The sequence below is a fragment of the Prunus persica genome, chromosome G8 (genome assembly GCF_000346465.2).
Source record: "Prunus persica cultivar Lovell chromosome G8, Prunus_persica_NCBIv2, whole genome shotgun sequence".
NCBI classification, from domain to species: domain Eukaryota; kingdom Viridiplantae; phylum Streptophyta; class Magnoliopsida; order Rosales; family Rosaceae; genus Prunus; species Prunus persica.
Window position 1 is genome coordinate 16,205,318 of NC_034016.1, and position 66,563 is coordinate 16,271,880.

The 66,563-nt window shown below is 36.1% G+C and overlaps 12 protein-coding genes and 2 pseudogenes across 26 annotated transcripts in view; 4 read left to right on the top strand and 10 right to left on the bottom strand.

Moving 5' to 3' along the window:
- LOC18768259 (cyclin-D4-1) lies at positions 292-2,315 on the top strand. Of its 2 annotated transcripts, none has more exons than XM_007199967.2 (4): positions 292-775; positions 880-1,177; positions 1,274-1,410; positions 1,619-2,315. In XM_007199967.2, the coding sequence occupies exons 1-4, from the start codon at positions 419-421 to the stop codon at positions 1,862-1,864; spliced, it is 1,038 nt and encodes a 345-aa protein (XP_007200029.2). In that variant the 5' UTR covers positions 292-418; the 3' UTR covers positions 1,865-2,315. The 2 variants fall into 2 exon arrangements, with proteins under 2 accessions (XP_007200029.2, XP_020425285.1); XM_020569696.1 differs by having other exon boundaries at positions 883-1,177.
- LOC18768008 lies at positions 9,590-12,951 on the bottom strand (annotated as a pseudogene).
- Positions 17,371-19,002, top strand: LOC18768861. The gene is made up of 4 exons (XM_007201582.2): positions 17,371-18,252; positions 18,374-18,463; positions 18,543-18,616; positions 18,721-19,002. Exons 1-4 carry the CDS (start codon positions 17,818-17,820, stop codon positions 18,734-18,736), a joined length of 615 nt encoding a protein of 204 aa, XP_007201644.2. The 5' UTR covers positions 17,371-17,817; the 3' UTR covers positions 18,737-19,002.
- LOC18766549 (UDP-N-acetylenolpyruvoylglucosamine reductase) lies at positions 20,892-22,780 on the top strand. The gene is made up of 3 exons (XM_007201074.2): positions 20,892-21,451; positions 21,776-22,246; positions 22,346-22,780. The coding sequence occupies exons 1-3, from the start codon at positions 21,207-21,209 to the stop codon at positions 22,653-22,655; spliced, it is 1,026 nt and encodes a 341-aa protein (XP_007201136.1). The 5' UTR covers positions 20,892-21,206; the 3' UTR covers positions 22,656-22,780.
- Positions 22,721-23,636, bottom strand: LOC18767650. The gene is made up of 3 exons (XM_007201215.2): positions 23,343-23,636; positions 23,127-23,173; positions 22,721-22,945 (listed from the first exon to the last, which is right to left on the bottom strand). The coding sequence occupies exons 1-3, from the start codon at positions 23,557-23,559 to the stop codon at positions 22,814-22,816; spliced, it is 396 nt and encodes a 131-aa protein (XP_007201277.1). The 5' UTR covers positions 23,560-23,636; the 3' UTR covers positions 22,721-22,813.
- On the bottom strand, positions 24,101-28,292 carry LOC18767279 (magnesium transporter MRS2-3). Its single transcript, XM_007200923.2, has 6 exons — positions 27,712-28,292; positions 27,351-27,566; positions 27,118-27,246; positions 26,803-26,966; positions 26,488-26,716; positions 24,101-24,953 (listed from the first exon to the last, which is right to left on the bottom strand). The coding sequence occupies exons 1-6, from the start codon at positions 28,156-28,158 to the stop codon at positions 24,666-24,668; spliced, it is 1,473 nt and encodes a 490-aa protein (XP_007200985.1). The 5' UTR covers positions 28,159-28,292; the 3' UTR covers positions 24,101-24,665.
- LOC18767475 (magnesium transporter MRS2-3) lies at positions 28,918-31,783 on the bottom strand. The gene is made up of 6 exons (XM_020569665.1): positions 30,846-31,783; positions 30,517-30,747; positions 30,290-30,418; positions 29,993-30,174; positions 29,781-29,901; positions 28,918-29,315 (listed from the first exon to the last, which is right to left on the bottom strand). Exons 1-6 carry the CDS (start codon positions 31,269-31,271, stop codon positions 29,025-29,027), a joined length of 1,380 nt encoding a protein of 459 aa, XP_020425254.1. The 5' UTR covers positions 31,272-31,783; the 3' UTR covers positions 28,918-29,024.
- On the top strand, positions 34,490-39,415 carry LOC18766268 (protein FAR1-RELATED SEQUENCE 5). The gene is made up of 7 exons (XM_020553559.1): positions 34,490-34,921; positions 35,016-35,728; positions 35,901-36,484; positions 36,593-36,774; positions 36,873-36,935; positions 37,035-37,086; positions 39,192-39,415. Exons 1-7 carry the CDS (start codon positions 34,490-34,492, stop codon positions 39,413-39,415), a joined length of 2,250 nt encoding a protein of 749 aa, XP_020409148.1.
- LOC18768446 (serine carboxypeptidase-like 2) lies at positions 39,475-46,260 on the bottom strand. Of its 3 annotated transcripts, XM_020553721.1 has the most exons (16): positions 46,109-46,260; positions 44,167-44,330; positions 43,899-44,044; positions 43,426-43,502; positions 43,234-43,356; positions 42,983-43,139; positions 42,096-42,133; positions 41,864-41,965; positions 41,352-41,438; positions 41,112-41,258; positions 40,587-40,658; positions 40,389-40,513; positions 40,145-40,258; positions 40,012-40,066; positions 39,882-39,894; positions 39,475-39,809 (listed from the first exon to the last, which is right to left on the bottom strand). In XM_020553721.1, the coding sequence occupies exons 1-16, from the start codon at positions 46,133-46,135 to the stop codon at positions 39,760-39,762; spliced, it is 1,497 nt and encodes a 498-aa protein (XP_020409310.1). In that variant the 5' UTR covers positions 46,136-46,260; the 3' UTR covers positions 39,475-39,759. The 3 variants fall into 3 exon arrangements, with proteins under 3 accessions (XP_020409310.1, XP_020409309.1, XP_007201135.2); XM_020553720.1 differs by having other exon boundaries at positions 39,475-39,894; positions 46,109-46,259; XM_007201073.2 differs by having other exon boundaries at positions 39,475-39,894; positions 43,037-43,139; positions 46,109-46,258.
- LOC18767649 lies at positions 48,492-51,985 on the bottom strand (annotated as a pseudogene).
- LOC18768246 (serine carboxypeptidase-like 2) lies at positions 53,685-57,729 on the bottom strand. 3 transcript variants are annotated; one of them, XM_020553737.1, is made up of 15 exons: positions 57,667-57,729; positions 57,202-57,387; positions 56,944-57,092; positions 56,367-56,443; positions 56,139-56,264; positions 55,862-55,964; positions 55,645-55,682; positions 55,422-55,523; positions 55,154-55,240; positions 54,898-55,056; positions 54,683-54,754; positions 54,454-54,584; positions 54,130-54,258; positions 53,970-54,024; positions 53,687-53,885 (listed from the first exon to the last, which is right to left on the bottom strand). In XM_020553737.1, the coding sequence occupies exons 2-15, from the start codon at positions 57,321-57,323 to the stop codon at positions 53,802-53,804; spliced, it is 1,434 nt and encodes a 477-aa protein (XP_020409326.1). In that variant the 5' UTR covers positions 57,324-57,387; positions 57,667-57,729; the 3' UTR covers positions 53,687-53,801. The 3 variants fall into 3 exon arrangements, with proteins under 3 accessions (XP_020409327.1, XP_020409326.1, XP_020409328.1); XM_020553739.1 differs by lacking the exon at positions 57,667-57,729 and having other exon boundaries at positions 54,130-54,243; positions 57,202-57,428; XM_020553738.1 differs by lacking the exons at positions 57,202-57,387; positions 57,667-57,729 and having other exon boundaries at positions 53,685-53,885; positions 56,139-56,224; positions 56,944-56,980.
- Positions 57,748-61,478, bottom strand: LOC18766970 (serine carboxypeptidase-like 13). 8 transcript variants are annotated; one of them, XM_020553727.1, is made up of 15 exons: positions 61,296-61,478; positions 61,039-61,187; positions 60,615-60,691; positions 60,398-60,523; positions 60,117-60,219; positions 59,912-59,949; positions 59,710-59,835; positions 59,511-59,597; positions 59,252-59,413; positions 59,038-59,109; positions 58,824-58,948; positions 58,527-58,647; positions 58,351-58,405; positions 58,205-58,266; positions 57,748-58,051 (listed from the first exon to the last, which is right to left on the bottom strand). In XM_020553727.1, the coding sequence occupies exons 1-14, from the start codon at positions 61,442-61,444 to the stop codon at positions 58,232-58,234; spliced, it is 1,425 nt and encodes a 474-aa protein (XP_020409316.1). In that variant the 5' UTR covers positions 61,445-61,478; the 3' UTR covers positions 57,748-58,051; positions 58,205-58,231. The 8 variants fall into 8 exon arrangements, with proteins under 8 accessions (XP_020409316.1, XP_020409312.1, XP_020409318.1 ...); XM_020553723.1 differs by having other exon boundaries at positions 58,519-58,647; positions 61,296-61,476; XM_020553725.1 differs by having other exon boundaries at positions 57,795-58,051; positions 58,519-58,647; positions 59,710-59,811; positions 61,296-61,473.
- LOC18767119 (serine carboxypeptidase-like 13) overlaps positions 58,057-66,563 on the bottom strand; it is a 33,335-nt gene continuing 24,828 nt past the window's right edge. Inside the window, exon 16 of the mRNA XM_020553732.1 lies at positions 58,057-58,161. The gene's annotated coding sequence lies outside the window, so the exon portion shown is untranslated. The remainder of the gene's footprint in view (positions 58,162-66,563) is intronic.
- LOC18768693 (serine carboxypeptidase-like 13) overlaps positions 62,782-66,563 on the bottom strand; it is a 4,086-nt gene continuing 304 nt past the window's right edge. The window contains exons 2-14 of one of the 3 annotated variants that reach the window (XM_020553731.1): positions 66,447-66,563; positions 65,421-65,497; positions 65,200-65,346; positions 64,971-65,073; positions 64,715-64,752; positions 64,506-64,607; positions 64,334-64,420; positions 64,075-64,236; positions 63,856-63,927; positions 63,643-63,767; positions 63,377-63,482; positions 63,177-63,231; positions 62,782-63,085 (exon numbers count right to left, since the gene is read on the bottom strand). The exon at positions 66,447-66,563 is cut by the window's right edge and continues 32 nt beyond it. In XM_020553731.1, the coding sequence (XP_020409320.1) occupies positions 63,208-63,231; positions 63,377-63,482; positions 63,643-63,767; positions 63,856-63,927; positions 64,075-64,236; positions 64,334-64,420; positions 64,506-64,607; positions 64,715-64,752; positions 64,971-65,073; positions 65,200-65,346; positions 65,421-65,497; positions 66,447-66,563 (1,160 nt within the window). In that variant the 3' untranslated portion in view covers positions 62,782-63,085; positions 63,177-63,207. Of the gene's footprint in view, positions 63,086-63,176; positions 63,232-63,368; positions 63,483-63,642; positions 63,768-63,855; positions 63,928-64,074; positions 64,237-64,333; positions 64,421-64,505; positions 64,608-64,714; positions 64,753-64,970; positions 65,074-65,199; positions 65,347-65,420; positions 65,498-66,446 lie in introns of all 3 variants that reach the window. The other 2 variants (XM_007200939.2, XM_020553730.1) reach the window with 2 other exon arrangements.

Genomic DNA, 66,563 nt, shown 5'->3' on the forward strand with positions numbered 1-66,563 from the left:
AAAGAAAAAAGAACTAAATTGGAAATTGTTTAGCCAGAGTTTAGTTTATAATCAAAACATTGGGTTCGTCTATTTTTAACACTGCAATGCAAGATGAGATAGAAGATACCTAACATTTTCATTCACAACGCATAGCAGCAGCAAGCATTCAGTCTCTACCACGTCTTGTCTTCCCTTCACACCATCTCTGATACAGATACATCATCCTCTCTCTCTCTCTCTCTCTTTCTCTGTCTCTCTCTCTATCTCTCTTCAACCAACCAACACGCACAAACAAACAAACAGACAAACAGAAGAAAACACACAAAAGTGCAACAAAATAAAGGAAAGAAAAGAGCCAACACACACCACCACCACCACACAAGAGTCTCACTCTGAGAGACAGCAAGCGAAACCTGCAATAACACAATGCCTCCTTATGCAACCCAGCCATGACCAAACCCACCTCTCCTCTCACCCAATGTCTTCCTCTTCCTCTTCCTCTTCCTCTTCCTACGACACCTCCAACTTTGTCGTCTCATCCCATCACTCCCCACCGTCCGATGAAACCGACGACACCGCCACCATCCTCACCCGTCTGATCGACTCCGAGCTCAATCACATGCCCTCCCCAAACTACATCTCCCGCCTCCGCGACCGTTCGATCGACGTCACCGCTCGCCAGGACTCAATCAACTGGATCTTAAAAGTCCACGCCCACTACCGCTTCTCTCCCCTCACCGCCTTCCTCTCCATCAACTACTTCGACCGCTTCCTCTCCTCCCATTCTCTCCCGGTAAATCACTCTCCTCCCTTTTCCGAGAAAACGTCGCATTTTCCGGGAAAATGTGCTGACGTGTCTGACTTTTCGCTTGCTTATTTATTTATTTATTGCTGCAGCAGCACAATGGGTACTGGCCATTTCAGCTGCTGTCTGTGGCTTGCCTGTCTTTAGCGGCGAAGATGGAGGAGCCCAATGTGCCCTTCATTTTGGACCTCCAAATATTCGAACCCAAGTTCGTGTTCGAGCCCAGAACGGTTCAGAGAATGGAGCTCCGGGTCATGACCATTCTCAACTGGAGGCTCCGATCCATCACCCCCTTCGATTTCCTCCACCACTTCATCGCCAACCTCCCCTCGTCTTCTTCCTCCTCTCTCTTCTCAGCTTCCTCCGATCTAATTCTCAGCACCACCCGTGGTAATACATAGAAATAAATATAACCCAGTTCTTTCTTTGTATTTTGTATTTGTTTTTGGATTTTTGTTTAAATTTCGTTTTTTTATTGTGTTTCAGTGATTGATTTCTTGGGTTTTTCGCCTTCCACAATTGCCGCGGCGGCGGTGCTATGCGCCGCCGAAAAAAGTGTCGATTTTGCGGCTGCGGAAGACTCTGATGCGGCGGCGTCGTTGTTCCACGAAAGAGTAAACAAAGTATATAAATCCACCGCGGGGTCTTCTTAGCAAAGCTTTGACTTTTCCCGGGGCTGTTTTGTAAATAATTAATTTGTGTTGTTTTTATTGAGGAATTCGAAGAGTTTAGAAGGCATAGAAAGCTGTGTTGAGAAAAAAGATTGACAAATCCGTGCGGTAATAAAAATTTATTTATTTTTGTTTTGTTTTGTTTTTTCATTGGGGACAGGAGGGGGCGAGAAGCTGTCACCAACTCATGGAGGAGTATCTGATCGACACGTGTCCCTCGTCCCGCCATAAAGAGCCCGTCGTTGGAACGGCGTCTTCGTCCCCAGCCAGCCCAGTTGGCGTGCTCGACGCGGCTGCCTGTGGAAGTTGCGACACTCGGTCAGAAAATCCCGGCTCCACCGTCGAAGCTGAGCCGCCAGCAAAGCGGCTCCGACCCTCCTCTGCCGCTGATGTACAGCCGCCGTAGATAAAACAGAGACAGAGAAATTAAAACTATTTAAATTAAATTAAATCTGTCTCGAATTTTTTGTCCTTATATTTTTTTTGTCAACTCTCATCATGATAAGATGGACGGTTGGGATTAGAGATAATTTTTATATATTTTGAGGACGATGGGTTTTATTTTCGGTAAATTAGATTTATGGGTCTAATTAGGGTAATGATGTTTTAAATCATGTCGTGCATGTAAATTATGGATCTTCTACGAAATACGTGACGGTTTTGCCACGTGGCGGGTGAGGGTTTAATTAATGTAATTGAAAATTATTAATAAAATGGAGGGTAAAATAATAATTGTGCTGGGTTAGGAAAGGACAAGGAGTTTTGAGAGTGATGTCGGGAGGGAGGTTTGGCGGGAATGACGTGGGGGTGACGAGTGCTTGACACGTAATGTGGGGAGGAAAGGAATTGGAGGGAAAGAATCTCAGTGGAGTTGGGATATGGGGTACAGATAGGTGAGGTGAATCGGAGCCGTCCACGTGTAAGGAGTGAAGAGTACTGGTACGATCATATCATTATATTGACTAGTGAGGGGCAAAGATTTGATTTGATGACTGGAGACCACATGAGGTCACATCAGAGCTATATTTATTTTGTGTATCAAATCGTGCTTTTTTTTCCCTTCTTATTTTGGTGTTTTTTTATTTTTTATTTTTTATTTTTATTTATTTATTTATTTTGCGAAAGTGGTGTTTTTTTATTTTTGGTATGTGCACTTTGCATTATATATTCATTTTTCTTTGGGTAAATAAATGCATCATATTTTTGGGTCCATAAAGTTTTTCTAGTATTGAATTCGATGAACTTCTTATCTCAAATTGAGGCCACAATTGAAAAACAACTTACAAGGTTGGATCATTCATGGAAGGTGGTCTTGATTGCAAGAGGAATTTCTGTCTGTCTTTGTGGGAAAAAGTTGGCACTCATTATTGTTTTTTAGAGAGTTACTAATAGTTGCCCATTTGGTTTCGACGATCGGATTCCTGAGCATTCTCTGATGTGGTTTAAGGTTAAATTTAGGTTTAGAGAGGAAGTAATGGCTTGATTTGATTGTTAGTTCCTTCAAATTTTAGTTCAAAGGCATTTACTTTCAGAAAAATTCTACTATGCAATCATCTCATGCAACCAACTCTTCATGTGACAAATTCTACTTCTTTCGTGTAAATTACGAGATTATTGTTTGAGATAACTTTTTAAATGCAAAAAAAGATGATAGAAATTTGTTATCGAAACGTTTGTTACTTACAACTTGTTCCGTAGAAAAAATCTTTCATATTGTCATTTCATACGATGACTCTCGCATTCAATCATTAATGCATTAAGCACATGATAAATGAAAGTAGATGATCTGCAGTGAAGATATTTTTTCCTCTCTCACATGATAATATAATCAAAATATCAATAAAAATAATAAAGTATATTTTAGCTCGTCCATTTCAAGTGAGTGTTTCCTTGATTACAGACAGCGCTTGCGCAAAACCTTTGAATTATTTTGGCCTTGATGTGGTGGGAAAATGACCTATAAACAAACGGGACAAGAAAAATTTGTCTCATGATTTCCAATAAAATAAGAGATTAAAAATTAGGCAACCCATTTCCAGGCTGTATGAAAAGGTAAAGATGGGACCCTATTTTTTTAATTTTTTTTAAAAATACTATGAGGTGTCCTCACATTTGAAGGGTAGGATTAATCTGTGTTCGGGATTCGACTTGTCCCTGACCATATTTAAATGAAGTATATACATGTGAGTCATTTTATAGTGTGGGTATTATATATAACTCTTAGGCGAGGTTCTATTTCTTAATCGTTAGATCAGGTTAACCAATTTAAACAAACAACTAATTAATTTAATCCAATAATTAAAAGATAAGGTGTGATCTAAGGGTTATATAAGTAATGTGGTCAAGAAGAGTTTTTGTGTACATGTGAAATCTGGGCTTGGGACAAGAACTGGGCCCCCACAGAGGCCCACAAACGGTGGGCAGTTAAGGAGCTTATGATAAAGGCCACCCTCCAGAGAGAGAGAGATTATGACCCTGTAATTGTAGGACAAAGGACCTTTCCAAAGTTGTCCTTAGAGAAAAGGGAAGAGGCCAAAGCAAGAGACAAAAGGGCATTAACAACCTTCCCGTTGTACCAAGAAACCATTCATCCACCCACCCACCAATAGTATCTCCTGTACTCTCTACTGATTTCTTATCTTTCCTTGTATAAGAAATCAAATGAGAGAGAGACCAAACAAGTGTTTTGCCCTGCATGTCTGTGTGATTGGCACCTCTAGCTTTCTTCTGTCCTTTGAGGAACCCCCTCATCAATGTGTTCTTGGAGAAATTTGCAGGCTTGTTTCACCATACACATAAATCAGCCACAGATCACATGTACTGGGTAAGTTTTGGTGTTTTTTCGTTAGAAAAGAAGGAAGATTCGAATTCAAAACTTGTAACTTTTACGACTTGTCTAGCACTCACCATTTTACAGCCATTAAATTTAGGATTTTCGTGAACTTTTCAATTACAAAGTGTAACATTTTCAGTTGTGCATCATAAATGTTTAAAGAATAGGAAGAAAACAAAACAAAAAGGAGCAAAGGAGGGAAAATCCTTGCATCTGACAAATAGAAGACCTAAAAAAAAGCAAATTAGAATAGTCAAAGTTCCACATCAAGGTGGGATAGTCACAAGTGCAACCGTAAAAGATATTCACCTTTTGTCTAAGATTTCTAGTTGCGTTTGACAATTGACATTGGTATTGAGATTAGATGACACTGTTACACTATAAATAAAGTAGCAAATCCAAAATGTGTTGCCACAAAATCTTCAACCATAGATTATGTATTTGAAATTGGGCATTGGGTCCCAACTCAAATTGCATAAAAAGGGTGCATTATTGGTTTTACTACATTCATCATAAGATTGAGACAACATACTGTAAAAGGAAAAGGAGCCAAAAAAGGAATGGTAGTTGTTATTCTCTTTATAAAAAATAAAAAAAAAATCAATTAAGATATGTAGGTGTGATATTTGACCGTAATATCTTTGTGATTTTTTAAAGTAAATAAGAAAGTGATTTATTTGTAAACATATAGGATCAACTTTAATCCAAAATGCTTGCTTGAAGTTGAGTTGGAAATTAATCACCGGAAATTTTGTCAATTTAAAAGTGATAATATGTCATGTACGACATCATTTGATCAATATGTTGTTTCTAATATTATTATTATTTGACATTTTTCAGTTCGTTAAAAACACCGTCTCTAAATTCGAGACTTACACGGACTGAGATAGGGTTCAACATATTCAACTAATTTGACTAAAAATACCTACCGAAATAGTTGGGCCAGCTGGGCCTAATTATTTTTCGTACATATTTTCACAATAGGGATGGACTTTTTTTTTTTTATAATTTCTATTTTGAGTTTTTTTATTATAATTCAAATGAGTATGATTTTACTTATTTTTGTGATCATTCATTTAAACTTACTTCTCTATTTTTTATTTAATTTGTACAAAATAATATAATTGAACTTTCAAGTTTGATGAGATGAGATAGTGGAGGAAACTATTATGAGTAAGTGCATGGAATAGAATCAAGGGATCTTCACTAATATACCCAAAATAGGAGCTGAAATTATAAAAAAACTCCACATGGAAAACACTTCATAAACACACCCAAAATCCATTTATTAAATAACAAATTAGTGTTGAAGTTCCAATAAATTACAGCACTGCCACTATCAAGCCCAACAGAAAAATACTCAAAAAACACCCAAAACAAACCCAGCCCAAATTTATAAACAAGCCCAAACATTGTACCATCTCGTATTCCATAACTTTCGGCCCAAAAAAAAAAGTAAACCGTAAAAGTACAATGTTAATACCATCTCGTATTCCATAACATTGTTAATACCATGTCATAAAAGTACAATGTTAATACCATGTCATAGAAGTATATTGTTAATACCATTCCATAGAAGTATATTGTTAATACCATTCCATAAAAGTACAATGTTAATACCATGTCATAGAAGTACATTGTTAATACCATGTCATAGAAGTACATTGTTAATATCATTTCATAGAAAAACATTGTTAATACCATTTCATAGAAGTACATTGTTTATACTATGTCATAGAACCATCTTGAGTCCTTTCCAAAGGCATAAACTTTCTCAGCATCACTGATAAGCATGGTCTTGCCAACCCCAGCAGCGAAGAATACTAGTAATAACAAGATACCTCTACAAAAAAAAAAAAAAAAAAAAAAAAAAAAAAAAAAAAAAAAAAAACACTGTTAATACTACGTCATAGTAGTACACTGTTAATACTATGGAATGCAAGATGATGTTGCACCTGGAAGTGTGTCACTTATGTTGGAACTGTTGCCTGTCACAACACTCAACATCTTGTTAACTATATTTGGTAGAGCAATCATCTCTCTCATAATATTAGGTTCTGTAGTGAGAGGGAAGCCATTGTCAATCATTTCATCCAGAAGCTGCACATTGCAGTAAAGATTTTGGTCAATTTAATAAGCAAAACTCAATATGGAAAACACCAGATTCAAACCCTAATTGGACAATACTAGAAAAAACCATGAATATGGAGCTCAAACCTGATCAAATTTTGAAAGTTGATCAACGACATCATTTCCAACAAGTGCCTCTCCAACAAACAAGACAAGATCTGGATTGTTAAGATTGACTAGCTTTGACAGTGCCTTCATTAATTGTTCATTATCCTGAAAGGCATAATACAATATATTTTCACATCATATATAAAAAATAATATATATATATATATATATAGCAAAAAAACCAAGCTAGATAACTTATAGGTCTCAACCCGATGAAAAATGAATTTTAACAAGTAAACAACATTTTTTTTTTCTGTAATAACAAAAGCAGTAGTAAGACTGAAACAAAAATTGCTAACTAACAGTAGCTCAGCATGTACATCATACAAACAATAAATGTTTATGTAAATGCTCAACCATTCTGCTAGGAACTAGAAACACAGTACCAGCATTACAAATCATATTAGAACTCACACAACTAAACAAGCAAGTAATTTTCAGATTTTTTTTTTCAATTTATTTATCGCAATTTGTAAACGAAATGCCAAACTAAGGGAAAGAACCGTAGACGTATTCAAATTAATCACAAAATCGCAAAGAAATTGCTCAACGAGCTTCGAATTTCGGCGATAATCAAACCGGATCATATCAATATGATTCGGCTGACCTTGAAATGGTCTCTTTGTTCTTCTTAAGCTCATCCTTGTGAGCCTTCTCTCAGATCAGGTGCAGCATGTGGCCATGAGCGTCTGGCTAAAATTACGGCTCAAAAGCTGTGAGCGTCCTGCTCGTGAATCAAATGAAAGCTTGAGAAAATGACGTCATTGAGGATTGAAAATTTGAAATGGAGAAGAGAAATTGAAAGTGAAAGAAGCAACGAGGAAGATAACGAACCTAAGTCTTGGAAGAAGAACCGATAAGACCGTTGCCTAGAGCATCGAAAGGATTGGCGGAAGAAGATGAGCCTGGAGCCGCACAAGCTGCTGATCGCCATGGTCGATGCTCTTCTTCTTCCTATTCTTCTTCAATCTACAACATAATTGTTATTAAATAAAAGATTTTTAAAAAAAAATTAAGTCGGCTATTTCTCAAAATTGCAAAAGGGCAAAACCGTAATCCAATATAACTGTTAAATTGAAAAAATCGACAGCTGTCGATTTTTGGGTTTATTTTGGGTGTGTTTATATACAGTAAATAGTATAGGGTTTATTTATAGTTTTATGTCTAGGAATGGGTATTTAACTAATTTTGTATAGAATCAATAATGTTAGTAGGATAAAATTACCCAATAGTCGAGCTTCATAAATATTTGTTTGTTCTAAATTGCCAACAATATTGTTTGAATATTAAGTAAATGTGTAAATGTTTGGACTTAGATTGGGAGGGTCGGCCAAAGCGAGCCAACCCTACGAGGTCCCACAAATTATGTCGGCCATATGTCTTGATATCCATACGGCACTCACCAAGCTAGGGTGAGAGTGGCATATTTAGCCAACCGACCCTTTTAAATTTTATCCCCACCCACCAACTTCTATTTATACGAGCTCCTTCCCCTGTTCCTCCTCTTTTCAGCCGATGTGGGACTCAGTGGCCCATTGTTTCATTTCAAACTCACATCACTTCTCTATTTTTTTCTTTTTCCCGTCATCCTTGTTCTCTTACAATCTTGTACTTATAGAAGAGAGAAAGCAGGAGTGAGATAAAAGAGATCCATGCAACAAAAATGTCTCTGATACCTTTGGAATTTTTTGCTTTGAATCTCGCCTTGAAAAAGACCAGCTTATTCATTAAATTCATAATCTATGTCAATTAAACTAGTTGAATAAAATTAAGAAATAAAATACATTGAGCCCAATCTCAAATTTTGAACTATAAAAAAGAAATTTCTTAACAACAAACACTTTTCTTTTTACACTTTCTCAATGATTTAATAAAGGTTGAAGTTATTTAACATGTATGGTGATTGATGATTCTTTTAGATTTGAATTTCATGTTTTGTTTTTTGGGAAATTAATTTTGAATTTACAAATGTCTAGTAAAGATATACAGTTTTGAAAAATTCTCTGATTTATATGGGTAAGTAAATATGTATTATTGTACTAGAATTTGAGTAAATTTTGTTTATTCCTATCTTCTTGTGTACAATGGGCCTGTTTGGTTCGCATGATGAAGTAGGTGAATTGGATCTAGAATCCTAGTCCAGTGTTTGAAGGCCTAATGTGATTACATATTGTTTGTTTGTTTTTTGTCTATTTAAATGTAACAATATTAAATTTGAGTTAATATAATATAATTACAGTAAAAATAAATCGAATGAATGTACATAGAAGATTGATGCCACATTTTTATGTTTCACCTAGAGCCTCTATGACTTTAGGACCGCCACTGCCTCCTACGGCTCATATACACAACACATTCAATCAATACCAACGCCGTTGCGCTATGCGTCGAAGGGGTTTCAAGCAATAAAAGCTACATACATTTTTTACATAAATGATCTTCAATCAGAAGTATGTGTAACATGGGCATGCTATTGTAGAACTTGTTAGAACACAACACTAGTGTGACATTTGGAGATCGGCATGATCTTCCAATTGAAATTGATGAGTCTCTAGCTGAAAAGTTTTGCATAGCCAACGGCAAAAATATTTTAAAAAAAACAAAATCTATAAACCTGGCTTCACCGAGGAAAAAGCAGGCCAAAGCAAATGCAAAGAAAAATATTGTACCTAAGATCAAGAAAATGGCCCTCTAAGATATTGCAGCGGGGGAGGAGTTTGAGCCGATGGCACATCAATCTTAATCTTGATAGATGTATGATTATGGAAATTAATATTTACCGAATATGGTAATTAATTTTTTTTGCATTTGCCTTGGCCTTCTTTCACCTCTGTGAGTTACACAAATAACAAACAAAATCGCATATTTGAGTTAGGTTAGTTGGTCAGGGTAGTGATTCTGTCCCTTTGCACTCAAGTTCGAATTTCTCTCAGTGTAAATTAGGTATTTTAGAGTAGATTATCGCTTGTATAAAAAATTCAAAATCAGAACCAAGGTATGAGGGAAAAACATTCCATATATTACAATAATAACAACATGTACTTCTTACACACGTCCCCATTAGGGTTTTGGTGTTTTAGAAAAGTTAATAGCTTCTTTCTCCATGGTAGGACTAATCTTATAAAGATGCTGCAAATAATCACCCAAAACCACCTTCTTATACTCCTCATCACTCAAGGAACAATTCCAAATGGGCTCAATCTCAGTTTGGGGAGACGGATTATAGAACAAAGCCACTGAAAACCGATCTATGTCCATTTGGGTCACAACCCTATGCCATGGGCTCTTCAACCTCCCATTGCTCATGATCTCTAGCAAATCTCCCACATTCACCAGCAATGCCTCTGGTGGCCAAGTCACACTGACCCATTTCATGTCTTTCAACACTTGGAGGCCTCCGGCAGCCCCGGGTCGAATTGCATGAGGAGGGTGAGGGCGCTGGCATCAGAATGTGGAGTTAGACCAAGGGCAAGGTCTGGTCTAGGACATGATGGGTCAATAGCGGATCCAGGATTCTCGGGCCAAGGAGTCACAATGTAAAAATTTTAAAAATTTTTTGGAAAAAAAAAACACTAGAAAAATAGGAAAATAGTTTCCATCCAAATTTCAATTGTACATGACGAGTTCTCTTTTAATAACTTTGCATTATAGTTTCATAAATAATTTATTTTTTAATAATTTTAGGCACTTTTGTTTATGTCTTATCTAAAAGAGAATATCATTTTTTATAAAGAATAATTATAATGTATAGAGACTACAATTATCTTTAAAAAAAAATTTAAAATGAAACAAACCCAACCCCCAACTTTGAAAAAGAAAATTATTAAAACAAAAAACAAAACCTCTCATTTTCTTTTTCAAAATTAAAAATAAAAAATACTACATATAATATAACATGTTTCTTGTTGTTAGTGTCCCCCACTTTAATACTTCTAATATTATATTTTTAGAGTGTTGTTAAACGAACCCTAAAATTATCTGAGTACATCTTATGATCTAAGTATACTCTAATATTTAAATTAAAATATAAAATTAACTAAGTACACCCTATTTAACTACCAAAATACCCCTGATACACCCTAATACACCACACCAACAAATTTGTCCAATTACATCCCATGGCTTTTTGCTTTGAAACTATGAATGCACTGGAGGTGCGCCATGGGAGGAATTGCTGCATTTAGCTCATAGTCGTAGCACCAACGGCCATAATTTAGACTATATAAGTGACTATCATGATCCCCACTGAGATCTGTCTAAGAGTTGGAAGGTTTCAGACTTCCAGCAATACTACTTGACATTGGATAACCAGAATAATGAGGATGGAAGTCTTTCGTGGAACCACAGTAGAAATCAACCATGAAAGATGGTGCTTATATCCAACAAAAGACAAAACCTCCTGATTACAACCCAACTGATTCTCATCCTGGTTACCAACCAAATTATCAGTCGAACCAAAGCTTTCTGGCAGTTGCTGATCTTGATTTCCATTTCTAATGTCCCCATGTCCAGTTGATGAGTGAGAGAAATACATTTGAGGTGCATGATGAGCTTTACCTAAAGGTTCTACACACTTCGCCATTGGAAGGGGAAGATTTTGAGCATCATGTGAAATTGCGAGACCTTGAAATCTGGAGGTATGGCAAGATCTTTTGCATCCCCATAAGACGGTATTCTAAAATAGCAATTCCATTTGGGGAATTGTCATCTTTCGAGAACATTGGTGGGGATGCCACCTTCACAACGTTTTCATGTGGTCCATTCACACATTGACAAGGTATCTGAACATTTGTAACTTCACCAAAGTCTCCAAAGCATATGTCGAAATCAAACCTAACAAGAAGTAGGGTTTTTCGCTTTCCTTTGATAAATGTTGAATATGGTGAGTAATGTGTACTTATTAAAAGTATATTTGTTTCACAATTTAATATATCTTTTTTGGTCATTTTATATTAGAGTAAATTAGTAATTCAATAAATAGTTTAGTAGTATGGTGTACTCAGTTAATTTTAGGGTTCGTTTAGCAGCACTCTATTTTTATGTTGTTTTGAAAGCAAAATAGGCCTTCCAAAAAAAAAACACAAAAAAAACAAAAAACAAAAAAAAGACTAGCTCACAACACAACACGAATCAAAGATACTCTTTTTTCCCCCTCTCCGGTCGAATTCTCTGTCAGTGGCTCTTCTTCCAGTGACTATTTTGCTCCTCTGGGTTGCAACACAAATTCCTTTTGATCTGCTCTACCTCGCCTTTCCTTTTCTCTCTCTCCAAAATTAAAACTCAACTACCCATTACCATCGCAGTAACCCATCAACCAACCTCTCTATCTGTCTTTGGGAACTTTCATCGAGCACGTTCAGTGCATCCAAGGGGTCAACAGGCTGCTGGCCAAGGGGTCTGCAACTGTTCTCCTGCGACCTCCATAGCCAAACGCCGGCATCCCAAGGGGTCAATTGACCCCTCCTGTCCCTTGGGTGCGTCCGCATGGGTAGTAGTTGACTCTTACATTGATCTCACTTTCGTTGGGGTCAAAGTTTTGGAGGAATGCATGTCTTTCTAGCAACAAGGCTTCGGCTAGGGCATCCAATAAGTCATTCAAGATGGCTCTTGCTTCTGCAACGTATTGCTCTATAGCATGCCTGCTTAACAATGTCACAAAATTGATGTGATCTGAGGCACTCTGTGAGTTGATCCTAAATACAAAGTTGGGCTAATATCCACACCAAAAAATTTCAATTGGGCTACTTTTTAAGGCGGTTTGGTTGGATATGAGAAAAATATAGAAACGCCAAAATGTATGCTTGCATTTGCACATAGATATTTATGTGATGAAAGTAGGGCACCTGAAATTGGCAGGCCTTTGAGGTCAAACGTGGAGCCCTTGGGTGGCTCCAACAGGAGCTCCTTTCATAGTCACACGATCAATCCAATCCAGCGGCTGATCTTCCGACTTCACAAAGTTCCGGTCATAACCCATGTTGTCTCCACTTACGTACGACCCAACGCTGGCTTTCTTCTCTTCAAACGACAGCCCAAAGAACTTCTTAACCACATCCCTCACACCTTGCAAAACAGACCAAGGTACACCGTGGTCCTTGATTACGAACATGCCCCAAGCTCTTGCCAGCTCTCGGGCTCGGTCCTCGGGTTTGAACCGGGCCCAGTAAGTTGGCCATACTTATTGATGGTAGGAACGCCGAAACATCATCAGCTAAAAATAAGGTAACCGGATCATGATCATATTGAGGATACACCCTAATAAACCTCTCAGTCAAGTGTTTAATCCCGCGATGAGCGATTTCTTGAACCACGGGTACCCTTGAGGTTCTAAGTTGACCTTCTTGGTCTAGGTAGCTAGCTTCATGTAAGAAATTGTCACTTCTCTCCATATAGGTTTCTCTCTAGCTAAGCTATAGCACTTTCTATTCTTCTAACATTGGCCTTTTCAGTTTTGTGCAAAATGTGATCAATATTTGTAGGAATGGCTAAGCAAATAGTGAAAGTTTGGACCCCCCCCATCCACATGTTTAGTGCTAGTTGGGATTCTTTGAGTGCATGGCCAATATGAAAATGAAATTTTTGTTGGATAGGCCCAGAGCCTTAAGAATTTGTACTGCTTTGCAAGTGGACTGGACTTCCAAAAAATTCCAAATGCCTCAGATTTTTTTTGGGACTACCGAAGGCCACACTCTCTCCAAAAGATTTGATTGAGAATTAAGTTTGCAAGGGTTTTTTTTTTTTCTTGAAAGAACAAACTGATACTTCGTGTTTGTCATGTGATGGGAACAAGTTCTTGATTGTCCATATTTATGGCCGTTCCTGATGCGGACTTCCCACATGGGAGTGACCAAACACCCACTGTCGTAAGCAGGAGGACAAGTTTCTTGGTGCCACATATTTATGTTTATCACTATCATCTTCACCAAAATAGAAATATTCAGTAATTAAATTTTGAAATCTCTATCCACCACATGATTGAATAAGTGAAAGGTGCACGAGTACTATTCTTAATTGGTGTGGGAACAGTACAACAAGAGGGAATTGTGCAGAGAGGCCTTGATGGTTTGGATAAAGTTAATTTCACTCAGTTATCCAGGGAAATGATGATAAGAACAATGACATGGTACAATAAAAGACAGCACGGTTTTAACTTCTAGTAGTCTCATTTCATACTCATCAGAACAACATCATCTTCCAGTTTAAGGAGTAAGCGCGAGTTATTATGAGTCGTTTATATGCAAATTTGATTCCAAAATGCCTCAAATGTTTATTATTATCATTGTCGAGAGCACGCAAGTCATCAAACAGATCATAGTCACTTACGAAACGAATGAATGAACATCTAACATGTCACATCCACTTACGAATCAACATCTAACACTAACATACTTTGGAAATACAATTGAGGTATATATGCAATTAAGGCTTGATTTGGGTAAAGTTTTGATTGCAAAGTGTTACAAGATTCCAAAAGAGTAGACATTATGAGAATCTTCAAGGATGGTACTGAATATCCATTGAAATTTGGAGGTTTTCACTTAGGACCACGCTAGTGGTAGCCACCTGGAGCTGAAAGCTGAACACTCTCTCTCAACTCTTATATGAGAGAGAGGAAAGAGAATCCTATGATCATCAATTCATCATATTCTACCACCGTCCACTTGCTAAGCAAAGCCCCAAGAATATGGGTAAAATCTCACACCACCTCACGCGCCCATAACGCGCGTGGAGGACAAACAGTGATGACCTTATCTCAATCTTGGGCCGCAAGGGCATGGTTCCCGCGAAATGATTGGGCAAGGATCCAAGTGGCGTCCAACCACACCATTCCCTCCGCCCTGTCAGAAATCTGCGTGTAGAGATACTGGGCATCACGAGTGGTCGGTGCAGCTGGCCCTCGTACACCCGTCCGTACGATGTACTCTTGCTATGCGACAAATCGTGATTGTGGTTAGGGTCCCACTTTTGGTCTTGGACCCACCTGAGCTTACCAGCTGGGGCCTATTAATCGCCCACGTGTATCTCTTCCTTTAAATAATGTAGTATTCATATTATACACATACGTATGTATGTTTTAATAATACTTCTATTTTTCGTACATGTTTTAAAGAATAAGTAAAATACATATTTTATAATACACCTACATATATATTTTTTTAAATTCAATAATACAGACAAAATTCACGTATTATACACTTTTTTTTTCACATATTATTGAATAAAAATAATATATATTAAAAAATTAAATAAAAATATCATATAGTGACCAAACTTTTAGATTGTATCTTGCCAAAATTTTTCTGAATAAAACACGTATGTATTTTATTAATACTTTTTCCGTTCCATATTTACTAACTATCATATTCACAGTCTGATAATATAAATATACGTCTAAAAATTTAAAGCTGAAAATTTATTACTACTACCAAATGATATAGAAAATGACATGATAATACCATATTCACTAGAAATTTAAGTATTACAATAAGAAGTTAAGGATGAATGATATATGTGATTAGAGAAAAATAAATAAATAAATATGATTTGTTGCTTGTAGTAATGCTCCTTTGCTAAGTCGTAAATATGATATAAATAATTGTATTGGATATTCAAACTTTGAACACTGTTACAATTATGAATTAGACATTCAACAAGTTTCATAAATTATAGTTGTGACAGAGATTAAAGTTACGTTTAGTGAAAAATTAGTATATCATAATAGCTAATTTCAAGATTTTGAGATTATGATATTAGTGATTCCCCGAGGCCTGTGGCAAGCATTACATTTTGAGGATAAGTGTGTTATTATGAACTTATTAAGTAGGTTAACTGCTCATCTAATTAAGTTGACCAATTCATTGAGGTAGATAAGGTCAAAACCGAGTCCGGGACCCAATGTCTGTTAAGCCCCCCAATCAGCATTTGTCAAAGCTTGGTCCATATGAGCTGGATGGGACATGGGTTACCTATTCATGGGTTCAATCAAATTGAGAGAGAGAGAGAGAGAGAGAGAGAGAGAGAGAGATGGAGATTTGGCCAGTTGGAGAGAGCTCACAATTTAATCTTGGATGGTGGTACACACTACTAGACACAGCATCTGCATCCCAATTTGGATGGGTTTGATAGTAACACTTGGAGGTCCCTAATGAATAACATTTGGATGGACTATTAATAATGAGTGATCCAAGAGGGAATGCACATGGGTTTTAAAGTTTTTACCTTCATTTTCAATGCAATAATAAGTTGTCCGAATTAGCTGTTTAGTGCGTGTTGATAAAATTTAACTGTTGATGCATTGTGAGTTTTATATTCATCAACGTCCAAATTTTATCTATGTATGTATATAGACGGCCGACCATAACATATGTCTATACATATATGTACATGGCACTATTGACTTGAGTACTCATAGACCACGCACCAATTATTATGGTTAAACTTGTTGATTATACTTTATGCGGCTACGGATAAGTTTAACACCTGTTATTGTGGCCTTTTATTTTGACCACCACATGCTTAATATACTTTGGTTTCCTTAATTTATAATTAGGATGGTGAGCTATTCAAATATAATAAGATGCCTATATTAGGGCACATTGTGGTTCACAGTGATTTATACATAAAAATAAGAGGAGAAAAGAAAAAGAAAAAGGAAAAGAAAAAGAAGATAAATGAAAAGGAAGATGGGAAGGAAGCTAACATTGGAACTTTGAAAGGAGGACCAAAATTAAGAATATATATCAGAATTCACAAGTGACAATATTTAAAATGGAGCTTTGAAAGAGAAATTTAGGTTGAAGTGCGTGTGCACGTGCATACATGTGTGTAAATATGTGGGGAATTCTGCATATGCATATGCACACGTGCCCACATGCGTGTGTGAGTCCTTAGAGGTAAAGAGTAAATCCCTGCACTGCACTATTCTTTCTTGAAAAGGAGAGAGACAGAGAGAGAGAGAGAGAGAGAGAGGGTTGAATGTGATTGCATGTGGATTCATAAACACCCAGTCCAGTCAACTGCACTTTGCCCCAAGAAATTTCTACAGTCTCCACTCATGCAGTCATGCCTAAACTTTTTGTGTTAAAACCCTTTTAATAATTCTCACTTGATTCTTGAGACTAGACAATTACATACAAATAATACACCAACTACTTGTACTACACATGATACAATAGACTTTATGCCTGCGTGACGTGAAGGATTATGAACTGTTGATTCGTATGTTATATAAATTTATAAATTGACAAGTAACGAATTGTCTCATACCATATAATCTGATGATATATGAAAAATCTTGATAAATCTAGTAGTATTGTATTCATAATACTCTTCCTAACTCTTTTATATGTAGTCAATAAGTTGGAGTTGAAATTAAAATTTGGTTCCCTAGGTATTTTCATTACAAAAACTACAAACTAGTTAGCTTCCAAGTTCCTTTTTCAAGTGGGAAAGGTAGGAGATTCTCAAGTCCACTTGGCTGAACAGTAAACACTACACATAAGCTAGCTAATATTGGAAAGGATGATAAAAGTATCTTGAAGACTATGTGCAATTAAGTCCAATAACATGCAGCATATACTATTGCTTTACATCTACTAACTAAAACATCTCTAGCAGGAGGACCACAGAAAGCTCAAGAAAAATCTCATACTAAAACCACCCATGCTGATCCAATCAAGCTATGTGCTCAACAAAAAAAGGGCAAACACATCAGAGAGAGAGAGAGAGCCAGAGAGGCATGAATGGTACTGCTATGAAGGGATAGGTGTCCATATACTGAGGAAGGGGAAATGGACGTGTACCCCGATTTTGGTTAAGAGGGTATACAGTGCTTCGCTGTCTTAGCATGTGAAGAGATATTGTGTGCCTTATTTTTGATATTTCTCTCTCTTACATGCACCCACTATAACCCTCCCAACTGGCAATTTTGATTAATTCACATACAGAGCTGAATGGGAAGAGGAGAGTCAGGACAAAACAGGTCTAAGATTTCACTTTTTTATTTTTTATTTTTTATAAACCTTTTTATTTCTTACCACACTCCAAAAACTCCTATATCTTTACATAACTTGGTATGTGAAGTCCAAATATAGAGAGACACATTCCATCAGTCCATTGAGATATTCATCTTTATCTACTTGGTTACAGAGAGAGAGAGAGAGAGAGAGAGAGAGAGAGAGAGAGAGAGAGGGAGTTGTTGATATTCATCTATATATATATTTAGTTGTTCACCTCTCTTTGTGTTATTAAAAGGAAAATCCATTAGAGGGTATTCTTTGTGAAAAAAAATGAATGTGTTGGCCTCAGAATGCAGTAGTGGTTGTGAGTCTGGTTGGACTCTATACTTGGAACAGTCTAATTTTCTTTCTCATAATCCAAGGGCTTCACATAGAGATAGTGGTTTCTGTGATGAGTACAAGGATAAAAGAAGTAAACAAGCTGATGGAGATGAGGAGGATGAAGAAGAAGAGGACCAGTCAATGGTTTCTGATGCATCTTCTGGGCCTCCACATTTCAATGAAGATGAAGTTTACTTAGATGATAATACTACTAATAATATTAATGGGTGTTTCTATCCTCCATCCAAGGATCTTGGACCTTTGAAGTTTACAGGAAAAAAGCAGAGAATCAAAGAAAAAGGTAGGCGCTCATGTGGTGATCAACAACAACAACCATCTTTTCTAGATGACACTGCCAGCTCTCCTGTCTTCAACTACTCCAAGGTAATTAATAATTAATTAATCACTGTTTAACTTCATTAATGTGATTAATTTGATCAACATGCTCTGATCCATTGTTAATGGGATTGAATTATATTTGATGGGTGCTTGACAAATTTTGCAGAATAACTTCATTGTGTCCAATAATCAAGCTTCTGGGGGTAGTAGTAGTGTCCTGGATTATTCACAAGGCTTCTCATCTACTCATTTTCAGGTACTTGTTCTCTAGTTTTGTTTTTTTTGGTTTTTTTTTGTATCTTTTGGGTAAACTGACTTCAAGGTTCTTCTTGCAGGGGAGATCTGCATACCAAGACCACTTTGGTTTCCTACAATCTACTCTATCTGGAAATAACCTTCAGAACAACCAGTTGAGTGCCAATTTATTTATTTATTTTCAGTTTAGTTTTACAAATACAATGCAGTGTTTCCTTGTGTTCTTTAGACTAAAGGAGTCTGTTTCTTAACATGCAGATGGTTTCAAGGGTAGGGGATTGGCATGAGATGAAGGAAAGGGATATCTTCATCATCAGTTGCTGGTCTCTTCTTGTTTCTACCACTACAGCAGCTGCTGTATTAGTTTCTCAAGTAGAGATGGTGGGGAGAGGCTGCAAAAAGTAGAAGGAATTGGATCTCAAAAGGGATCTTGCATGTTCCTTTTTTTTTTTCTTTTTTTTTTCTCCTTTTACCTGTCAATGCAGTGGGAAACAACCTAAGAGAGAAGAAGTTAGAAATAAATTTTCATGCTTCCAAAATTAAATTAAATTTTTTGTCAACTAGCAGGTGGTGCAAATGAGCTGGCCTCTCTTGCTTATCCCTCTTTTCAACAAAAAGAAAAAGGCTAAGCCTTTTATTTAGGCAGCCTATGTGTGACCAAACTGGCTCTATTTTTTTCCATGGAGCTCCATGCTCTTTTAATCATGCCATTGCAGTGAAAATCAACTCAGCTAGTGAAAAACTATGGAATGAATAAACAGGCCTTAAACATCAACAATCTCTCCATCAAAGATAACAAAAAAATTTGTCGACTGCCATTATTCTCCACCTAATTCATGTACTTTAGCAGTCCAACAAAGTAGATAGATGTGTTCCATTAATTATTTAACCTGGCTAAATCAAATAGTAGGACAAAATGAAGCATCCACCTAACTGTCGGCCAGTCTACAAAATACATGATCAAAAGAACAGGCTAATACTAATCATCATCAGATTTTATTAGGTGGGATTTGCTCAAATCTACATCTTGGAAAGCTTCCTACCTATCCATAATAAGTAAAACCAAATCTTGGAAAAGGCTTAGGCATTAATAAAGACAAGACCCATCCTGGCTTCATGTCCCTAGAGTCCAGACAAGGCTCCATCCATGCTGAATTATATTCTTCTTCTCCAAAATAAAAATAAAAATTAAGGCTTAAAAATGCATATGAAAATTGGGACAGGATGATGCAAAAGTGTAATGAGTGATGGGCAGTCTGATGAGAGCACAGAAATGAGGGAGGGAAAGGCCAAACTTGATGTTGGAAACTTGGAATATTTCATATGCATTTTCATGACTCTTTTTCTAAGCCCAGGAGATCCTGCCTGAGATCTCCCTGACCCAATGGAACATGCCCCATCTTGTTTAATATGTGCTCTTTATCTCATTTGGAAGGATCCCATTTTAAAAAAATATTTTAAACACTATTTATTAATGTAATTTTGCACACTTCAAGTCTGTCTGCTGTGAAGCTGTCATTGGACTTTATGTCTTGCACAATTCTGTGTCATTCTTGGCATTTTTAAATTCCTAAAACTATTCCCAGTCAGTTCCAAATTGAAATTAAAATTTTGTTTTCTTTTCAAAAAGGCTGAACAAGGATAAAGATGAGATAAGCTATTGGGAATTTAGGATGTCAAAGCTGTCAAAATTCCAAGTCCTACCCACATGTTCTTTTGTATTTTTAAATTTGGTGGTTCAGCAATGGGAGTCTTCCATGCAGTCAATCAAAAACCCAAAAGGGAAAACAAAACAAAAAATATATAAATAAAAAAACATTGAATTAAAAACTGAAGATATATAAAAGTGATGGTTAGTCATGTTTTGCCTCACTGCATTCCATCATATTGCAGAAAAGCACAGATAATTGGATAAGAAGAACCCAAAAGGTATGGGAAAACATCATTTGCCCTTCCAACCACCTACAAGACAAAACCTTCAATTCCTGCAAAACATATACACAAAGCAAGGGAAGGGAGGGCTTTGTTGTTTCTTACTTGTGTTGTTGTAACATTGAGCTCCTGCCAAAACAATGCCTTTTTAATTCCAAGTGTTCCCATTTCCTAAGACAAAGTCTCAGCACCTCTTATCATCTCTGCCATGGACCTGCATGTCATGATACATATCTGTGAAAATTATGAACTAAGTCAGAAGGTACCTGCACTGCACCTGCAGCTAAGAGCAATACCAAGATCTACCACCGTCTCAGAATTACAGATTTTGATGTATACAGAGTGAAGCTAATCCTGGAAAATAGTTTTCAAGATATAAAAATGTGTAGATTTACTGCTTGATAGAACTAGGAAGCACCACTGCAAATAGTTTGGAACATAAAAACGTTGAGCCAATGACAAATTTCACTGTCTGCTTGCCCAATATCATATGGCAACATGCAAAAAACTTTGACTTACTGCTTCCAATATAATTACTGCAATATAGTTTCTTTTTTTAAGAAATTTTACATTTGTTATTGGGCCCTTGAGGCCCAGAGTGGTTGATTCTGGGCCCTTGTTGAGAATTTTTTTTATTTATAAAAATTAAAAAAAAAAAAAAAAAAAAAAAAACCCTGCAAGGCATTTCCCAACAGACGAGGGTTTTCAGGCATGTTAAGTTTCAGACAATGAGTTGTGAAAAGTGAAAAACAAAAGTTCATTAAAAAAAAAGCATGTAAAACTGTAAACTGTAAACTAGGAGCTCTTCTTCCATGTCAATCCCATTCTGCTACAAGCCTTCTGGGCTCTTGCTACATTCACCAAGAACCAGAAGCCCCTTACTCTGCAATCACAGCAGCAGCTTCAGCAAACAAGAACAAGCTCACAACAACTGGACCGGGTTGAAATTTATTCGGGGCAAGAAGCTGTTGAAGGATCTCAGCACTTGGGGCATTGGGGGCCCTTGTAATTATTTTATCCAAGTCTTGGATCAAACCCAACTTGTTTCTGCTATCAGGTTTTGCTTTGCTTTTCTTTTCTAGTACTAGTATGTATTATATAATGCGATTTTGATTGTGGGTTCAAATTTAGGAAGCTGAGTTCTTGGTTTTTTCTTTTGGGTTGTCAGATATGTTTATGCGTTTTACTCTGTCTGAAACATAGTCTGTCTGTTTAAGACCATTCCATTTGATCTTTCTGTTTTGCTTTTCATAAAGACAGAAAATTGGCATCAACTTCTGTTTTGCAGTCAAGATTTTTGCTGAGTTAATAAAGTAAACTAATTTATTCATAATTGGCATTAAATTCTGTAAAGTTCCTTGCTTTGTTAACAACTCTGCAGATTCTGTCATGAGCATTCGATTAGGTTCGTTATCATTGGCAAAGGCTCAAACTGTTTATTTGATGATTTCGGTTTTGATGGTTGTGTCATACTCAACCGGATTGAGTTTTTGGAGGAGGAACGTGGTCTATATAGAGTTGGAAGTGGTTTCCGATTTAACCGGTTAGGGGTACACTGCTCAAATGAAGGATTCACAGGGCTTGAGTTTGCTGGAGGAATTCCTGGTACTGTAGGAGGAGCTACTTATATGAATGCTGGAGCAAATGGGCAGGAGACTGCTGATGCTATACATTGTGTTGACATTATTACAATGGATGGAAGGCTTCATAGACTTAGTAGGACTGATCTCAATTTCGGGTACCGTTCATCTCCATTTCAAGATATGCAAGAATTGGCAGCTATAACTGCTGTTACATTTAAGCTGCAGCACTCGGGATCAGCAAAGAGGAGGCAGCATGAATACATGGAGAGGTAGTCTAGATCAGCTAGAGAAAAAAGAGAGAGACAAGTTTTCCTATAAGACTCTTAAACTTGCATATGCTTATGGGTTTAGTGTGGCTAAATTTGCAGGAGAAGAACTTCTCAACCAGTTGGGGAACAAAGTGCTGGCTCGGTCTTTCGAAACCCATTGGATGTGGGAGTTGCTGCAGCTGAGTTGATTGAGAAAGCTGGGCTGAAAGGCTTTAGAGTGGGAGGGGCAATGGTATCCAAAATGCATGCAAATTTCTTCATAAATTGTGGTGGCTCAACCTCTCAAGACATGCTTGACCTCCTTGCTTTAGTGAAGGAAAAGGTTGATCAGAAATTTGCAGTACAACTTAAGGAAGAAATCCTATATGTTCACCCGCATCGTAACGATGTGAAATCGAAACAAAGATAAATGACTTGTCAATGTATCTGATGTAAGAAACTATGAGATCAGTGCTTGCAAAGACACAACATATAGATTTGTAATGCTGATAAAAGTAAGAATCTTCATTCAAATAAAAAAGATTGGTGCACAACTTCAAGTAGTTGTTGTAACTAAAAAAGTGGTTTTCACTTGTTATTTTCAAGCCAATCAAGAATCCCCTTCTCTGATTTGGTAAGCTCCCCTTTCTTCGCCCTTATAGTTCCTTCCTCAAACTCAAAGTAATCCTTGTAATTGCGCTTATAGTAACTGTCCATTCTCTGCAAATATATTTGCGTAAGAACAAAACATATAAAAGAATGAAAATTTGCATTATTGTTCCTCTGGCATATGAGCAAAATGCTGAAGAATGACTTCAAAATCTTTGGCAACACTTCCAACTTATGAAGAATGCCATGATATCCAAATGCACAAGGAAAGGGAAATTCAAGAAATTTTTACCTCCTTGTCATTCTTGGCCTTGTTCTCTTCTGACTTCTTCAGATACTCTGATACAAATTTCAATTACTACTAAGTCATATAAACCAAGAAAAGAAAAGAAGGAAAAACCCAACAAGAAAAAAAAACACATGGGCAACCCATAAACAAGCAAAAAAAGCACAATGAATTTCAGCTGAAGAAAAAAAAAACCCAAGAAGATAATAATATGTGCTGTACTTTTAAGAAGCTCAGCCCCAGATTCACTGACAGGGGGAGTAGCAAATGCAGCAGATAAGAGCAGCCCTCTTCTTCCAAAATCGTTGGCTGCCTTGGAGGAAGTGGTTTTCCTTCTATCTTTGCGTTGCCTTCTATGGACTGCCTGCACATTAGATGAAGCAAACTTGTTCACTGTAACAGTCAGGGCCATCAATATGCTTTGGCCTATTGAGCTCATGGCTTTTCCACTACGACCACTGGTTTTCTGAACATGTAGATTATGATGACGACGATGAGGCTTTCTTTGTCCATGTAATTATTCAACTTATCCCTTGGGTTTTAGCCCTTTGATTACAATTCCACGTCAGCACGCTTCACCTGAAGAAAGCTTATTATTATTACTTTTACCATAAGCTTCTATTTTCATATTTACCCATCTTTAACTTTTTTTGTTGGTTTTAAAATCAGTATTACAGAGAAGTTGTCTTAAAAATTTATGTGAATCAAGTCATACAAAAAGTAATAGTTGCGAATCAAGTCATACAAAAAGTAATAGTTGCGGAATTAGCTAGGTCAAGAGTTCGATTTCCTTTTTCCTTTTATTATACCTGCCTACACATTAATTACATTAATTGATCGCATTGCTGACCATATTGGGATGAGATTCACCTACATAGATTAGTCCCACGTAAATACTTTTACACATGGAATGGTCAGTGATGTGATCAGTACAAACATTTGTCTAAAGGCAACAAATGCAAGAAGGAACCCAACCACCCTTTACCAATCTCAAATTCGAAGCACATAGATATTTACATGAAAGAGCTTGAAATGCCATACAAGATGCATTCATAAGCATATTCGGATATTCAAGGCTTTTGATATTGAGTGAATAAAGGTCAAAAGTACAATGCTAACTTCTCTAACATAACTCCAAATGAAATCTATCAACCGCTCTTATTAGACTGGTAGGGTTGCAAGTTGAGTTCGGCCAATTCAGGTTGCCTAACATTCCTCCAACTTGATTCCGATCTTCATAAGCAGCTACCGATTTCTCGACTACAACTCCACTTAAATGATCAGGAGTTGTCACAGAACACAGGGTATGAGGGATCACCATTTTAGATCAACTACACACCCTGAAACATTATTCTCTTACCAAACTAAAGAACAATGCAAATGCTGATTATTATTTATTACATGCATATTTGCATTACGTATGGTAAACAAAGAAGTAAGCTGTATAGAGAGTTGGGTATTTGTCTGTATAAAGGATGTCTACCAAAAGGCGGCATACACTTCAATTTGAGGTTCTTTTCTTAATCATAAAGGGGCTTGGCATCACTACTCCAGTAAGCGTTTATGCTTGCACCATCCAATAGCAATCACATATAAGAATATGGTCCCACCAGTACTGCCACCAACAGTCCACATGAACTCTCGCATCCCTGCTTTTTCTGAATCAAACAGCTCAATTTTGATATTCATGCCGAAGATACCAGCTATAACAACAAAGGCACTCACTACCAGGGTTGCTGTGGTCAACATGACCCCCATTTGCAGGAGATGATTCTGTTTGTCATCCAACATTATATTGATGTAATCCTCTGTGTCGTCGACATACTCCCTCAGCTACCAAGAAACAACCAATAGAAAAAAAAACCAGTAACATGCATGAAAAGATGTGTTGATGACAAGAGGAACAGATTCCACATATAAAGATGAATGTAAAAAGATTTAATGCGTAAACTTCATAAGACGTTTTGATACGAAAGAAGAATAGGGTGTTGAAAAAAGGAAATTTTGGTCTTAGGGTTTTGGAAGGTATTAATGAATACTATCAATAAAGATTTAGCAGACTAGCAACATGCGTTTCTTTCCTAGCAATCCCATATATGATGGCTGCAAAATACCAAGGTTTAGTTATCTACTTTAAACAAAGGAAAAGAACTTGAAAATATTTTCCTCGTATATATAAGCTTGAGAACTGTGCAATAAAAGTGCACCATAGTGAGAAGACAATGACCCAGATTTTTCTGTCACAGTGGAAATTCTTCCCACCAAGGAACCAAATTACAATATAATGAGCCCACCTATTCCATTCAATTAGTAAGATCTATCTCTCACTTGATCAAACAAGCTAGAAAATTGGTTACAATTATCTACATCTTGATTAAGTCTCTACTGAGGGATAGCTTCAACAGAATCAAAACTGTGGCTAAAAACATCAATTTCATATCTAACTGTGAAGAATTGGCATACTGGAAGGAAAATCTAATTTAAGGCATTCACGGCCCCTTTCGGCTTGCTATGAGGTTACAGTATTAGAAGTAATTGAGGCAGCCATGCAATTTGCAGAAGACAAAATGATGTATACTATGCTGCTCAGAAAAAAAAAAAGATAAATCACAGCAGGTGAACATCAACTAAGAGGGCTGCCTAAATAATTTCCTACGTCAAGGGTATGCCAAATATCCTTTTAAATATTTTTTTTTTATACCCAGAAATCCACCAATCCTCAAAGCGGACACAGATTTGAAACTGGTGCCCCCGCCGAACCCTACAATCTTTGGGAGGCAGGAAACACTAGCAAATAGCTAGGTAGGTACCTTTGGGGATTTCAAACCTCTTTCCAACTAACCCCTCATTAGTATCCGTTAGAACCAGAATATTTTATGTTCACCTAAAAGAAGAAAAGAGGAGTACTTGAATATTTTTAGAGTGGCGCTATTCTCATCCCCAGTTTACTAACCCCACCCCCTCTCTAAACCCATTATTATTAAGATACCCTTAACCCTAAGATTATATATAAATATATATATACCTTAACTTTATTTACTTGAACAGCAGAGGCCATCCACCGCCATGGAGTCCCTATGGGAGCAATGACCAGAGGCCACCATTGGCTGGCCTTCTAAAGATGGAGATCACCGAATTGACCTCTACTGCCTAGGCTGGCTTCTCACATCACCACTGGCCAGTGATCTCAACTGCCATTTTTTTAATTTTTACTTTTACATGTTGTCCTTCAGTATAATTCAATACAGGCTTTAAGGTGGGTGGAGAATGCAAGATGTGAGTGGCAACAGTGTCACTCTATTTTGAATTATGTTCACTTAAAGATATTCACATAGAAAAAACTGACAGATAAAATGTACTTGCGTACCGTGGATAGCTTGTTTAGTGTACCATCAATTTGCACAAAATATGCCTCCAAAAGCATTTCAAGCTCCTCTACGTCAAGGTCCTTTCCCATAGCACTATGAGTGGAACTAGTAGTGTTCCCATGGCTGTCCCTGCTAAGGAATTGATGCTGGGGATTGTCAGGGTTTTGAAGATCACCTTCAAAATTGGAGGAACCTCCGGAAGCTTCCAATGAGATTTCAGTAGGAATCCTAACAAAAATAGAATGGGAAAACTTAGGAGTGAAGAATGGCATGCCTATAAGTTAAAATGAGAATGAGATTATCAGCTGCCTTGCCTGTCATCCATGTCTCTTCGTGGAGCTTCATTATCCATGTCCTCTCTCTCACTCAAAGATGAAGTGGTCGAATTTTCAAAATGTTGTTGAACCAACTTTTCAGTTAGATACATCTCGGCCATATCTTCATCATCATCAAGCAAGTGTTCTAGTTCATCCCTCACCTCGAGGTCAACATAATAAAAAAACAAATTGAACTAAATCATCTCGTTTAAAAAGTAATTGTACAACCACAAGCATCTATGGCCTAAGCCTGACCACTTAATCTTCACCATAAAAGTAAAGGGTATGTGTATTATCAAATGTTAAGCTAACCTTCTGAACGCGGCCGGTAATTGCAACCAAGCGACTCTTGATCTGGCGGACACGTTCCAAATTGAGAGTACTAATCTTTGAAGTGAGCTTATCTAAAGCTGGATGAGCTTCTTGCTCCAATGTCCTTGCCTGTTGTCAATTCACAAAACAAAACAAACAAATAGAAAAAAACAAGTCAGAAAGCACGGAGCAGATCATAAAATGAGGCAATGAGGAATATGATATTCACTCACTTCATTCTCTAAGCAACTGCATGCAGCCTCAAGGCATGCCTCCAATGCAACAAACTCAAAAGGCAGGACCTTCAACGCATCACGATTCTCCTCCAGACCTTGCTTCCCTGTTGCCTCATCTTCATCATTACCACCAACAACGCGTCTCAATTGTGCATCAGCCTCTGCCTCTTCCATGTCATACCAATTTGATTCTTCACCATTGCCCTCCTTATCCTGCCCAAAATCAACAACACCACACAACACCAAAATCACAATTAATAACACCAAAATCACAATAAAGAACACAACCCAATACCACAAATCACAATTACAACCACATAAAATCATAATTAGACAAAAAATGACGACTTTTTGGTACCTGGGTTTTGGCGGGTTTGGTGGTGGCTTGGTGATGGCGCAAAAGCCTCCGCTGAAGCTCATCAATAAATGGCGTCACAGATGGGTCTCTGGAATTGAGCAAGAGGACCTCCTGAGCGGTGATGATGGCCTTGATGTGCTCCAAGTTGATCACGATCGCTCTCTCTCGACCCAGTACCGTAGACGGGTACGAAAGAAGCGGATCCAGGATCCGAAGGTCACGGGCGGGTAGACCCGTTCGGCGCATGATGGCGTGTTTGCCCGCCTCTACCACCTGGGTTTGGCCGCTGGCGTCCAGAACCAGCCATGGGCGCACACCAAGGCCTTTCTTCCGCATCCCGGCGGCCACCGACATGCCCATCCCTGGCATTGTGGGCCGGGTCGGGTCCGGGTCGTCCTCCGCTGCACCCGACTTAGAGGGGTGGTGAATTGGATTAGGAGCTCTCATGGCTCTTTGGCTTCGCGTGTTGGGATTGGGATTTTGGGTACAATCTCTCTGCCTCTGTCTCCCTCTCTTTTGAAGAGTTGGGAAGATTTGCTTTGCTCTGTTTTAATTTTTCCTCCTTTTCCTCTAACGTGAGAAGTTCACTGTGTCATGTCGTCATGTCATCATGTGTCACTTTCCTAGTTGATACATCTAATACGTACTAAAGTATAACATTATTATTAGGGTTAATTACATGTAACGGTTTAGCCCCTATGTTTTAAACTTGATAAAAACAAACCTAAAGTTACAAGTTGTTACATCATTAGTCGATTTGTCTCTCAATCTCTTAAGTAAAATGCTTTTTTTATGACATAGCATTCGATATTCGAATGCACGCTATATTTTCAAAATATTCGAATACACGATATACTCTTGAAATATTAATGTATTTTAATACTTTTAAAATATTTGAGTATATTTAAAAAGTATAGCTGTGCGACTATACTTTTTTAATAAGAGTATATAGGTCTAGCAATTAGGAAATGCATTAAACCATATCAGAAGAGTTGTGAGAAACATACGTTAATAAATTTATATAATTCAAGCTGGAAGAAAGATGTGACATTTTGTTAGAACATTACATCAATAGATTCGGAAAACCAACTAATGTTTATAACCCAAAGTCATATTGGTTGGGAAAAAAAGTTTCTACAAATAATTCATGGATGATATTTGTTTTTATTTTAATTTTATTAATGTTAGATAGACTCACCACTGCACTTTCCATAATGTGGAATATTATAAAGTCACATGATCACATCAGTAATTTATAAATACATTAGATATACTTAATAAATACATTATTTAACTTTTAATTAGCACATAAATTAATCGAGCAAGCGTGAATGCTTGTACCAGGCAATAGCAATGACAAATAAGACAACGCTCCCAATGGAACCTCCCCCAACAGTCCACAAAAACTTTGGCATCCCAATTTTGGTTTCTTCCTTGAAGAGTGCTATTCTTACGTTCATCCCAAAGACTCCAGCCACAACGATTAAGGCACTCACCACAAGGGTTGCTGTGGACAGCACCACCCCCATCTGCAGCAGTTGGTTCTGTTTGTCATCCAGCATTATGTTTATGTAGTCCTCTGTGTCGTCCACATACTCCCTCAGCTTTATCATTATTTTTCAAGCCCATCACACACAAATCAAACAAAAATAAAGTCAAATAATGGTTACAAGGAGATGAACTCTACTAATTAAATGGCTAAAGTATGATTTCGGTCCTCCTAGTTTGAGCGAAGTTTGGTACCTATAGTTTCATTTTCTGCGATTTTAGACTTGTGCTAATTGTTTCAATTCAAGGACAATGCCTTAATTTCGTCAGGTATTTTTTTTCCGACCGAATTAGCATACGAGTGACACATGCGAGTCTAAGTTCAACTTTTTAGAGATGTAAAACACCTCAAATGTACCCGGCATGTGTGCTCCATTAAAAAAAAGGACAAAATTAAACTATTGTCTTTGAATTGTAACGACCAGTAAATTATATGACTAAAATCACGACAACTGAAACTAGAAGTTAGGGACCAAAAATCATAATCTGGCCAAAGTATAAAGATTACCCTATTTTCTTACCGTGGATAGCTTGTTTAGTATGCCATCAATTTGGACAAAGTATGCCTCCAAAAGCATTTCAAGCTCCTGCACATCAAGCTGCTTGCTTGTATTAGTAGTAGTTGTACCAATTTGGGCGTCCCTGCAAAAAAGTAAAGCAAAATAAAAATTGCTGACCTATAATATTGATATCAAAGTAGAGATAGAGAGATTATTATTAGCTACGTGCGTGCCTGTCGATTTCCATGTCTGCTTGAACAATTTCATCATCCATTTCATCGCACAGAATCGGCTCGTTCATGGATGAAGATGCAGAAGAATTAGTTTCTAGGTCTCGCTCAACAGACTTTTCAGTCAAATACATCTCGGCCATATCTTCATCATCATCTAGCAAATGTTCTAATTCATCCCTCACCTGCAGATCAACAAAATGCACCATCCATATCATTTAAATACCCAAAAAGAAGCACATAATCACGTGTATAATTAAAGAAAAATCAAAACCCTCAAAACCCAAGTGCCCAATTCACCTTCTGAACACGTCCGGTTATAGCAACCAAGCGACTTTTGATCTGGCGGACACGTTCCAGATTGAGAGTACTTATCTTTGAACTCAGCTTATCCAAAGCTGGATAAGCTTCTTCCTCCAATCTCTTCGCCTTCAAAATAATATACAAAAACAAACAATTACTAATTAATGAAACAATAAAAACAAAAATGTTATAAAATTTGGAGTAACTGGAGTTGATGTTTATACTTCATTTTCTAAGCAACTGCAAGCAGATTCAAGGCAAGCCTCCAATGCAACAAACTCAAAAGGAAGAACCTTTGATCCATACAATTGATTCTTCTCAACTCGACCCTGTTCATCAAACTGATCAGAAAACCCTTTTGGGGAATTCTCACGGCTCTCACCTCTCGACTGTGACTCTCCCAAATCATGCAGCCTGGTCCAGTTTGACTTCGACCCATCTTCTTCATTCCCCTCCTACACATTTTCACAAACACCACGCATGCAACTACTAAAAAGACTCTTATCCATCAAAATCTCTCAAGAAATAAAAGAAAAGATCGCATTGTACCAACCAGAGCTGCTGTGGTTACTTGGTTATGGCGGATTAGCCTGCGCTGAAGCTCGTCAACGAAAGGACTGACAGAAGGGTCGGCGGACTTGACCAAGAGGACCTCATGGGCGGTGACGATGGCCTTGATGTGCTCCAGGTTGATCACAATCGCTCTCTCTCGACCCAGAACCGTCGACGGATACATGAGAACCGGGTCAAGGATCCGGAGGTCCCTGGCGGGTAGACCCGTCCGGCGCATGATGACGTGTTTACCCGCTTCCATGACTTGGGTTTTCCCGCCGGAGTCCATTAGCAGCCAGGACCGGACGCCGGTAGTCCCCTTGGAGCTCTTCTTCCGCTGGCCCCCAGTGGGCAGGGGGCCCATTAACGGGGCGGAGTTTGACGGGTGGGGCAGTTGTTGAGGATGATGAGGAGAAGGAGGTCTCATGGTTTTGGCTTCCTTATGGAGTTGGTACGCAAAGATGTCACTGGTTCTTCATGGAAGAAGCGAACGAGACAGATATAAGCACTAGCTTTACTCATTTTTAATTCTTTCTTTTCTGTTTTTCGTTTTTCTGATAGGACTGTTTTGTTGTTGTTAGATCTGATGCGACTTTTTTATTAAATAAAAACAAAAGAATTCTTAAATGATTGTTTGAACCTTCATCATCTAGGGAGGTAAGCGCCAAGTAAACCTAATAATAGGTATGCCTCTGTCTCTCTCATCCTTACAAATTAAATACAAATTAACTAACTTTGAACTTCTTTTATTATTTATATCTCCTTGGCATATGCTCACACATGTGTCAATTAGTTTTATTTTTTATTTTTTATTTTTTATTTTATTTTTAGAATTAAGAAAAAATAACATGGGTAGTTATGGGTAAAAGTAGAACTTATTATTTGATTTTATTTTTAATTTAAAATTTTTTAATATGAAAAAAATATGAATTTACCATATGATCCTCATTTAATTAATAATTTCAATTCTTAATGTTTGAATTAACCAAGGGCATTTTCTGGTATTTTGAATATTTCACCATTCTCTACATTTTGCGCTATATATATAGATTATTTATTTATAATACAAGCAAGGGGAGATGCTTTTTTTATACACACACCACCAAAGTATCGAGGGAGTTGGAATCTTAAACCACTGATATGCAAATTAAGACCATTTTTTACTGGACTAGATCCGCAATTCATCTTTAAGGTAGAGGAATCTCATCTATTTGCTTGCATTTTTTTTTTCTCTCTGAAAAATTGGAAACACTTGGAAAAATGGAGAAAATTAAGAATATTGAACCTGTAAACCAGTGCTCTAAGGTTTTTCTTGGTGAGGTTTCGATGATAGTCAATACTAGAGCTAACGTCATCAATATAACTGCTAGATAAGCTCTGATTGCATCTTTCCCAATCCTTTATTGTTCTCTTCAAATTTGTAATTATAAAAGAACTTAAATTGAAATTATATATTGTCTGGATTGTTACTGTCACTCTAAAAAAGTTATCAAGGATGATGTGCCCCTCAAAGGGCAATCTTTCTTTTATATTTGTATAAAATAAGGGCGCACCTCTCGAATGTTTAGAGCATCTTGGACTCTTTTATCATTAACCCAAATGAAGGCGAATAAATAGTTATAATTCTGCAAAGAAGTAGTGGGGTAGCAAGATATTAGCATATGCAACATATAGTTCAGTCATGTACATATATAAATATATATATATATATATATATACAGTCCCCTTCTATTGAGGGATCTCTTAAATAATTTTATTTGAGGGACGCCCTTTAGGGTACCCTACAATTCTTTTCCCAATAATCCAAACCATCTATTTTTTAGGTATTCATTCATAGATCATCCTTATAAAAAATTAGACAAATCGGAAACCGTTTCGACATCCAATTGTGTCTTACAAAATCAATGAACACGGTGCTTTAAGAAAAGTACTAAAATTTCAATAACTCAATTGAGTGGTCACATGATATCGGATTCAAGTGATTTTTTGTAGAGATGATCTTTGAATGAGTATCTACAAAATAGACGGTTTGGATTAGTGAAATACAATCCGGAGTGGGGCCTACAAGGGGTGTCCCTCAAATAAGCTTATTTGAGGGATCCCTCAATGGAAGCTCTCTGTATATATATGGCTAAGTTTTTTTTTCAGTCTATGAAATTTGACTCATTTCCCACTTTGGTCTATATGATTTCAGTTCCGGCCATTTTGGTCATGTATGCTTGGTTGGTTTGCAATCAAGTTTAAATCGTAAACTCGATTAAATTCATAGATGACATCCTGACATGGTAGTAGGCAACCAAAACATCTGCATTTTTGTCTCCACACAAAAAGTTTGCAAGCAATCCAATGGGGAGGATGTTAGATTTTTTTACTTCATTGCCAACTAAACAAAACTATAAAATTAAAATTGCCAAAATGGATAACACATAGACCAAAATGAAAAATAAGTCAAATTTGAAGAACCAAAAGTGCGATTTTGACCTAAATTTATAGATGTATATTGTGGAAGAGAAATAAGAAATAAAATAAAATAAAATTCCCAGCTTGTGGATGGCCCGGCCCAATTCAAAAACCCCACCTAGGCTTGGCCCAATGGGTAGGCCTGGGTCAAGCTCTTTGAAACCTAGGCCCGACTAGAAAAATAAAAAAGTCCGTGAAGGCCCAGCCTGAGAAGCCCCAATAACCCTACCTACATGACAATTTGAAGGGTAAAGTTTGCTAGTTTACTATATTTTGTATCATCATCAGCCTCTTTAATTTAATTAATTCAATGTTTGACTTTTCTTTTTCTTTTAAATCAAACACTAAAATTTAATTATGTTTAATAATACCAAATCAATATTTAAATAATAATTCATTATTGTTCACTCAGCCTCTTGCGAGTCCGATTTTTCTGTTACCAAAGTCCCTGTGCCCCCATGTTTCCACCCTAGTTTTGTGACATGTGGACTCTAACTTAACAGGAGTTTAACTCTGTTAACTCTCTTTTAGCATTTTTTTTCTTTAATTAAAAGAATTAAAATATATTATATTAGAATACACGTTTGACAAAAACACTTTGCACGCCGTTTCATCTTCTACGCTTTCATCTTCTACGCTACACTTCAACCCCTACATCTTCTCTACACTGCAAAACTCAGCCACTTCATCTTCTCTACTCTATGAAACTCAGCCCCTGCATATGGTTTTCTAGTTTGCACGTTGGTTGCTAGTTCATCAGGTAAACACGCTATGCTCTTCATGTTTTTTTCTTCTGCTTTTTTATTGCTGTTTTTTAGCATCGTATGAAAAACTTATAAACATATAACTTGTGAGAATCATATACCTAATATGCAATTCATTTGAATCAATTTCATTTGGTTTCAATTTTGTGATGACTTTTCATTTCCATCTACAGTAACAACGAATACAAAATACATTGATTTTTCTTTTCATAATTTTTCAGATAGTTTGTATTTTGGTTTTCATCTACGTCCATTTTCTAGTTTCATCAATAACTAATATGAACATATGATTGTACAGTATTTAGCTCTGTTTAATTTTTATTGAATCAATTGTATTTTTTTATTATTATGGAAGATATTTTAGATATATAAATTTTGTTTGATTCAATTTTTGAAGGATATGAATATGAAAAATAATTGCATGGAAGATGGAGAAGGTGAAACAAGCACTGGCTTGAACATTTCAGAAGGTGAAAGCAACAAAAAGTCATCCTATGCTATGAAAGGTAATGAAAAAATAGATTTGGTTCGTTCTAGCATTCGAAAACAACTAATTCCTGTGATTGGGATGGAGTTTGAGACAGAAGACTTAGCATTTAAATTTTATAATGCATATGCATACAATATTGGTTTTAGTATTAGAAGAAGTAGCTGTCACAAATTCAAAAGTGGCCAGTTGAGAGACAGGCTTTTTGTTTGCTTTGCTAAAGGTAAGCGTGAAATTGATAAGCGTGTTTCTAATGTGAAATATCATCGTGCTGAGACAAGATGTGGATGCTTAGCAAGGATGAAAATTAGTTGTCATTTGAATGATAAGTATCGTGTCATAGAATTTGTTTCTGAGCATAACCATGTGACTACAAGTCCGTCTAAGACTCATTTGTTTAGGTCTCATAGGAAGATCACTCTTGCACAAATAGCTGAAGTTGATATGGCTGATAGTTCAGGAATTGCTCCCCAAAGCAGCTCTTGAATTTTTAAGTAGACAAGCTGGTGGTCGGGAAAGTCTTGGATTTATTCCTGATGATTACAAGAACTACTTGCATTCAAAACGAACAAGAGAAATGAAGTTAGGAGATACAGGTGGTGTGTTAGAGTATCTGCAACAAATGCAATTGATTGATCCTAATTTTTTTTATGCTATACAAGTGGATGAAGATGATTTGATCACTAATATTTTTTGGGCTGATGCGAGGATGATGGTAGATTGTGATTATTTTGGTGATGTAGTATGTTTTGATACTACCTATAGAAAAAATAAAGAAGGAAGACCTTTTGCAATGTTTGTTGGTGTCAATCACCATAAGCAAACTATTATATTTGGTGCTGCATTATTATATGATGAGACAATTCAAACTTTTACATGGTTGTTTGATACTTTTGTGAAGGCTATGTCTGGAAAAAAGCCAAAGAGCATTCTTACAGACCAAGATGTAGCAACGTCTGCAGCATTATCTTTAAAATGGCCAGAAACATCTCATCGTTTATGTATTTGGCACATATATCAGAATGCAGCCAAACACCTTAGCGGTGTTTTTGAGAAGTTCAAAGATTTCAGCAAAGATTTTAGTAGTTGCATATATGATTATGAGGATGAAGATGCTTTTCTAAATGCTTGGAATAGTATGCTTGAAAAATATACTCTCGTGGGCAATGATTGGTTGAGTCGCTTGTTTAAAATAAGGGAGAAATGGGCGTTAATTTATGGGCGCGCGACAAACTTTTTGTGCAGATATTACTACTACCCAGCGGAGTGAAAGCATGAATAGTTGTATAAAAAAATATGTTAGTTACAAATATGACTTGCTTAGATTTTTTCAACACTTCCAAAGGTTGGTTGAAGATCGTCGTTACGAAGAGTTGAAAGCTGAATTTAAAGCAAGTCAAAGTTCCCCAACATTGTCATTTCCCGTAGAAATATTGAAGCATGCAGCAAATGTGTATACACCGAAAGTGTTTAAAGTGTTTCAAGATGAGCTATGTAAGGCTTATGATTGTGTTTTGCACTTCAATAATGAGATGGGAACAATCAGCAAGTATGAAGTTATCCCGTATGGGAAGAATTGGCAACATACAGTTACATTTGACTCAACAAATAATGTAACTTTATGTAGTTGTAAAAAGTTTGAGTTTGCAGGAATCTTATGTGCACATGCCTTGAAGGTTCTTTCTACAAGAAATGTTAAAAGTATCCCAGCTCAATACATCTTGAAGAGATGGACAAAAAATGTGAAGGCTATGAGTGCAAAAATTAATTCATCTTCAAGTACAAATGACCCTAAGGTAGAAATTGTAAAACGTTATAGAGAGTTGTGTCGGTTCCATACTCAATTAGCAACAAGGGCAGCAGGGTGTGGTAAGGCGTATGAAATTGTTATACGACGATTGAATCAGACTTTTGACGAGGTGGATGCATGTTTGAAAGAAAAATCAAGTCAATAAATGTGTGAAGTTATCTCGCCAGTAATTAATAGTAGATCCGAGTTAAATGAGTGTATTAATGTTGATGATGATATTATTAAAGTTAGAGGAATCAAAATTAAAGAAAGAGTTGTTGGTAGTTCTAAAAGGCCAAAAAATGCTTTGGAGAAGCTGACAAAGAAGAGAAGAACTCGAAAAACAGAATTGCAAAATTCAAGCAGTGTTGATTCAATATGTGTTCCTACTACGAAAGCTGTTCCAGCACCTCCATCAGAAATTTCACAGGTATTGTATAAATTCATTATCAATTTCATCTTTGTTTGTTTATTACCCTGTAGCTTCATTGTATTTTTTCAATATTGGTTGAACCCAAAAAATTGTAGGAACTTGTTGCTATCAATAATTTAAATATGGAATTTCCAGTTAGCATGGTCAACTTATTGCAGGTACTTCATTGCATTTAGTTAAAACTTTTCTTAATTGTAATTTTGTACTTGATTGAGTATATTTCACTGTTTTGACATATATATATTGTATGAGTGTAGGCACAATCACCATTGGAAGGAGATTTTGGGTTGTTTAGCTCTCAATTCACAGGTACCAGGGCCAAAAGTTCTAGTGTTGAAGTAGATCCACCTTTTTCAATTGACAAGAGTCACCAAGCGTCATAATGTTGAATTTGGGTTGTTTAGCTCTCAATTGTCGACAAGGGTTCTATAATTTGTTACAACTCTGTTTTGATTTAGAACAAGTTTGTTATGTTTGTCCTGTCTTGGCATTTGAACTTATTCTGATATTTGGCATCTCTGCCTTCTTAAGGTATTGAAGTATTACATTCAATGTAAATATTACTTGCATTTCAAGCCATGAAGTCATTTATCATGATGCATACTTTCCAGTAAGCTCTCTCCATGTCAGAACATGATGAAGAATGCACAATGATGTTAATAATGCAGAACCTCATACAAACTTCATAGAATTTTGGGTCATATAAAAAAGATTTTTGGGGAAAAATAATACATAATTTTTCATAGTATAAGATTTCCTTCCCATCACTATGAACCTCAGCAATGGTTGGTTCTCAATGTTCACTTCCTGCCTACCATGCCCACCTTCACTACTTTGACTACCACTAGAACCTTTTTCATTAGAATTTGATCCCTTCTTCTTTGCACCTTTTTCACTAGAACATCATCTGGGCTGTGAGCTTCCTCCTTGTTAACTTTTGGCCTGTAGAAGAAGAATATTTCCTAGCTCTCTTGCCATTTCATTTGTCACAAACAAACCAACATGAAATGAACACGTACCAACAGTTTTTGGTACAACCTAACCATATAATCCAATCACAATTCTACCTGCAAATGTCAGAGTGAAAATAGAAGTTATAGATACTGATATTAGATGCAGGCCACTATACTCTTACAGAAGCTGCAAGCATCATTACTCAAAGAATAAACCACTTCAAATAGAAGTCAGATGTCAACCACCAAAGATCCCTCACTACCCACACCCACCTACACTTACATTTTGGTATATGTTTTAAGCAAACCTGCACATTGTATTTGGAAATTACAAATTGCACATTGGGCTAGATAACAGAATCCACAACTAGTAACAATGTTTCAAGAAACAAAATGCTTAAATATGAAATGTATTATGACAATGAAAATAGCTAGACTCATAGACATGAGCTACATAGGCAAGCACATATATAACATAATAATAGCATTTACACAGTTTGACCAACACACAAGGCTCCATTCATAAGCAGTTGTTCAACATTTAGGATAGCATCCCCATCTAACCACCACTCTTAACCATTTCACCATTTAACATATTCCAAATTATTAGTACCCAATAAAGCATTCATTAAATAGTATATCTGTGGACAAACAATAAAGCATTCATCCCTATGTATATAAGGGTGATTAGCTTTTGATACACACCCCAAAAACGTCTTTGTACACCCAAAAATTCCCAGAATTGCCTTTGTAGCCAAGTGTCCAGAGACATAGCTTGAAAATAGGATCAATTTAAAAGGCAAGATGGGAATTAACTTCTGATGAACCAAAATGCTGGAGGTATGCTTCAGCCAAATCAACCTTCTTCCTTCTCTTTTTCTTGAATCTTTTTTTGAAATCAAATGAATTGCATAATTGGTATATAATTATCACAAATTAATCTTTTAAAAGCTTCTTGTGCGTTGGCTCCAACACCAGCAACCAAAAAGGGGGGAAAATTATGAAGTAGAGCCTGGCTCACCTCACGAACCAGTGGCCAACGAGCGAAATATATGCAGGGGCTGAGTTTTCGTAATTATATACCCATTACGCAATTCATTTGATAATTATATAACCAAGATGAAGCGGCTGAGTTTTTCATACGATGCTCAAAACCCAGCAATCAAAAAGCACAAGAAAAAACAATGAAGAGCAGATGGTGCTTACTTGATGAACCAGCAGCCACCGAGCGAACTAGAAAAACAAACCATATGAAGGAGCTGTGTTTTGTAGAGCAAAGAAGATGAAGTGGCTGAGTTTTGCGGTGCAGAGAAGACGTAGGGGTTGAAGTGTAGCGTAGAAGATGAAACGACGTGCAAAGTATTTTTGTCAAACGTGTATTCTAATATAATATATTTTAATTAAACAGAGTTAACAGAGTTAAACTCCTGTTAAGTTAGAGTCCACATGTCACAAAATTAGGGTGGAAACATGGGGGCACAGGGACTTTGGTAACAGGAAAATCGGACTCGCCTCTTGCAGGCTTTTACTATTCCAAGACAGCCTTTGTTGTTCCAAAATTTAATAAATGCATTGAAGAGCCAAAGTCTATTCGTCTGAAGAGTGAAAGAGGAGTTCCAGATTTGGTGATTGGGTTTGACAAGGCTGCTGGAGAAAATTTTGCTGATGTGGCTGGCCTATTTTAGTGTCCCAAAGCTTTTAAAGAGATTGTTGGAAATGCTCTAATAGTTTAGGTAGATTTAGATATATAATGGATGAATTTTATATTGTATCAAGAACTTGAACATCTTACACAAATGAATTTCAACATAAAAATGATATTGAGTGACAATAGTCTTACAAATTTCTTTGCGTAAACTAAAAATATTCTTACAAGAGATGACTCAAATAGACAAATTTTCAATACAAATTTGCACTAAAAATTTGCTGGCTCATCCGTCGTACTACAGATAAAACATCAAGAACTAGTGTTACACAAAAGTGACATTATACAGTTACATATCCAATTGGCAATATTCTTGAAATCTATTCACCAAAGCAGTACCAGCTGCAACATCCAAGACTTGAATTCTGGAGCTGACTAAACATAGTAATATGCAAACCACCTATCAATCATGGCATGACATTCCATAGGCTTGAATTCTGGAGCTGTGTGGCCACCTCCCTGCACAGGTCAAACAAAGGTTAATTTCCCCATTATTTTAGGTTTTTTTTTTTTTTTTTTTTTTTTGGGAGAAACATAGTTGACAAGAATTAAGCAGCAGGGATTTCCAGTTCTTACCTTTACAGTCACAAATGTCAAACTGTAGGTTTTCCTTGTATATGCATTGGTGTACCTATTAGAAAAAAAAAAATTAAATCAGAAATTGCAGTGACATTATTATGAAAATTAAGAGTAGCAAGTAGCAACCAACCCTGCAACTTGGCCATTAACAAACCATGGTCTCCATTGATAATCAACACTCAAATTTAGAGATTTTATCCATTCTTGAGTGCCCACGTATGGAATAAGCATGTCATGATCACCACTGTACCAAAAAAATAAAATGTACAAATTAACTATGATATTTCAGACAGAGGAATTATTCATCTATTTATTTGCACAAACGTTTGTGGTTTTTTAAGGATGGAAATGGAGAAAATTAAGAAAATTGTAACCTGTAAACCAGTGCTCTAAGGTTTTTCTTGGTGAGGTTTCGATGATAGTCAATACTAGTTCTAACATCATGTGCATAATTGCTAGATAAGCTCTGATTGCATTTTTCCCAACCCTTTATTGTTCCCTGCACATTGTAATGGTAAATAAAAGTGGGAATATTTTATGTAGGTATTGTAATTCTCAAAATTAGTACTTACCTCTCGAACGTGAAGAGCATTTTGGACTGTTTTATCATTAGCCCAAATGAAGGAGAACAGATAGTTATAAGGCTGCAAAGAAGTAAGGGTAGTAAGGTATTAGCATGCCACACAGTAAGTACAAAGTCTCTGTAATTTGACTCATAATCCACTTTGGTAATTTTGTAATTTTGTTTGGTTTGTAATCAAGTCCAAAATGTAAACTTTTGTAAATGAAATTCTGTCAACTTCCACATTTGAGGGCATTTTCGTCTCTCCAAAACATTTGCAATCAACAGAAAACGTAACTATTCAGAGTTCTACACTTGATAGCTAACTAAACTGAATTATAGGAGTAAATTCTCAAATCTAAGTTAAAAAAGGAGTCAAACCATAAGAACCAAAAATAAATGATTTGACCTAAATTTATAAGGGTATGTATTGAGAGAGAGAGAGAGAGAGAGAGAGAGAGAGAGAGAGAGAGAGAGAGAGAGAGAGAGAGAGAGAGAGAGAGAGAGAGAGAGAGAGAGAGAGAGAGAAATTTACACGACACCATGGTTTTGTAGAATGATGTAGCATGTCTAAGAAATTCTCGTCATCGAAGTTTTGATCCCATTTGAATATTTTTGGGTTTGGAGACATAGTGCTACACTTTGGCTCCAATATTTGGTTATAATATATCTTCTGGGTGCACTGCAAATTTGTTAGAGTGGCAAATGGATCTTCAGTTCAAAGTTTGAAAATAAATGTGAACTAAGAACAATGTCGTAAATTAGTAATTCTCACCTCAGTGACTTCTTGGAGGTTTTCCACACAAGGTGCATTGCTCGGATCTACTTGAACATACTCGCCCTTGCAATTTGTTTTAGTTGACTATATATAATGCGAAGAGATTAGGTCTCAAATTATTGCCCAATAACAGACATTATTTCAGTGCTTTCCTCGGTCATTTGCACAAAAATATACACACTGAAATGCAATTTGCTAGGTCTTAGTGAAGACCCAAAAACAACACTTATTGAAGAATGTATGCTAGAATTCCACACCTATTAAGGTTTGTAGATAGTTAAGTTAGGGACAATATCAGTGTTAGTCGTAGTGAGTCGCTAAGCATTTTACACATTCATTCAACTCTCTCAATTTTCTTTCTTCAGAGTTTAGGAAAATCAAGGAAGTATTAATTTTCACACTATCATTTTACACTCTCCTTTTCTTTTCTAGTTTTATGTTTCATCAATAATTACTATCGCTTTTTTTTTTTTTTAAATAAAAAAAAAGTCACTAGAGAGCATTTATACCTCATAGAGTGTATCGGAAATAAGTGCCATCCGGTGAGCAAATTTAATTCGTGAATTCACGTCATATGTTGGTTCTGTAAATGGGTTGCCTAGCACATAACCCTGAGTTCAAAATAGCCCAAAGACCAAACAAGGGCACAAGACAAACAAATAGAGAGAACAAACGATGAGCCACGAACAAAAGGAGGACTAAAATCAAACAAGTTTAAAATCAGATTGAATAAATTCTTACTTTGAGATTCAATGGTGGTTCATGCCCGACTTCATTGCCTACAACAGTTTAGATTCAGAAAAAGAGTCGCCTCATAATTTAATGGAAGATTCACTATGATACCCAATATAAGAGCCCAAATTTAATCATTTTATTAGTCCCTGAACTTAGACCCGATTTGCATTTGAGTACCTCAATTTTCAAAATGGTTCCCGTGGTCCTTTAACTTCACTCTTGTTATAACAAATGGTCATGTCGTTAATTTTGTTAACTTTTTTTGTTAAATGCAGGGGCAAAATGGTATTTTTATATTAAAACAAAAAAAATGAATAAAAAATCATATCTTTAAAATAACAATAAAAGAAAATCAAATAAAAACCAACCAAAAGAAAAAAGAAAAATTAAGTTTTGGGGGGAGTAGAAATCGAGATAGAGGAGGGGACATAGTTTAATTTTTAGTTTTTTAATTTTTTATTCATATTTTAATCAGTTTTGATACAAAAATACCATTTTGCCCCTGCATTTAACAGGAACCATTTGTCCTAACGAAATTGAAGTTAAAGGACTACGGGAACTATTTTGGAAATTGAGGTACTCAAATGCAAATCGGGCCTAAGTTCAGGGACTAATAAAACGATACCCTATATGAAATGAACTTTAAAAACACACCCAAAATCTATTTACAACATAACAAAAAAGCTTTTAACTTCTTTTAAATTACAAAACTGCCATAGATTAAACAAACCCAACTCAAAAACCTCATAAAAAAGCCCAAAACACTCAGGGCATCAAAGTAATTTAATAATCAAAATTAAATTCAATAGATCCATTTGTTATTTTTTGGGTTTATAGAAATTAAATAGTGTATGATTTATTTATAGTTTTAGTGCTAAGAATGGGTGTATAACTAAATAAGTTTGGTGAGGTAGCTGAAGAAGTCTTCATCCCCAACAAAAAGTTACCGTTGGACACTTCCTGAACAACGATGGGGACAGTTATGCCCGAATATGAATCACCAGCAATGTAGAGTGGATTTTTCAGAAATTCAGGATGATCTTTAAGCCACTGCAGCACCAACATATATATAATTAATTAATTAATTAATGAGATTTAATATATAATTTAAAACCCTTTAAAAATTACTTTAACCAATTTTCACCTTCCTTAGAAATTCATAGGTATGAGATGCGGATGATATATCACCGGTCTCGTATCCTTGCCAACTTTTTGCATAGGAGAATCCACTACCAACTGGTTGATCCAAAAATATTATGTTGGCAACCTGAACATTGTCCAATGCATTTGGGTAAAGTTCTTGACAAATTAAGTGCAGATTAAGTAGTAGGTTTACCTTTGTCCATGAGTATGGATTCAACATAAGTGTTGGTTCGTTCCCACTAGAGTTTGCGTAGTTGAACATTATTGGACCTACCAAACAAATCGAATTCAGGGCATAACAACTTTCGTTAAATCTATATATATAAAACAAAAGGCAGAGAATAGTACAACATTTAAAATACCAGAAAATAATGATAATATGATAAATTCACACTTTTTCATATTAAAAAAAAGAAGAAAAAGATAATAAATTCTATTTTTATGGAACACAACTACCCATTATCTTTTTTAATTCTGAAATAAATTTTAATTTATTTATAAAAAACCTCTCGTAGGCGCAGAAGCGCATGTGGAGAAGCTAGTATTAATTAAATGTAAGGTCATTGATTTCTTTTATATGATTACAATTGTTTAATAGAGGAGATAATAATGTCTTGCATACTTTAAAAAAAAATAATAATCAGATACGGTAAAATAATAATATACCTATTTGGTATGCAAGGCCAGAAAAACCGGAGCAACCGGGACCTCCAGTGAGCCAAAGCACCAGGGGGTCTTCCTTGGGACTCCTCTCCGACTCAATGAAGTAATAAAATAGCTGCACATCATCCAAATCGCCCACCCCCACATACCTTTATTTCTTTCATACCAATTAGTAACTCATAGTGGGAACAACTAGTATTTAGTTGTGTGTATAATATGAGAAAAATTGATTACACCTACGATGGTGATTAATAGTTGAAAAATTACTAACCCGGTCTCAAGTTTAAAGGGGAGTTCACCGGAAAAGCCCGGTAGGGTGTCGATGGTGGATTTTGATGCAACAATAATGTGACTGTTAAGGAAGACCAGAAGAAGTGCTAGCGGCAACATGGTGATGATGCTCTTGAGATGTTGAAGGTCTGATAGAAGGAGACCCTGCTCTCACAAGGATATATATAGATGATCAAAACATGTGGTTCGATAAAACAGTAGGTGAAATAAACTCTTTGACTTTATCCATTTAGGGTCAAAGTAAAAAAACAGTTGCCATTCCTTAATTAATTTATTTTTCCTTCTAAATTAATTGGATTATCAACTTGTGTTGTGGGTTTCAAATCGGGGAGTGAAGAAGGCCATAGAAGCTCTAGTGAAGGAAATGAGTGTCTTCGTAGATTTGCAAAGTCGGTTTAAGAGTCAAACTGAGTTGAGCATCTGTCTAAACTGATGGAAATTTTTGTGTAAAACATGGTCAAAGAACTATGATAGTCGAAGTGGAATTTACCATATTATCCTCATTTAATTAAGTATAGTAAGGTATTAGCATGCCACACAATAAGTACAAAGTCTCTGTAATTTGACTCATAATCCACTCTGGTATCATGAAATTTTTTGGCGATTTCAATTTTGTAATTTTGTTTGGCTTGTAATCAAGTCCAGGATGAAATTCTGGCAGGGCAATAGGCAACTTCCACATTTGAGGGCATTTTCGTCGCTCCAAAACATTTGCAATCAACAGAAAACGTAACTATTCAGAGTTCTATACTTGATTGCTAACTAAACTTAATTATTGGACTAAATTCTCAAATCAAAGTGAAAAACGTGTCGAACCATAAGAACCAAAAATAAGTGATTTGACCTAAATTTATAAAGGTATGTATTGTCTGAGAGAGAATGAGAGTTAGAAATTTATAAGACACTATGGTTCTGTAGAATATTATAGCACATCTAACAAGTTCTCGAATAATGCTACACTTACCACATTTTTAACGTATTTTTTTATTTTTAAAATAACTATATAAACTATATAAATACATAAATAAATAAAAATGATCATAGATGTTTAGCTAATAAGTTTAGCTAACCCACCCGTTAAAAAATTCATTGTGATTGTACAGAGGACTTAATGAGAACGATTTTATTGCTTTACCAGAGAGACGTAAGGTGCTTGATCTCAGCTCAACCAGTATGACGTGGTTGACTTCGAAGAAAGAAAATGCAAGCTAAGAAGATAATAAGGGAAAAGAAACATGGGATCGCAAGTTTCAAGATTTTATGAACCAACGTTCCGTGGAAGCAAGAAAATCCGAGTTTTCTTAGGACCACAATTTATTTTGTTGTCGGCATCCGCATTGTTTGCATGTCACGAAATTGAACTACTGGCCGTGGCAGCCACAATATTTTTGGATCCAACTAATGGTCAGCCACCCATTAGTCAAACTACGTAGTCTTCTCTGCTCCTCTCTTTGATTGTTGTTCAAAGGGTAAGGCTTCACAAAGGATCATCCAGATGGTGTTTTTTTTTTTTTTTTTTGGCATGGTTTTTGGTTTGTTTACTACATAACACATTAACAATGGATCATCCAGATGAATATATATATATATATTAACTACTGGTGTGTTTATAGCACAGAGGAATTGACTCAAACAACATGAGGTCTGGTGTGTTCAGAAAATTTAGTCTCAGCTTTCGGTCAAGCAAATTGCAGTGCGGAATAATTTAGTAGTTCATGATTGGTCTTGGCTTCTTGCCTTTATAGTTGTATATATGTCAACTGGTTCTTTTTATCTGAGTATCTAAAGCGAACAAAAAAGGCACAACTATGAGAAAGTTGCAATCTGATTTTCTGACTATACTCAACTTAAACAGAAGAAAGATTAACGACTTGATGAAAAGATAAAAAGTAAGAACTAACTAAGCTGAGATAGATATCAACCCTGCAACCTGTCCGTCGAAGAACCATGGCTTCCGACAACTGTCAACGGTCGAGTTCAGAGATTTTATCCAAGCCATAGTAGCCACATATGTCATGATCACCACCTGTTAATAGACAAGCATTGTGTTAAGAAATGATAATTTGAGAATGAATAGATTGTGATGCACCGAGATTAGCACTTACATATATGGACCATGGGAATAGAATTCATGCTCGGGTAGGTTTATTCATTTCTATACCACATGATGTGGCACGTCCATATCATATGCTACATCAATTAAATGAATGAAGTGTATTTTAATAAATAAAATTAGAAAAACAAAACTAGTATTTTATAAGATGTGGTATGTACACATTTGCCACATCATGTGGTATAAAAATGTGGCAAGTCTAGTATAATAAATAGGTGTCTTAATGATCTATAATTATTACAAATCTTTTCATATTTTCGGATTATCTAGATTCATGATATAATTATGAGTAACGTTACACTTACTACATTTTTATTCCATGTTTCTATACCACATGATGTGGAATTCCATATCATATGCCACATCAATTAAATCAATGAAGTGTATTTTAATAAAGAAAGTTTAATTAATAGTGTTTTTTTAAGTGTTAACAAATCATAAAAGAAAAGAGAATGTTAAATAATTTTAATTGATGTGGTTGTCCACCTCATCTGCCACATAAGGTGGTATGAGAATGTGGTATACAAAAGTGGTAAGAGTAGCATTATTCTATAAGTATCTATAAGAAATAGGAGGATTTGGTTCAATGTAAGTGATATCTTCCTTATATCTATAAATAGTTTGAGAACGCCTAAAAGGGGTGATGGAGAACTTCAATATGAGCAAGCCTCAAAAGAAATCACCACAAAGGTTTTTTTCAAAATTTAAAATGCCTCAATGGATTATCCAACAGAAAAAAGCAAGGAGAGAGAGGAGGGGAGGAGGGCAATTTCACTTCTTCCTCCTCCCCATTTATGGAGTTTTTCTTTGAAACTCACAGAAGAAAAGAGCGACTAGGACTTCTCAAGCGTAAAACGTATACCCTACTCTCCACATAATCAAATGTAAGCGCACCCTATATTGATTATTATTATTTGATTGACTTGTAAATGTATCGACTAGACTATATGTGTGATTCATGTGAGCAATGAAGTCGTGGCTTCTCTCTCTCTCCTCTCTTTCTCTCTCTGGTCCTCCATACATATATGTCAACACATTTGGCTAAGAATTCAGAATGTCAACTTCATAAGAAGTTAAAACATACAAACAAAGACAAGCTTGTGATTGGTTGTTAGAGATATCATATGAATTTGTTTTGTAGTCCAAATTCTGGCAGGCAGCCTTTCTCATTGATTAGGAATAAGTGGGTGCCGTGCAGGTTTGATGTGTCAATTTGACATTATACCAGAATGATCTTTTCATTGATAGATACAATGGATTTATAGAAGAGTATATTCATGTACAAGGAAACTAACTAGGAAAACAAAATCCTAAAATTACAACAAGATTGATACGAATTGAGCCCAAAAAGTTGGAGAGTAGATATCAAGAACTCTCAACTTGCTAACAAAATTGTTAAATTTTTCTTTTCTCAATGCTTTGGTCAGAATTTCGGCCAACTGAGAGGATGAAATCACATGTCGTGTAGCAATCAAACCTTCCTGAATTTTATCTCACATAAAATGACAATCCATTTCAACGTCTTGTTCTCTCATGAAATATTGGGTTAGTGGCAATATGTAAAGCTGCCTTGTTATCGCAATACAACAACGCAGATTGGCTATGATGGATGAGCAAATCCTTGAGAAGAGATCGAAGCCAAGACAACTCACAACATACCGTTGCCACAGATCTATATTTGGCTTTTGTTGAAGACAAAGATATGGTTTTTGTCGCTTCAACTTCCATGAAATTAAAGAAGATCCCAGAAACACACAATATCCTGTAGTAGACCTTCTAGTATTAGGATACTCTGCCCAATCAGAATCACATAATGCAAGCAAAGTCAAGTCACTATGAGAAGACAACAATATCCCTTGACTTGGCGTGTTCTTCAAATAACGAAGAATGCGAAGCGCGGCTTCCATGTGAGGTTTATGTGGGGCATGCATAAACCTGCTTAAGACATGAACATAGTAAGTAATATTTGGCCTCGTGATGGTCAGATAAATCAAACGACCAACAAGTCTTTTATAGTGAGTTGGTTCTTTAAGTAATTCACCTTTATCAGAAATCTTAAGACCTTTTTCCATAGAAAAATCAACAGGTGTGGCACTTAGGAGCTTTGCATCCTTCAAAATTTCCAACGCATACTTGCGTTTGGATAAGAAAATACCTTTCTTTGATCTTGATACCTCAATCCCCAAAAAATAATTTCAAATCTCCAAGATTTTAATAGAAAAATGACTGTGCAAAAAATCTTTGAGTTCTGAGATAGATGTAGTATCATTGCCCGTAATTACAATGTCATCAACATAAATCAATAATGCTGTGAAAGATTGCCCCGTATTGCGTTTAAACAACGAATAGTCAGCTTTAGATTGAACATCACTAGTAGAACAAGGGGCCTAAAAAAACTTAGGAAACCATTCATGAGAAGCTTGCTTTAAACCATAAAGAGATTTATGAATGCGACATATCAAGTTCTCCCCTTGTCGCCGAAGACCAGGATGAGGGATCATATAGATTTCCTCATGGAGATCACCATGAAGGAAGGCATTGTTGACGTCAAGCTGATGTAGAGGCCAACTACGGGCGATGGCAAGAACAAGTAAACAACGAACTGTAGGTATCTTTGCAGTAAGAGAAAAAGTGTTATGATAATCAACACCTTCCATAAGTAGTAAAACCTTTATAGACCAAACGGGCTTTGTACTGTTCGACAGACCCATTAGATTTGAGCTTAATTATATACTCATCGACAACCAATAGGCTTTTTTCCAGCATGTAATGCAATAAGACTCCAACTGTGATTATCGGACAAGGCCTGTAATTCAGATTGCTTGGCTTCTTGCCAATGAGAGTGAGGAGTGACTTCCTCATAAGAATTGGGTTCAACCAATTGACTGACTTGTGCAATGAAAGAGAGGCAACTAACGGAGAGATCTGACGAAAACTTAAAGGGTGGAACCACATTGTAATAAATTTAAAAGACCAGGGTATGTTATTGTAAAAATTGAAAAGATATGGATTAACATGTTTTAAGGGTGTAACCACAAGATACTAAACTATATTTAACCCTAAATGCAAACCCAAGGACATTATTGTAATTCTCACCTTAGTGACTTCTTGGAGGTTTTCCACACAAGGTGCATTGCTTGGATCTACTTGAGCATACTCCCCCCTTGCAATTTGTTCTAGTTGACTATATATATAATACGAAGAGATTAGCTCTCAAATTAAGCATTAATTTATCTTTTTTTGCTATATCGTTTGTACGAAAATTACAATTTGTTCTAGTCATTAATTTAAAAATTCAGATACGATTATAACATCATTGGGTTGTTAATTGGATTAGCACACATATATAAAAACTTATAACTTAACACTTTCTTTCACACATTCGCGACAAAAATTCAACTCTAGCTATTCTTTCAAGAGTTTAGAAAAATCAAATGATTTTTTTTTAAAAAAAAACACATATAACCAGCCACTAGAGAACATTTATACCTCATAGAGTGCATCGGATATAAGTGCCATACGGTGGTGAGCAAATTTAATTCTTGAGTTATACACTGGTTCTGTAAATGGATTGCCTAGCACGTAGCCCTGAGTTCAGTCAAGAAATATTTAGTTATCCAAGACAAGATTCCGCATTTAATACTAACAATAAAGTCTAGAAAATATTCATCCCCACAAAAATACAAAAAAGAAAATTTTCATGTATGAATGTCACATTTTACTAATATATTATAACCACTACGTTTTGTTCCATAGACACTGAAGATATCTAAGCTTCATGTATCCTTTGCTATTATTATTATTTAAAAATAAAAATAAAAGGTTCATAGCTATGAGGTTTTTGTTTGGTAAAAGAATAAACGTATGAATTCAAATCACACGTTAGAAAAATGGTAAAGAATTAAAGATTGACTTGTAACTTAAGTGGTTAAAAATATTTATTCTTACACTCGAAGTCTTAGATTCAATTTCCCTCCCCTAATATTGCTTGTATAAAGACTACTTGTAAATTCAAAGATGGTAATGGACCATTAGGATTACAGGCTAAATGAAATGAGCAGAGAACAACTATAATAGCCCAAAAGACCAAACAAGGGCACAAGATAAGCAAACAAGGGCACCAGACAGACAGACAAAGAGCCCAAAACAAGGCAAAAGCAAAAAAGGAGGACGAAAATATAATTAATTAATGAGATTTAATATATAATTTTAATTACTTATTTAACCAATTTTCACCTTCCTTAGAAATTCTTAGCTATGAGCTGCGGATGATATATCACCGATCTCGTATCCTTGCCAACTTTTTGCATAGGAGAATCCACTACCAACTGGTTGATCCAAAAATATTATGTTGGCAACCTGAACATTGTCCAATGCATTTGGGTAATGTTCTTGACGAATTAAGTACAGATTAAGTAGTAGGTTTACCTTTGTCCATGAGTATGGATTCAACACAAATGTTGGTTCGTTCCCACTAGAATTTGCGTAGTTGAACATTATTGGACCTACCAAACAAATTTAAAGCCATAAAAAGTCCTGAAGAATAGCTTTCCTTAAACAGTTATATGATGACAAGTTGTTTTTGTACAAGCATTATTTGATGTGCCAATCAAAGGACATCAATAATGCCTGACTCTGATCTACAGCTACCTTCCAGTCAAAATCCAATTAATGGGATTTCCGGCTTACTTACGAGAGTAATCTCTTTTTGTTTAATTTGCATGTTATGTTTAGCAAGACAATATTACTCTCAACAGTATATATTATATTGTCGGTGTTGTAATGGAAGTACAAAGACATGATTAATTAGAAGGTGAGATAACAATTACCTATTTCGTATACAAGGCCGGAGAAAGCAGAGCAACCGGGACCTCCGGTGAGCCAAAGCAGTAGAGGGTCTTCCTTGGGACTCCTCTCCGACTCAATGAAGTAATAGAACAGCTGCACATCATCCAAATCGCCCACCCCACGTACCTTTAATTTGTCATCAAAACCATCATTTTCACTCTCATATTTCATACGTATTAGTAACTCATGTGGGGAACAACAACTAATGTATGCATATGTATAATACAAGAAACACTCTTCAATGGTGGTTGAATTCAACTGATTTCATGTAACAACGCACGCGTGGAGAAGAAAATAATAGTTGAAGAATTACTAACCCAGTTTCAAGTTTAAAGGGGAGGTTGCCGGAAAAGCCCGGTAGGGTGTTGATTATGGATGCGGATGCAAAAATGTGACAGTTCAGTAAGACCAGAACAAGTGCTAGCGGCAACATGATGGTGATGATGCTTTTGAGATGTTGGAGACATGAATATTGAGGAAAAAAATTTGGTTTCTTCATCAAATTTAATAGTACATATCATATGACTCTATGTGTGGTTTGATAGAACGTTAGGTAAACTCAGTGTACAAGGAGACCCTACTCTCAAAAGGATATAAATTAATGATTGGATTTTTAAGTGTAGAGGTTCCTGAACTTTACCTCGAGTTGTAATTAGGTCCTCGAATTTTTTTGTTGTTGAGGCAATTAGGTCATCCAACTTTCTCATCCGTTCCAATTGAGTCATTCCGTCAATTTGGTAGTTAATTTGAGGGCAAATACCGTCCATTTCAATTAAAATATTTCAAATTTTAAAAATTGAAAAAAAAAACTGAAAAAAGTGAAAAAATAAATTATCTTAAAAATAAAAAATAAAAAATAAAAAATAAAAATCTCTCTCTCTCTCCTCTGCAACCCATTCCCCCCTCCCTCCTTATCCCACCCCCTCAAAATCCAGATCCCAACCCAATCTGCAACCCACTCTCCCGCAACCCATTCCCCCCTCCCTCCTTATCCCACCCCCTCAAAATCCAGATCCCAACCCAATCTGCAACCCACCCCCATATCCCAACTCGCAAAACCCAGAATCCACCTCACCCCCCAAAGGTGCTAAGTGTTCGAATTTTTTTTCTTCTTCAATTTTTGAATTTGCACAGAGAGAGAGAGAGAGAGAGAGAGAGAGAGAGAGAGAATCTGTGAAATGAGGTCACTGAGATATCTAGATGTTCATTTCAATGAGCTTCGTGGGATGCCATACGCAATAGGGAGATTGACAACTCTTGAGGTGCTCAACCTGTCCAGCAACTTCAGTGACTGGATAGAGCTTCCTGAATAAATTGGCGACCAAACCAATCTCAGGGAGCTTGATCTAAGCAACAAACAGATTCGAGCTCTCACAAGCTTGCGAAGAGTATGGATTTTTCCAGATCATCAACCACGGAGTGCCTGAGGAGTTATGTGATAGAATGATGGCTGCCATGGCCCAGTTCTTCAAATTGCATACCGAAGAAAGAGCACAATACTTTACCATAGATCACTCCAAGCCAATATAGCTTTTCAACTACTACGTACCTCAAGCTTGGAGTTGATCAACATCAAAAGGTCACTGTGTGGAGTGAAACCTTCTCTCATCTCGTGGGAACCTCTCAATTCTTTGCCTGAAATCCTCCCCAAGAAACCGAAAGGACGCTTTTACCCCCTCATTTTGACAAATAAATTGGCAGAGTTGGACGGTAGGACCCAATTGGAACTATTTGTCAAGTTAACGGATGTAATTGCCTAAAAAAACAAAAGGTTCGGAAACCCAATTGCAACTCTAGACAAAATTTAGAGACGTCTACAATTAAAAACCCATTAGTTATTAGTTCCCTCGTCTCTCCTACTTTATCTTTGGCTTTTCCTCTTTAGGGGTCAACGTACGTATGATCTTTAACATCACAAGGATGGTGCCAATTACATCACAAATGATTGACTTTGTTCTCCTTGGTTGTAGCCGTACTTGTTTTTCATATGAACCCTTCATGAAAAGGTTTTATCATTATCATCAAAATTATTATTATTTTTTAAAAAGTGATATTCTAAATTACTCCAACATATAAAGAGATGTGCTTTCGCCAACCTACGTACATCTGCAAATGCACTGAAAGAAGTTAGCTAAGAAAAGGGGTTTGTCAATGCATATTAAACGCGATTTTCAATCTCTTTCCTCCTTAATTAATTTGCAAATGTCTTGATTCGAACCTGACGGTTCATTTTATCAAAGTTATCTTTGTTTCTCTATTGTTCTCTTTGATTTCAATTACTTTCTATATTGTCAACACTATGAAGACATAATAAAATAAGAAGGTAGGAATTCGCTACCTTTTGCTCAATCGTTGTTCAATCGTGGTTCTAATTGCTCACCTAAATGCAAAAACGAGTTTGTGGTGCCAAAAACTGGTTACTTGGTACTATTCGTGGCCAATCAAAACCTAATAACTTCGTCCCGTTTTCGAGTGGTTTTTATGCCATGTGAAGAACTCTCACCCTTGAGCTGAAGAAAAATAATGGCACACAAACAGAAACAGAGGAAAGGGTTTACCAAACCAGCATCAATTAATGACCTTTGCTTTGGAAAAAGAATAACTCAGCATAACAACTTATTATCTATCAGTAGATTGGTAATTTGAATTACTGACTACAGAGGGTAGTATGCCAACCACCTACTAATCATAGCAAAACATTCTTCAGGTTTGTACTCTGGAGCTGTGTGACCCGCTCCCTGAAATATCAGAAAATTTAGTTAGCTTTTGCTCAAGAAAATTTTAGTACGGAAAATATTTAAGTTCATTCTTAAGCTTCTTGCCTTTATAGTTGCATATGTCAACTGGTACTTTTTGTATGTGTACTGCACTCTGTATCTAAAGGCCAAAAAACAGAGAGAAAAAAAAAGAAAAGGCATAACTATGAGATAATTGTAATATGATTTTCTGACTAAACTCGAGGAAGACGAGAAAGATACAAACCCTGCAACCTGTCCGTCGACGAACCAAGGCTTCCAACGACTGACAACAGTCAAGTTCAGAGATTCTATCCAACCCATAGTACCCACATATGGAACATTCATGTCATGATCACCACTGTTAATAGACAAGCTTTGTGTTCAGAAGAAATGGTAATGTGAGAATGAATAGATTGTGTGAGATTATATTAACAGAGGGCTAAGCCTATGTTTAAATTCATGTACTTGACTTTTCCCTCCAATTAGAACTCCACATGGACTTGTGAAAAATAAAACAAAAGAACATTGGAAAGAGTTATCGGCATGCATATTCTACAAAATATAATACCTGTAAACCAAAACCCTATAGCCTTGTTTTATGAGGTTCTCATGATAGACAAGACTAGAGGAAACATCAGATATATAGAATTCTTGTAAGGTCTTATTGCATCTCTCCCATTCCTTAACGCTTCCCTGATTCTGAAAAAAAAAAAAAAAAAAAAAAGATGAGCAAAATTAAAGTACTGTGATATGTTATGAAAACCTGAAGATATCTTTGGAAGGAACTAATTAATTGCCTCCTGAATATGAAGAGCTTCTTGGACAGTTTTGTCATTTGCCCAAATATAAGAGAGGAGATATGCGTAACTCTGCATTAACACAAGGCAGATATGTTGACTCAAAGTTAACATTTAGTACAACAAACACAAATGAGTAAGCTACAACCTACAGATAAGTTACTGCTATACAGTATGCAATGTGTGTGTGTGCCGGCGTGTGCAGAGAGACTTACCCGACACCATGGCCTACGAAGTTGAGGAAAAGAAAGGAGGAGATTTACAGAGTCTTTATTAGTGCGATCATCTGCATACCCCTTTGACTGCGCTGGTTTTGGTGAATGGACAGTACATACAGGTTCCAATATTTGTACATCATTTACGTCTTCGATACACTGCCAATCAAAATATGAAGTCAGTATTTTGATAGTACATTACTTAATAGTGACAAGTAGTTGTAGAAACCAAAGAATTTGTTTACTTTCCACTCACCTCGTTGTAAAGTTCAAGATCATCCACACATAACGTGTTGTTTAGATCCACATTGATATAATCTCCCTTGCAGTTTATTTTCATTGACTTGCAAAGTATACAAATCACAACCACATTTAAGAAAGACAATAAATAAAGTGACTATGCAAGATCACCATATAACTTGAGGTAAAGATTTAGTCAGAATAGTTCAGAATGATTTGAAGAGCCAGAATCTAATCTCAACATGAAACTGACAAGAAGCGACAAAATCAGTGTGTATTTTCACCTGGTATAGTTCCTCTGATATAAGTGCTTTCATGTAAGCAAATAGAACTCTAGAATTATCATCCTTTTCAGAATCTGTCACTGGATTGCCAAGCACATAACCCTGCAGCCAATATATATGGAACATTATTGTCTGCCTACTTTTAAGGCCCACATGCATATGATCTGCAATTAATTAACCAACAAAATAGAAATCATTCAAATTGTAATGGCAGAAAATGTACTTTGAGATTCATTGGTGGCGCATGTTCATCTTGATTACCTACATAAAAGTAAATAAGCAAAATAAAAAGAACCTCAAATCAATACCTCATGATCCACACAACTAAGAAACTAACTATTTGCATGTGAGGCTGAATTAAAGGTTGCACGATTGACACTTCTCAATTCCTGGTAGCTGAAGCTGAGAAAAGGCCAAATTTAAAAGGGTTACCAACTTACCATCTGATATTTCCTGAACGACCATAGGAACAATTATGCCTGAATAAGAATCTCCGGCAATATAAAGTGGATTATTGTAGAACTTGGGATGATCCATAAGCCACTGCACCACAACAGTGAAAACAAAGATGTAGCTAAACTAGACGCAGGAAAATAATGTTCATTTCCAACAGCCAATCATGTCAATTTTTGAAAAAAACTATTCTTAATCACTTGAAAGATGATCGCTTGAACTAGACCTTATGCCGAAACCTCATAGGCAAGTGCATCCTCTCACCTTTCTAAGAAATTCATATGTTTGTGCAGCTGATATTGTGTCATTGAGATTGGCATATCCTTCCCAATTTTTTGTATATGAGAATCCTGTGCCCACAGGTGCATCCAAAAATATTATGTTGGCAACCTGAAAGTTTTTTTATCGTTCTTCTCAATATCATAAGAACCTCAATAACTTGAAGGTTTCCAATTAAACAAGTACACCTATAAGGCAGTTGAAGCCTCCCACCTTTGTCCATGAATATGGATTCAACTTTAGTTTTGGTTTGTTGCCGATGGAATGTGCAGAGTCAAAGGATAATGGACCTACAACAAAGTATGGATTAAATACTGAGGCTAATTTTACTAATTAAAAGTTGAACACAATATCTGTGCCAGATTACAACTAACGCGGATTAAAAACTATAGAATTATAAAAACAATAATATTAGTGAAATACACACAATATACTAAAAAACAAACCCTTCATCAATAAAATTTGGGTTGATTTTAAATTGGGATGTACTGCTTTTGATGGGGACCTTCCTCTGTTTTGAGGCTCTTGGGCCAGGCTAGTTGCTCTGTAGTTTCTGCTTTGAACCCAGGTTACCCAAAAAAGTAAAAGGAAAAAAAAAACAGAGAAAACAGAGCACGCACTTTTTATCTTTCTTCACACTGCCAGTCTCATCAACTTGACACACCTTTAATTTCTTTTTATTTTTCATTTATATTGGGATTTTCTGGTGGTCTATCACCAAAGTCATAAAAATTCAAAATAGAATAATATCCTCTGAAAGATGCAGAGAGTGGAAAATATAATTAGGTACCTAAATTTTCATATACAATGGCAGAGAAGGCAGAACAACCAGGACCTCCAGTGAGCCAAAGCACAAGAGGATCATACTCTGGACTCCCTTCAGACTCAAAGAAGTAATAAAACAGCTGTACATCATCCATGCTGCCCACTCCCACGTACCTTTATATAATTAAACCATTTAAAATATATAATTCACGGTCATCTTTTGTATTAATGTAAAGTACTTAACAGAGTAGAAAATAATAGTTGTAAGAACAAAAATACTAACCCAGTTTCAAGCTTAAAGGGGAGGTCACCGCGAAAGCCAGGAAGGGTTTTGATGATATTGGATGATGATGATGCAACATTAATGTTCAAAAGGGTCACCAGAAGAAGTGATTGTGGCAACATGGTGGTGATGATGTACTTGCTGCTACGCTTATCTCATGACATACGTATATGTGGAGGATGGCTCCTGTGAAGTTATGGAACGTGCTATAATATAATGAATTTGGTTTTTTTCTTGAGCTATGAAGTGACTGGATAGTCTGAACAGTAGGTGAATCCTCGTGATCATCAGCCAAAAAAATTTGAATATATTTTGATATTTTGGGAATTGTATTTTTCTTCCGGCTTCTGTCCCTTTCAAATTCTTCAACTTGTGTATGTAAGATTTGTTTAGAATGAGAGACAAAGAAAGTGTGATTTTCAACTTGTGTCTTTAAGTTAAAATATGGACTGATAATTGACGCACCTGGGTTCTTAGATATTCTGAATTTCAACAGGAAAAAAAACACACAGAAGAAGAAGTTGTGATTTTGGTTCAGCAGAGGACTTAATCAGAACGAGGTATGGTGCTTGCTCTCTGCTCAACATTCCGTGGAGGCAGAAAATCCAAGTTTTTGTTAGACCACAACTTTTTTTTTATTTAATTTATTTGTGGCATCCGCATTGCTTGCATGTCACAAAATTGAACTACTTGTCAGCCACAATATTTTTGGATCCAAGTCCAACTAATGGTCAGACACCCATTAGTCAACCTACTTCCTCTTCTCTGCTCCTCTCTTTGATTCATGCTCAAAGACTTTCACAAAGGATCATCCAGATGAAGATTTTTTGCATGATTTTTGGTTTGTTTACTACATAACACATTAACAATGAATATATATTAAATAATGGTGTGTTTATAGTACATAAAACTGATATTTGATTTATGATTTCATATCATTCTTTGAATAATGGTGTGAACCAATTGACTTATTAATTTTGACTACAGAGGGTAGTATGCGAACCAACGACTAATCATAGCATGACATTCTTCAGGTTTGTACTCTGGAGCTGTGTGACCCGCTCCCTGAAAAATCAAAAAAATTAGTCAGCTTTTGCTGAAGCAAATTTTAGTATGGAAAATATTTAAGTTCATTCTTAAGCTTCTTGCCTTTATAGTTGCATATGTCAACTGGTATTTTTTGTATGTGTACTGCACTCTGTATCTAAAGGCCAAAAAACAGAAGAAGAAAAGAAGGCATAACTATGAGATAATTGTAATCTGATTTTCTGACTAAACTCAACACAAAGTAAGAAAGAAGATGAGATAGATACAAACCCTGCAACCTGTCCGTCGACAAACCAAGGCTTCCAAGGACTGTCAACAGTCAAGTTCAGAGATTCTATCCAAGCCATAGTAGCCACATATGGAATATCCATGTCATGATCACCACTGTGAATATACAAGCTTTGTGTTCAGAAGAAATGGTAATGTGAGAATGAATAGATTGTGTGAGATTCTATTAACAGAAAGCTAAGCCTATGTTTGAATTTATTAGAACTCCAAATGGACTTTCTGCTTTGACTAAAACAAAAGAAAATTGGAAAGAGTTATCGGCATGCATATTCTACAAAATATAATACCTGTAAACCAAAACTCTATAGCCTTGTTTTATGAGGTTCTCATGATAGACAAGACTAGAGGAAACATCAGATATATATAATTCTTGTAAGGTCTTATTGCATCTCTCCCATTCCGTAATGCTTCCCTGATTGTCATTTAGGATCAGCAAAATTAAAGTACTGTGATATATCATGAAAACCGGAAGAATATATTTAGAATGAACTAATTAATTACCTCCTGAATATGAAGAGCATCTTGGACAGTTTTGTCATTTTCCCAAATGGAAGAGTAGAGATAATTGTAACTCTGCATTAAAACAAGGAAGATAAGCTGACTCAAGTTTACATTTAGTATAACAAACAAAAATGAGTAAGCCACAACCTACAGATAAGTGACTGTAGTGTGCATTGTGTATGTGTGCAAGTGCGCATGCAGCAGAGAGACTTACCCGACACCATGGCCTACGAAGTTGAAGAAAAGAAAGGAGGAGATTTACAGAGTCCTTATTGCTGAAATAGTTTCCGTTCCACTTTGATTGTGCTGATTTTGGCGACTCTATTGTAGTACATGAAGGTTCCAATATATGTGCACTGTGTATGCCTTCGACACACTGCCAATCCAATTGTGAAGTCAGTATTTTTATCCTACATTACTTAAAAGTGACAAGTAGTTGCAGAAACCAAAGATTTTGTTTTATTTCCACTCACCTCGTTGTAAAGTTCAAGATCCTCCACACATAACGTGTTGTTTAGATCCACATTGATATACTCTCCCTTGCAGTTTTTTTTCATTGACTTGCAAAATATAAAAATCACAACCAGATTTAAGAAAGTCTTTTAGCAAGAAATGAAGCGAGTATGCAAGAGCACTGGGTACATAAAAAAAAAAAACCAGTGCGTATTTCACCTGGTATAGTTCATCTGATATAAGTGCTTTTAGGTAAGCAAATAACACTTTGTAATTATAATCTTTTTTTTTATCTGTCACTGGATTGCCGAGCACATATCCCTGCAGCCAATATACTTTTAAGGCCTACATTCATATGATGAGGAATTTATGAACTACAACACAATAGAAATCATTCAAATTATAATGGCAGAAAATGTACTTTGAGATTCATTGGTGGCACATGTTCATCTTGATTACCTACACAAATATAAAAATAAATTAAAATCAATAGCTCATGAAACTGTTTTTGCCTTATTTGTCCATCTGATACATATTGAGCATGAAGAGGTGATGAATGAAATGTTCAATATTATTTTCATGTGAGACTGAATCAAAGGTAAAACTTAAGAGGGTTACCAACTTACCATCCGATATTTCCTGAACGACCATCGGAACAATTATGCCTGAATAAGAATCTCCAGCAATATAAAGTGGATTATTGTAGAACTTGGGATGATCCATAAGCCACTGCACCCACAATAGTAAAAACAAAGATATAGCTAAACTAGACGCAATAACATAATGTTCATTTCCAACAACCAATCATGTCAATTTTTGATTAAAAAAGCCATTCTTAATCACTTGAAAGATGATCACATGAACTAGACCTTATGCAGAAACCTCGTAGGCAAGCGCATCATCTCACCTTTCTAAGAAATTCATATGTTTGTGCAGCTGACAATGTGTCATTGAGATTGCTATATCCTTCCCAATTTTTTGCATAGGAGAACCCTGTGCCCACTGGTGCGTCTAAAAATATTATGTTGGCAACCTGAAAGTTTGGGATATTGTTCTTCTCAATGTCATACGAACCTGAATAGTTTCTAAAGATCACATACAAAGACACAAACACGAAAACCTACCTTTGTCCATGAATATGGATTCAATTTTAATTTTGGTTTGTTGCCAATGGAATGTGCATAGTCAAAGGATAGTGGACCTACAACAAAGTATGTGTTAAACAGTTGGAACTTTAATGTGCAGAGTTACAATTATATTCTGTGTATTAGTGAAAAATACACAGAATATACTTAGAAAGCTAACACTAATCAACTTTGTATGGCTTTTGATAGGTTTTGAGGCTCTTGGGCTCGGTTAGTTGCTCAGTAGGTTTACTTGTGTGCTTTGGCGCCCTGCCTAACCCAAAAAAGAACAAAAAAAACAGAGAAAACAGAGCCTTCCCTTTCTTTTAAAAAGATTTTCTGATTATAAAATTTCATAAAATTTCAAAATATAATAATATCATCTAAAAAATGCAGAGTCTGAAAAATATAATAAGGGACGTACCTAAATTTTCATATACAAGGCCAGAGAAGGCAGAACAACCAGGACCTCCATTGAGCCAAAGCACCAGAGGATCATACTCTGGACTCCCTTCAGACTCAAAGAAGTAATAAAACAGCTGCACATCATCCATGCTGCCCACTCCCACGTACCTTCATATAATTAACCCATAAATTATATAATTCATTGCCATATTTTGTATTAATGCAAAGTAATTAACTGAGTAGAAAAATAATAGTTATAAGAACAAAGATACCAACCCAGTTTCAAGCTTGAAGGGGAGGTCACCTCGAAAGCCGGGTAGGGTTTTGATGATATTGGACGTTGATGCAACATTAATGTTCAGAAGGGTCACCAGAAGAAGTGCTTGTGGCAACATGGTGATGATGATATACTTGCTGCTAGGCATATTTCATCACATATATATAGAGAGGAATGCTTTACGGCGCTACTGTGAATTTAGGAAGCGTGCCATAATTGAATATGTCTTTTGACTTCAGCCATGACGTGATTGGGTAGTCTGGACATTAAGTGAATCCTCGAAGGAGACCCTCTTCATTTAATTATCCCTTTTTTATTGGGAAATGCCATCTCACATGTGAGTTGAGGTGGACATCCAATTCATTAAAATTATATTAGTTTTTTTTTTTGACATATCAATTTTTTATTATTTTCTTTAATTGAAAAAACCTAACCCTACTGGATTAGAGACTCTTGGTATAATGGTCCTTCTATGAGAGGTTATGGAGGTAGTCGGAGCTGGTGATGCAAGGAGCAGTGTTATGACCCCTCAACTACCATTGATCATAGACTGTAGACATCATCTCAAAGGTGGACTAACCAAAAATTAAAGGTGGAGGGAGTGGAGCGGTGGCGGATCGACGGCAGAGGAAGAGGAAGAGAGGGAATTTGGGGAGGCCAACAGGTAACGTGAAAACTGAAAAGTCTCCAGGGTTAAGTTTTTTAATTTTTTTTAATTAATGAAAATTATAAGAAACTCATATCTTTAAATATATATATATATATATATATAATTTTAATGAGTTGGATCTTGGGGAGGCCAACAGGTAACGTGAAAACTGAAAAGTCTCCAGGGTTAAGTTTTTTAATTTTTTTTAATTAATGAAAATTATAAGAAACTCATATCTTTAAATATATATATAATATATATAATTTTAATGAGTTGGATGTCCACCTCAACTGCCACGTGAGATGGTATTAAAAATGTGGTATAATTATATGGTAAGCATATCATTTCCTTTTTTTATTTGTTTAGCCTAGTAATAATATGAATATGTTTTCCTATCATAAATAAAATAAAATAAAATTGAATATATTTTTCTTTTGGGAATTGTATTTTTCTTTTGGCTTTTGAAGGAGATTGATTGTTACGGCGGGAAGTGATCACAAGCTAAGAGATCGGTGCATGTGAAAACACGTAGGCGTGCTGATCAATTGTTTGGAGAAATTCTTCCTGTGGATAAGGTGGGACCCCAATACAAGGTTTTAGCTTAGTTGTGGGATGGGCGGGGAAAAACTTGCAATTTCCAGTATAATGCTATATTACGTGGAAGTATTATCCGCCTATTGTAGCGTTATTGACAGGAAATAACAAGTTTTCTGCTTTTTATTGATATGCGGAAATTGAACCATTTTTTGGATCCAACTAATGGTCAGCCACCAATTAGTCAACTTAGTCTTCTCTGCAACTCTCTCTGATTGTTGTTCAAAGGGTATAAGATTCACAAAGGATCATCATCCAGATGATGATTTTTGCATGGTTTTTGGTTTATTTACTACCCAACACTGTAACACATTAACAATGAAGATATATTAAATAAAACTGATATTTGATTTATGATTTCATGTCAGTCTTGGAAGAATTGACTCTAACAGACACAGACGAAAGGGTAGTATGCGAACCAATTGACTTATTAATTTTGGGATACAGCAATAGAAATTCTGACTACAGAGGGTAGTATGCGAACCACCGACTAATCATGGCATGACATTCTTCAGGCTTGTACTCTGTTGCTGTGTGACCCGCTCCCTGAAAAATCAGAAAATTTAGTCTTAACTTTAGCTCAAGCAAATTGCAGTGTTGGAATAATTCAAGTTCATGGTGGGTCTTGGCTTCTTGCCTTTATAGTTGTATATGTCAACTGGTACTTTTTATCTGAGTACTGCACTCTGTATCTAAAGGGCAAAATAAGAAGGCGGCATAACTATGAGAGTTGTAATCTGATTTTGAGACTAAAATCAACTTAAACAGAAGAAAGATGAAGGACATGAAAAAATTAAAAAGTGAGAAAAAAGCTGAGATAGATATCAACCCTGCAACCTGTCCGTCGACGAACCATGGCTTCCAACGACTGTCAACAGTCAAGTTCAGAGATTCTATCCAAGCCATAGTAGCCACATATGGAATTACCATGTCATGATCACCGCTGTTAATCGACAAGCGTTGTGTTCAGAAGAAATGATAATTTGAGAATAATTAGATTGTGATGCAGCAAGATTAGCACTTACATACATAGGTTCAATCATTTATAATAAATAGGTGTCTTTATCCAAAGAAAACTGGAGAGAATTATAGACATATAGTACCTGTAAATCAGAACTCTATAGCCTTGTTTTATGAGATTCTCATGATAGACAAGACTGGAGGAAACATCAAATATATATGAATCTTTTAAGGTATGATTGCATCTCAACCATTCCTTAATGCTTCCCTGATTTTCATTTAAGACAGAAAAATTAAATTACTGTGATATGTCATGAAAACTTGAAGAATATATTTGGAAGGAACTCATTAATTACCTCCTGAATATGAAGAGCATCTTGGACAGTTTTGTCATTTGCCCAAATATAAGAGAAGAGATAATTGTAACTCTGCATTAAAATAAGGCAGATATATGTTGACTCAAAGTTTACATTTAGTACAACAAACACTAATGAGTAACCCACAACCTACAGATAAGTTACTGCTATGTCCTATGCATTGTGTGTGTGCATGCGTGTGTGCGCAGAGAGACTTACCCGACACCATGGCCTAGTAAGTTCAGGAAAGGAAAGGAGGAGATTTACGGAGTCTTTATCGCTAAAATAGTTTATGTTCCACTTTGACCCTGCTGATTTTGGCGATGCTACTGAAGTACATGTAGGTTCCAATATCTGTGCACTCTGTATGTCTTCAATACACTGCCGATCCAATTGTGAAGTCAGTATTTTTATCCTACATTACTTAAAAGTGACAAGTAGATGCAGAAACAAAAGATTCTGCTTTATTTTCACTCACCTCGTTGTAAAGTTCAAGATCCCCCACACATAACGTGTTGTTTAGATCCACATTGATATACTCTCCCTTGCAGTTTTTTCTCATTGACTTGCAAAATATAAAAATCACAACCAGATTTAAGAAAGACAGTCTTTTAGCAAGAAATGAAGTGAGTATGCAAGTGCGTAGTCACCTGGTATAGTTCATCTGATATAAGTGCTTTTAGGTAAGCAAATAACACTTTGTAATTATTATCTTTTTTTTCATCTGTCACTGGATTTCCAAGCACATATCCCTGCAGCCAATATACTTTTAACTTTTAAGGCCCACATTCAGATGATGAGGAATTTATGAACTACAACACAATAGAAATCATTCAAATTATAATGGCAGAAAATGTACTTTGAGATTCATTGGTGGCACATGTTCATCTTGATTACCTACACAAATATAAAATCAATTAAAATCAATACCTCATGAAACTGTTTTTGCCTTATTTGTCCATCTGATATTTATTGAGCATGAAGAGGTTATGAATGAAATGTTCAATATTATTTTCATGAGAGACTGAATCAAAGGTTGCAGGATTTGACCCTTCTCTCAATTCTTGGTAGCTGAAACTGACAAAAGGTAAAACTTAAGAGGGTTACCAACTTACCATCCGATATTTCCTGAACGACCATCGGAACAATTATGCCAGAATAAGAATCTCCAGTAATATAAAGTGGATTATTGTAGAACTTGGGATGATCCATAAGCCACTGCACCCACAACAGTGAAAACAACAACATAACTAGCTAGATATGGAAGAAAAGTGTTTTATATTCAACAAGCCAATCATGTCGATTTTCGAAAGAATTCTTAATCACTAGAATTAAACCTCTCACCTTTCTAAGAAATTCATATGTCTGTGCAGCTGACAAGGTGTCATTGAGATTGTTATATCCTTCCCAATTTTTTGCATATGAGAATCCTGTGCCCACCGGTGCGTCTAAAAATATTATGTTGGCAACCTGAAAGTTTAGGATATTGTTCTTCTCAATGTTATAAGAACCGGAATAGTTGCTAAAGATCACATACGTACAAAGACATAAACAAAAACACCTACCTTTGTCCATGAATATGGATTCAATTTTAGTTTTGGTTTGTTGCCAATGGAATGCGCATAGTCAAAGGATAGTGGACCTACAACAAAGTACGTATTAAATAGTCCTAGTTAGTAAAATACAAAATGGGAAAAGTACAACTTAAAAGTTCGATCACTATATAATATTAGTTAATCTTCAACATTCACTATTATTTTTTGAGCATGACAAATCAAGTTGGTTTACATCTTTAATTATTTTTCAGTTGTTGATAAATAATAAATATAAGAACATGTACCATGTCCAGTGAATAACATGAAAAGAGTAAAATATTGTAGTAAAAAATTATAAATAAATTACTAGAATGTGTTTTATTTTCTTTCATTAATTACTCTAGATTTTCTAATTCGAGGAATTTGTTAGCTCACAATATTATCAACTTAAATCACTCAAACCCACTATGCAATGCATATACTTCTAATTTTATGTGGCAAAATAATAGATGAATGACTAAATAAACTTATTCTAAAGTTTCATTACAAATTTCCATGTATTTATCACAACTTCCGTGGATTTTATCCCATTTTTATCGATATCAATATTTTTCCTATATTTCCATGTTTTTGAACGAGCGATATTTCCAAAACCCCCCGATATTTAAGACCCTGATCAAAATTAACCCCAGTAAAAAATACACAGAATATACTTAGAAAACCTAAACACTCGTCAACTTCGTGCTTGCTGATAACTTGGGGTGTACGGCTTTTGATGGGTCCTCTCCCCTGTTTTTTGAGGCTCTTGGGCTGGGTTAGTTGCTCTGTAGGTTTTACTTGTGTGCCTTGGCGCCCAGACTAACAGAAAAAAAAAAGAACAAAAAGCAGAGAAAACAGAGCACACCTTTATATATATATATCTATATATATATATTTATATATTTTGTGTTGAAGGTCTTCCCTATCTTTTAAAAAGATTTTCTGATGGTCTGATACCAATGTCATAAAATTTTAAAATAGAATAATATCATCTAAAAAATATAATAAGGTACGTACCTAAATTTTCATATACAAGGCCAGAGAAGGCAGAACAACCAGGACCTCCATTGAGCCAAAGCACCAGAGGATCATACTCTGGACTCCCTTCAGACTCAAAGAAGTAATAAAACAGCT

What these genes read in the sequence shown, in the direction of transcription:
- LOC18768259 (XM_007199967.2), top strand. Translation starts at nt 419, where the DNA reads ATGCAACCCAGCCATGACCAAACCCACCTCTCCTCTCACCCAATGTCT. An exon ending in TCTCCTCCCATTCTCTCCCG is followed by an intron (nt 776 to 879) that starts GTAAATCACTCT and finishes TTATTGCTGCAG; the next exon opens with CAGCACAATGGGTACTGGCC. An exon ending in AATTCTCAGCACCACCCGTG is followed by an intron (nt 1,178 to 1,273) that starts GTAATACATAGA and finishes ATTGTGTTTCAG; the next exon opens with TGATTGATTTCTTGGGTTTT.
- LOC18768861 (XM_007201582.2), top strand. Translation starts at nt 17,818, where the DNA reads ATGAATGTGTTGGCCTCAGAATGCAGTAGTGGTTGTGAGTCTGGTTGG. An exon ending in CTGTCTTCAACTACTCCAAG is followed by an intron (nt 18,253 to 18,373) that starts GTAATTAATAAT and finishes CAAATTTTGCAG; the next exon opens with AATAACTTCATTGTGTCCAA. An exon ending in TCTCATCTACTCATTTTCAG is followed by an intron (nt 18,464 to 18,542) that starts GTACTTGTTCTC and finishes TTCTTCTTGCAG; the next exon opens with GGGAGATCTGCATACCAAGA.
- LOC18766549 (XM_007201074.2), top strand. Translation starts at nt 21,207, where the DNA reads ATGTCAATCCCATTCTGCTACAAGCCTTCTGGGCTCTTGCTACATTCA. An exon ending in CAACTTGTTTCTGCTATCAG is followed by an intron (nt 21,452 to 21,775) that starts GTTTTGCTTTGC and finishes ACAACTCTGCAG; the next exon opens with ATTCTGTCATGAGCATTCGA. An exon ending in CAGCATGAATACATGGAGAG is followed by an intron (nt 22,247 to 22,345) that starts GTAGTCTAGATC and finishes CTAAATTTGCAG; the next exon opens with GAGAAGAACTTCTCAACCAG.
- LOC18767650 (XM_007201215.2), bottom strand. Translation starts at nt 23,559, where the DNA reads ATGAGCTCAATAGGCCAAAGCATATTGATGGCCCTGACTGTTACAGTG. An exon ending in TGGGGCTGAGCTTCTTAAAA is followed by an intron (nt 23,174 to 23,342) that starts GTACAGCACATA and finishes AATTTGTATCAG; the next exon opens with AGTATCTGAAGAAGTCAGAA. An exon ending in AGGCCAAGAATGACAAGGAG is followed by an intron (nt 22,946 to 23,126) that starts GTAAAAATTTCT and finishes ATATATTTGCAG; the next exon opens with AGAATGGACAGTTACTATAA.
- LOC18767279 (XM_007200923.2), bottom strand. Translation starts at nt 28,158, where the DNA reads ATGAGAGCTCCTAATCCAATTCACCACCCCTCTAAGTCGGGTGCAGCG. An exon ending in CCAAACCCGCCAAAACCCAG is followed by an intron (nt 27,567 to 27,711) that starts GTACCAAAAAGT and finishes GATTTTGGGCAG; the next exon opens with GATAAGGAGGGCAATGGTGA. An exon ending in CGAAGAGACATGGATGACAG is followed by an intron (nt 26,717 to 26,802) that starts GCAAGGCAGCTG and finishes TATTTTTGTTAG; the next exon opens with GATTCCTACTGAAATCTCAT.
- LOC18767475 (XM_020569665.1), bottom strand. Translation starts at nt 31,271, where the DNA reads ATGAGACCTCCTTCTCCTCATCATCCTCAACAACTGCCCCACCCGTCA. An exon ending in TAACCGGACGTGTTCAGAAG is followed by an intron (nt 30,175 to 30,289) that starts GTGAATTGGGCA and finishes GTTGATCTGCAG; the next exon opens with GTGAGGGATGAATTAGAACA. An exon ending in TACTAAACAAGCTATCCACG is followed by an intron (nt 29,316 to 29,780) that starts GTAAGAAAATAG and finishes ATAATGATAAAG; the next exon opens with CTGAGGGAGTATGTGGACGA.
- LOC18766268 (XM_020553559.1), top strand. Translation starts at nt 34,490, where the DNA reads ATGGAAGATGGAGAAGGTGAAACAAGCACTGGCTTGAACATTTCAGAA. An exon ending in GCATGGTCAACTTATTGCAG is followed by an intron (nt 36,936 to 37,034) that starts GTACTTCATTGC and finishes GTATGAGTGTAG; the next exon opens with GCACAATCACCATTGGAAGG. An exon ending in GTTTAGCTCTCAATTCACAG is followed by an intron (nt 37,087 to 39,191) that starts GTACCAGGGCCA and finishes TCACAAAATTAG; the next exon opens with GGTGGAAACATGGGGGCACA.
- LOC18768446 (XM_020553720.1), bottom strand. Translation starts at nt 46,135, where the DNA reads ATGGTTCTTCGACGGACAGGTTGCAGG. An exon ending in TGGCCTTGCATACCAAATAG is followed by an intron (nt 43,503 to 43,898) that starts GTATATTATTAT and finishes TTTGTTTGGTAG; the next exon opens with GTCCAATAATGTTCAACTAC. An exon ending in TGACATTTGTGACTGTAAAG is followed by an intron (nt 39,895 to 40,011) that starts GTAAGAACTGGA and finishes TGACCTGTGCAG; the next exon opens with GGAGGTGGCCACACAGCTCC.
- LOC18768246 (XM_020553737.1), bottom strand. Translation starts at nt 57,323, where the DNA reads ATGTTGCCACAATCACTTCTTCTGGTGACCCTTTTGAACATTAATGTT. An exon ending in CATTGTATATGAAAATTTAG is followed by an intron (nt 56,444 to 56,943) that starts GTACCTAATTAT and finishes ACTTTGTTGTAG; the next exon opens with GTCCATTATCCTTTGACTCT. An exon ending in CATATGAATTTCTTAGAAAG is followed by an intron (nt 55,965 to 56,138) that starts GTGAGAGGATGC and finishes GTTGTGGTGCAG; the next exon opens with TGGCTTATGGATCATCCCAA.
- LOC18766970 (XM_020553723.1), bottom strand. Translation starts at nt 61,444, where the DNA reads ATGCCTAGCAGCAAGTATATCATCATCACCATGTTGCCACAAGCACTT. An exon ending in CATATGAATTTCTTAGAAAG is followed by an intron (nt 60,220 to 60,397) that starts GTGAGATGATGC and finishes TTGTGGGTGCAG; the next exon opens with TGGCTTATGGATCATCCCAA. An exon ending in TTCGTAGGCCATGGTGTCGG is followed by an intron (nt 59,110 to 59,251) that starts GTAAGTCTCTCT and finishes GTTTTAATGCAG; the next exon opens with AGTTACAATTATCTCTACTC.